The sequence below is a fragment of the Oncorhynchus clarkii genome, chromosome 3 (assembly GCF_045791955.1).
Source record: "Oncorhynchus clarkii lewisi isolate Uvic-CL-2024 chromosome 3, UVic_Ocla_1.0, whole genome shotgun sequence".
NCBI classification, from domain to species: Eukaryota; Metazoa; Chordata; class Actinopteri; order Salmoniformes; family Salmonidae; genus Oncorhynchus; species Oncorhynchus clarkii.
The window spans coordinates 19,646,209-19,717,254 of NC_092149.1; the positions used below are offsets into that span (position 1 = coordinate 19,646,209).

Genomic DNA, 71,046 nt, shown 5'->3' on the forward strand with positions numbered 1-71,046 from the left:
TCCCAGTCTCAGGTCTTTTGCATACTCCATTAGGTTTTCTTCCAGAATGGTCCTGTATTTGGCTCCATCCATCTTCCCATCAATTTTAACCATCTTCCCTGTCTCTGCTGAAGAAAAGCAGGCCCAAACCATGATGCTGCCACCACCATGTTTGACAGTGGGGATGGTGTGTTCAGCTGTGTTGCTTTTACGCCAAACATAACGTTTTGCATTGTTGCCAAAAAGTTCAATTTTGGTTTCATCTGACCAGAGCACCTTCTTCCACATGTTTGGTGTGTCTCCCAGGTGGCTTGTGGCAAACTTTAAACAACACTTTTTATGGATATCTTTAAGAAATGGCTTTCTTCTTGCCACTCTTCCATAAAGGCCAGATTTGTGCAATATACGACTGATTGTTGTCCTATGGACAGAGTCTCCCACCTCAGCTGTAGATCTCTGCAGTTCATCCAGAGTGATCATGGGCCTCTTGGCTGCATCTCTGATCAGTCTTCTCCTTGTATGAGCTGAAAGTTTAGAGGGACGGCCAGGTCTTGGTAGATTTGCAGTGGTCTGATACTCCTTCCATTTCAATATTATCGCTTGCACAGTGCTCCTTGGGATGTTTAAAGCTTGGGAAATCTTTTTGTATCCAAATCCGGCTTTAAACTTCTTCACAACAGTATCTCGGACCTGCCTGGTGTGTTCCTTGTTCTTCATGATGCTCTCTGCGCTTTTAACGGACCTCTGAGGCTATCACAGTGCAGGTGCATTTATACGGAGACTTGATTACACACAGGTGGATTGTATTTATCATCATTAGTCATTTAGGTCAACATTGGACCATTCAGAGATCCTCACTGAACTTCTGGAGAGAGTTTGCTGCACTGAAAGTAAAGGGGCTGAATAATTTTGCACGCCCAATTTTTTTCCGTTTTTGATTTGTTAAAAAAGTTTGAAATATCCAATAAATGTCGTTCCACTTCATGATTGTGTCCCACTTGTTGTTGATTCTTCACAAAAAAATACAGTTTTATATCTTTATGTTTGAAGCCTGAAATGTGGCAAAAGGTCGCAAAGTTCAAGGGGGCCGTATACTTTCGCAAGGCACTGTAGCTATCTATAGCCTGAGGTTAAAAGTATTTTCTAAGAATAACTTAGTTTAAACTTTGTTTACTTGAGGGTGAGCCTAGTCTCCTTTAAAGTAGAATGCTGTAACAAACACGATTATTGGCCTTTGTTATAACTCTTGCAGCATTTGGTAGATTAAGATATTGATTGGCAGTCCTTTGTTGTTAATCCTGTTCTTAAACCCTGGTTTGAGTGTTTAAATCCCTGTTTCTCTCTAAACCATGCCACACTGCTCCAACTCAGAAACCTTAAGTATGAGTAGTTATTATGGAGTCTTATGGAACAGCCTTGGGCTAGGGATGGGACAGATAGGGTCTGTGCCAAAAGATGGGCTCTGATCAAAAGATGGGCTCTGATCAGAGTCAGTGGGGCTAATCGTTTTAATCACTGTCATATTATTATATTAAATACAGTGACGGCCATCTGATGCCCATCACAGTATGGTATTCCTTCATATGGAAATCTACATAATTTATAGTATGAGTTCTGCCACCTCATCTGCTGCCAGAGTAGTTCTTAATTATCATATTTCAGTTGGACAGAAGTCCTGAGGAGAGTGACTTAATCTGACAGGTGATGTAATGAATACATAATTAGATATATAATATGGCTAATTTGTATGTTCACCGATCAATTCTCCCAAAATCCCACATTCGTGTTCTGCACATGAATCAAAAATACTCATAGTTCCCTAGAGATTAGTGTCAGGTGAGTACATTCTTCTGCAGCACTCCAACAAACAAGATTTTGTTTAAAGAAACATTTAGACTTATAGTTGGAGTCATTGGAAGTTGGAAGTTTACATACAGTTAGGTTGGAGTCATTAAAACTCATTTTTCAACCACTCCACAAATTTCTTGTTAACAAACTATAGTTTGGGCAAGTCGGTTAGGACATCTACTTTGTGCATGACACGTAATTTTTCCAACAATTGTTTACAGACAGATTATTTCACTTATAATTTACTGTATCACAATTCCAGTGGGTCAGAAGTTTACATACACTAAGTTGATTGTGCCTTTAAACATCTTGGAAAATTCCATAAAATTATGTCATGGCTTTAGAAGCTTCTGATAGGCTAATTGACATACTTTGAGTCAATTGGAGGTGTACCTGTGGATGTATTTCAAGGCCTACCTTCAAACTCAGTTCCTCTTTGCTTGACATTCAGCGGAAAATCAAAATAAATCAGCCAAGACCTCAGAAGAAAATGTGTAGACCAACACAAGTCTGGTCCATCTTTTCAGCAATTTCCAAACGCCTGAAGGTACCACGCTCATCTGTACAAACAATTGTATGCAAGTATAAACAACATAGGACCACGCAGCCGTCATACCGCTCAGGAAGGAGACGTGTTTTGTCTCCTAGAGATGAACGTACTTTGGTGCAAAAAGTGCAAATCAATCCCAGAACAACAGCAAAAAGGACCTTGTGAAGATATTGGAGGAAACGGCTACAAAAGTACCTATATTGATATGTCAGAATAATCTTAAAATAAAGTGGAGATCCTAGCTGACCTAAAACAGGGAATTTTTATTAGGATTAAATGTCAGGAATTGTGAGAAACTGAGTTTAAATGTATTTGGCTAAGGTGTATGTAAAACTTCCAACTTCAACTGTATCTGCTGTCTGTAACAAAATTCAGGACACTTTCTGCCTAGGGTGCCAATGCCTCCACAAACAACACTCCAGTGTGGGAGTTTTGGTTTAAGAGCCACGACCGATAAACACATGATGGGAAAATCTAGAAGAAGGGCTTGGACGAACATTTGTAGAAAGAATGGTCTATGTGTGAAAAACAGACTGTAGCGGCATGCCGTCGTGCACAGTGACTGCACATTCCAGCTGAGAAAAAAAGCTGAGTTAGTGCCTTCAAAAAGGATTCACACCCCTTGACGTTTTCCAATTTTTTTTTGTTACATACTGAATTTCAAATGTATGAAACTGAGATTTGTTTTTCACTGGCTTACACACAATAACCCATAATGTCAAAGGGGATTTTTTAAATATTTTTTACAAATTAATTAAAAATGAAAAGTGGAAATTTCTTGACAATAATTATTCAACTCCTTTGTTATGGTAAGCCTAAATAAGTTCAGGAGTAAAAAAATGTGCTTTAACAAGTCCCTTAACAAGTTGCATGGACTCACTGTGTGCAATAAAAGTGTTTAACATTAGTTTTTTGAATGACAACCTTATCTGTACCCCACACATACATATAATTGTAAGGTCCCTCAGTCGAAGAGTGAATTTCAAACACAAATACCAGGGAAGTTTTCCAATGCCTTGCAAAGAAGGGAACCTACTGGTTATATACTGTATATATATTTTTTCAAAGCACAAATTGAATATCGCTTTGAGCATGGTGAAGTTATTTATTACACTTTGGATGGTGTATCAATACACTCAGTCACTACAAAGATATAGGTGTCGTTCCTAACTCAGTTGCCGGAAAGGAAGGAAACCGCTCAGAGATTTCACCATGAGGCCAGTGGTGATTTTAACAGTTACTGAGCTTAATGTCTGTGATAGGAGAGAACTGGGGATGGATCAGCAACATTGTAGTTATTTCACAATATGAACCTAATTAACAGTGAAAAGAAGGAAGCCTGTACAGAATAAACATATTCCAAAACATAATCCTGTTTGCAACAAGGCACTAAAATAATACTGCAAAAAAATGTGGCGAAGATATTCAGTTTTTGTCATGAATACAAAGTGTTTTTTGGGGGGGAAATCCAATACAGCACATTACGGAGTACCGCTCTCCATATTTTCAAGCATAGTGGTGGCTGCATCATGTTATGTGTATGCTTGTAATCGTTTAGGACTAGGGAGCTTTTCAGGATAAAAAAATAAATAGAATGGAGCTAAGCACCGGCAAAATTCGAGAGGAAAACCTGGTTGTCTGCTTTACACCAGACACTGGGAGATGAATTCAGCTTTCAGCAAGAGAGTAACCTAAAACACAAGCCAAATCTACACTGGAGTTGCTTACCAAGAAGAAAGTGAATGTTCCTGAGTGGCCAAGTTACAGTGTTGACATAAATCTACTTAAAAATCTATGGCAAGACCTGAAAATGGTTGTCTAGCCATGATCAACAACCAATTGGACAGAGCTTGAAGAATTTTGAAAATAATAATGGGCAATTGTTGTACAATCCAGGTGTGGAAAGCTCTTAGAAACTTACCCAGAAAGACACTCAACCGTAATTGCTTAAAGGTGATTCTAACATTTATTGACTTAGGGGATTGAATACTGACCTATTAGTGACCTATATATTAGTAATTTATTTCACTACATATATATATATATATATATATATATATATATTATTTATTTTTTTTACAAATGTTAGAATTTTTCTTCCACTTTGACATTACATGGTGTTTTGTGTAGATCTTTGACAACAAATTACAATTAAATCAATTTTAATCCCACTTTGTAACTCAACAAAATGTAGAAAAAGTAAAGGGGCGTGGATACTTTCTGAAGGCACTGTATGTCTTTAACCCCCTGACCAAATATCAAGTGCAACTCAACCCGGGTCTCTCCTCCCTGCATCTTGATACTGCCAGGACAGGATACCTGTGTTCTATGGTGCAGACACTGAAATAACCTCCTCTACCCTTACCCCGAGTCAGGAGCTAATAACATAAAGAGATCATGGGGGAACTGTTTAATATGGCTGCAATCCCGTTAACAGGATCGATATGACAACAGCCAGTGAAATTGCAGGGCGCCAAATTCAAAACAACAGAAATCTCATAATTTCAAATTCCTCAAACATGCATGTATTTTATACCGTTTTAAAGGTAATATTGTTGTTAATCCCACCACAGTGTCCGATTTCAAATATGCTTTGCAGCGAAAGCACCACAAACGATAATTATAGGTCACCACCAAGCCACAGAATTAAACACAGCCATTTTTCCAGCCAAAGATAGGAGTCACAAAAAGCACAAAGAGATAAAATGATTCACTAACCTTTGGTGATCTTCATAAGATGACACTCATAGGACTTCATGTTACACAATACATGTATGTTTTATTTGATAAAGTTCATATTTATATCAAAATATCTGAGTTTACATTGGCGCGTTACGTTCACTAGTTCTAAAAACATCCAGTGATTTTGCAGAGCCACATCGATTCAACAGAAATACTCATCATAAATGTAGATGATAATACAAGTTATTCACATGGAATTATAGATATACCTCTCCTTAATGCAACCGCTGTGTCAGATTTCAAAAAAACTTTACGGAAAAAGTAAACCATGCAATAATCTGAGACGGCGCTCAGAAAAATAATCAAATTAGCCGCCATGTTGGAGTCAACAGAAACCATAAATTACATGATAAATATTCCCTTACCTTTGATCTTCATCAGAATGCACTCCCAGGAATCCTAGTTCTGCAATAAATGCTTGATTTGTTCGATAATGTCCATTATTTATGTCCAAGTAGCTACTTTTGTGAGCACGTTAGGTATAAATATCCAAACGTTCGTGCAGGTCGAGCATTACTCCGGACAAAAACTTAAAAAGTTATATTACAGGTCGAAGAAACATTTCAAACTAAGTATAGAATCAAAAATGTGGATGTTTTTATCATATATCTTCAATAAAGTTCCAACCGGAGAATTCCTTTGTGTGTCGAGGAGCAATGGAATGCAGGTCAATATCATGTGGAATGCGCATGACCAGGAAATGGCTCTCTGCCAGTAACCTGACTCATTCAGCTCTTATTCAGTCCCACAACACAGTAGAAACCTCATTCAAGTTTCTAAAGACGGTTGACATCTAGTGGAAGCCCTAGAAATTGCAACTTCATTCATATCTCACTGTGAATTCAATAGGGCCTGGGTTGAAAATCGACCAACCTCAGATTTCTCACTTCCTGTTTGGATTTCTTCTCAGGTTTTTGCCTGCCATATGAGTTCTGTTATACTCACAGACATCATTCAAACAGTTTTAGAAACTTCAGTGTTTTCTATCCAATACTAATAATAATATGCATATATTAGAAACTGAGACTGAGGAGGAGGCTGTTTACTCTGGGAACCTCTGGTCACCTTTCATCCAAGCTACTCAATACTGCCCCTGCAGCCATAAGAAGTTAACTTCTTATGGCTGAGATCCCGTTACCGGGAGCGATATAACAACGACCAGTGATAGTACAGGGCGCCATATTCAAAAGAACAGAAATCTCATAATTAAAATTCCTCAAACATGCATGTATCTTATATCGTTTTCAAGGTAGTCTTGTTGTTAATCCCACCACAGTGTCCGATTTCAAATAGGATTCACGGGGAAAGCACCACAAACGATTGTTAGGTCACCAACAACTCACCAAAATACACAGCCAATTTTACCAGCCAAAGAGAGAGAGAGAAAAAGCACATATAGAGATAAAATGAATCACTAAACTTTGATAATCTTCATCAGATGACACTCATATGACTTCATGTTACACAATACATGCATGTTTTGTTTGATGAAGTTCATATTTATATCAGAAAATATGAGTTTACATTGGCGTATTAGATTCACTAGTTCCAAAAACATCCAGTGATTTTGCATAGCCACACCATTCAACAGAAATACTCATCATAAATGTAGATGATAACACAAGTTATACACATGGAATTATAGATATACCTCTCCCTAATGCAACCGCTGTGTCAGATTTCAAAAAAACTTTACAGAAAAAGAAACGCATTTTTACTTTTGAGACGGCGCTCAACAGTAAAAACACCACAGCCGCAAAGATGGCGTCAACATAAACAAGAAATTACATGATAAATGTTCCCTTACCTTTGATGATCTACATCAGAAAGCACTCCAGGAATCCCATGTCCAAAACATATGATTGTTTTGTTCGAAAATGTCTTATTTATGTCCAAATACCTTCTTTTGTTAGCGCGTTTGGTATACATATCCAAACGCTAATTCTGGTCAGCGTTATATCGGACAAAAACTTCAAAAAGTGATATTACCGGTCAAAGAAACATTTCAAACTAAGTACAGAATCAATCATTAGGATGTTTTTAACATATAGCTTCAAGAAAGTTCCAACCGGAGTACTCCTTCTTGTCTTCGTGAGCAATGGAACGCAAGTGACTACCACAAGGAATTAACATGATCAGAAAATGGCTGACTGCCAGACACCTGACTGATTCTGCTATCATTCACTCCCACAACATCATAGAGTCTCCATTATAATTTCTATTGATGGTTGACATCCAGTGGAACCCCTAGGCAGTGCAACACCATTCATATCTCAAGGGGATTTCATTGGGGACTCTGGTGAATACAGACAAAGCTCAGATTTCTGACTTCCTGTTTTGATTTCAACTCAGGATTTTGCCTGCCAATATGAGTTCTGTTATACTCACAGACATCATTCAAACAGTTTTAGAAACTTTTGAGTGTTTTCTATCCAATACTAATAATAAAATGCATATATTAGAAACTGAGACTGGGGAGCAGGCCGTTTACTTTAGGCACCTTATTCATCCAAGCTACTCAATACTGCCTCCCAGCCATAAAAAGTTAAAGTTGCAGGGTGTTGTGACTAGCACTGCTGGTCCCCTCCGATACAAAGCTGTATGTGTTCATCAACAAGGCTGACGTTAAAATGCTGGGATCTGCACCTATTCCCCCCACAACCAAACCTGTCAGACACTGGTGGTGGGAGAACTTCATCACTCCGCTGGTCAGGACAACTGTGTAAGCCTGTTATGTTTCCTCATTATGAGCATAGCAGTCTTTCCATTACGGTATGCTTGAAATAAGTAAATGCGTCCCCCCAGGGGATTGAACTTGGTTCTCAAAGTATTTGCTTTCTGTTTTGCCATTTTTCTCCTACACTTTCAGTCGTTGTCTTTGGGAGGTCCTTCATGTTTCTGGTGGTTGTTTCCCTTTGTCTCCAGGTGACATGGATCTCTCTCTGTTGGTGGCATTCTGCTCCTGTGTTCCTCCTGCTTTGGGTGAGCTTTTTCCTTTCACTTTTTTTATGTTTGAGCTTCTCTCTCAAAATACTTGACTCCAGCACATGAATGGTGACTGAGGAGCATTCACAGTGTGGTTGAGGGAACTGTAATGTTTTATTCAGAGTGCTAGTTATTTAAAGAATGAGCTGGTCTCTGGTCTGTCTGTACTAACAGGGTCAGGATTTGGCAGGGAGATGCCAGGTAAGCTTGCAGTGCATTGGATGCCTCAGCTGTGTCAAATGAATGAGAAATGCAGTCTGTCTGCCTTGGAATAGACACAGAATGCATGGCCATCCTTTTTGGCTTATCAGTTGCCCTAGAGCAGTGTTTCCCAACTCCAGTCCTCAAATACCCCCCTTTTTTTAACAGTACACATTTTTATTGTAGCCCTGGACAAACAAACTTGATTCAACTTGTCAACTAATCGTTGAATCCTTGATGAGTTGAATTTGGTGTTTTTGTCCAGGGCTACAACAAAAATGTGTGCTGGTGAGGGGGGGGGGGGGACTGGAGTTGGGAAACACTGCCCGGTCCCCCCAGACTTTTCACATTTTTGTTTTAACCTTAAACTGGCACACCTGATTCAATTAGTCAAAGGCTTGATGATTAGTTGACTAATTGAACCAGGCGTGCCCCTTTAGGTTTAAAACAAAAGTGTGAAATGACTGAGGGATGGGGGCAGAGGAGAGGGTTGGGAAACCCTGTCCTAGAGTATGGCTGTCTGTAGAGAAACTGGAAAGGTCATTCACAGTGCAGTGTTTCCCCCTAGGATGTTTTTCAGCAGTGGTGGCAGAGTTAGCAGGGGGAGGTTGGGGGTTGCGGCGGATGGGGTCATCCTGGGGCAGACATCAACATAGTAAATACATTTAAAAAAAATGTCCAGTGTCGGCCAATGCATGTAGGGGAGACACTGCAATGTGATAGAGGAAAGTGTGTAGTGTCATATTTTAGCGAACTGTGTAGTGTCTTAAGAGTGCCGGTGATTAAAGAATGAGCTGGTCCCTGGTCTGTCTATACTAACAGGGTCATCTATAGGCAGGGACATGCCAGGTAAGTTTGTTTTATTGGATGCCTCAGTGTTGTTATAAAGGAATGAGAAACACGGTGTCTGTTTTGGAATGGGCACTGAGAATGCACAGCCATATTTGTTATTGGCTGGTCAGTTGCCCTAGAGCAATGTTTCATCAAACTCAGTCCTGGGGTCCCCATTTTGGTTTTTGCCCTAGCACTGCACAGCTGATTGAAATAACTCCTCGTCGGGGTGGCAGGACTGAGTTTGGGAAACTCTGCCGTAGAGCACATGTGTTGAACTCGGCCCTCCGTGAAATGAGTGCCTGTGGGTTTTCGCTCCGCCCTAATTAGTAAAGAACTACCCTCACCTGGTTGTCTAGGTCTTAATTGAAAGGAAAAAGCAAAGACCAGCAGACACTAGGCCCTCCATAGAATGAGTTTGATACCCCTACCCTAGAGTATGGCTCTCTGTAGAGTAACTAGCTTTGCTTTGTATGTACTTACATAGTGCGCAACTATATTGATTAAGTACTATTGTGTAAGGATTTCAAGTTATGATTAAATCCAGTTCATTTGAAATGGGCTCATCTAGACTGGTGTAAGAAAGAGCCTTTGCTTTCCTGGCCAGGATTAGCCTTTTTCTCATGTGAGGGATTTTAGTAATCGGTCATTTGAAGTGCAGCTAAGCCTCCCATATTGTAGTAGCATGTGGCGCTAGGCAGTCCTACACTGCACTTTGGGTTGTGTTGTGCTGACTTGTTCCTGAGCAGATTACCCTACATTAGTTGTTTTTCTCCTCAGTCAACAGGGTGATTTGGGGCAGGATATGAGTTCCCTGGTAATGGAGAGGAATGACACCAAAAGGAAGTGTTTGTCGGACATTAGGCTTATCTATTGCACCATAAAAAGCCCTGCTGGCTCGGGTTGTCGTTCTCTGACATCCTTTAGAAGAAAACAAAATGAAAATGTCAGCAGATACAAGATGAGCCAATCAGAGAAGCATTTCATTGTTAGAGAGCTGAGCAGTGATTATTGTACTACACCTTGGGATCTTCAAGAAGTGGTTCTATTACCTCTGTACTCATCGAAGCAGGAGTAATTTATTTGTTATTTGGTGATCCAGATAACGTGACATCCATGTGATTTAGATTCTTAATGTAAATGGTATTGTGAGGGAAGATGTGACATTTGGTTGATTCTCAAATGGTTACTCACACTGCACAAGCCAACGTGCGTGCGCACACACACACACACACACACACACACACACACACACACACACACACACAGTGAAGTCTGCTTTATTACAGCACCTACCTAAGCTGACATGGGTCACTGGCCTTGGGAAATGACTGCAGAGTGGGTATGGTTATAAATGCATCAGGACTAAATGCAACTCTGTGTGGTGTCTTGCATCATTGTAGCTTTAGCATTTCCACTACATTTCAACCACATTTTGCAACTTCCCCTTTACTCTTCTGAAGAGAGAGCCACCTGATTGTTGCCAGATTGTATTTAAAAGCATGCACTGTGTATCGCATCACCCAGTGGTTTAATCTAAGTGCATGCACCATTCCTAAACCTTCAGTACAAGTGGGCCATATTTTTAAAAAGCACAGAACACTACAACCAGTCTTACTATCATGTGTACAGTAGTCACTATTTACATTCAATGTACACCTCTGGAACACTTGACTACAGTTCTGAAGGTAAACAGAGCCTTAAACCAGTTCTGAAAGCTTCGTAGTTCACACCAAGCACACAGTCAGAGCTATTCTCTGTCAATCATTAATGCTTTCTGTCTTTTGTTTTCCAGCATCGACGATGGTTGAAAAGGGTAAAGGTTTCTTGTTGTTTCAGATGAACATTACTGTACTGATTGTATTTCACTTTAAAGAGCATGTTGGCAAATCACATACTTTTTGGTCACTCACCATCTTTTCACACCAGTTGCACTCAAAACTCAGTTTATGTTTGAATTAGTTTAACTCCAAACATGGTGTTTAAGTTTCTATGGAAAGGGTTCACTATGAATGTGTGTGATTTAAAGGAGATTTAATTCCCAGCAGGGCCACAACATTTTTATAAGTCTCCCAGTGGTTCCTTTACAATGCATTCCATCTGGCGCATGCGCAGCTCTGTCCTCTATTTGCTTTGGCTGGCGAGGGTACAAGTGACAGAGGGGACAAGTGGTCTAATGTGCCCTTTTTAATACCATAGCTGCAATTTCAATGTAGATGTAATAACTGTGAATAATAACATTCTACAAAATGCAGTCACACACTAAATGTATCTTGTTTTCATGTATTCCCTCTCCTTCTCCCCTCCCAGACTATGACTCTGCATTTCACTACGGTGAGTGGGGGATGGATCAGCATGGACTAACTCCACTGGGGGTAAACGTGACACTTCTCAGGAAATATCTGGGAGGTCAAGACGGGCTTGCATTTTCCCTCCATTTTTCAAGTTCAACTGGCAAACAGTCCCTCCCACTCTGCTGTAGTCTCATTTCTTAACACACTGCTCTATCCTGTCTTCAGTAGGTCTATGCATTCACAGACACATTATAGGATATATTCAGCTCTTACAGTGAATATCCTTCCATGTTTGAGGCAGTAATATCAATCAAAATATAGATACCTATAGATGTGAACCTGATGGATTTATCAATTGTGGCATATACAGTAGGAGCGTATGTTTGAATTATCTCATAGGAACATGGTGTCATAATTGCATAGCTTTGCTATGCTGTAATACACCCAAAGAGGGTACAGTGCATACATATGTACTGATTAAGATGGTTTATGTTACACTGTGCCTTGCACATGTTCTGTAGTAGTGGGCCTTACTGTGTAGGGATAAAAATGTATTTCTGTTTCAGACTATGAATCTCTGAGGATCGGTGGACTGATCTTCGCTGTGGTACTGTTTGTCATGGGCATTGTCCTAATCGTCAGTAAGTCTGTCTGCCCAACTACGGTTATACTTAAATTGAAATAAAATGTGATTAGTCCCATACGTTTATTTCTACTGTACCAATCTCATTCCATAATTGTATTTCTGCGCTGTTCAACATGCTGATCCATTGGACAGCCCTTCTTTACCAGTCCAGTCCTTATAAACAAGCCTGGGATCAGTTACTTGCTGGGGGCTGGGATGCAGGCCAACATGCCTTGCACAACCCCCAGGACACCCAACACCTCTCTACCCTGTAGGCATCTGCACATCTAGGGCACTGACTAAAACTGACCTGGACGCTATGCAGCCTTTTCCCCTCCCTCCTCATCTCATGTTCTTGCACTCATCCACCCCAACCCAGGCATAGCTGCAGCCCCCCACCCGCCCTAAATCTTACTCCAAGCATCCATTACATTAGTCATAGATATCACAGGGGGCAGAGGGAGTGTCCCCTCTCCTGCTACTACACATGTGCAAATAGGCTTTGGGTCTTCAGTGTTCTGTACAAATAATCAATCATTCAAGCGCTTAGTTTGGGTATTTTTTACTGGATAGGGTCTTGTAAAATATAATATTCCAACTTCAAAACAGATCAGTTGCTGAAGTATCTTCATTCTAGTGCTAGTTTAGCAGGCAGTATATTCATTCTAGTGCTAGTTTACCAGGCATGTGTCTTTGACACCTAGGATGGAGAGAGAGGCCTGTCAACTCTGGCTATCCTCAGAGTATATCATCTTTCCATCATAGTAGCTCTTCTTCACACCAATTTCTCTCTCTCTGCAGGCCAGAAATGCCCATGCAAATCAAGTCCGAAGTCACGGTAAGTTGGACAAAGAGATAGTGTTGATAAAACATGGCATAGAAAGAACTTTGTGCGGTCCAAACACTTAAGACACCTTCGTCCACTTACCCTCGCCTTATGCCTGTTATGTACGCAGAGAATTTACCCTTTACTGGGAATTTATTCCTTCACACGGTAAATCTGGGGAAAAGGGGCTGAACGGAACCAAAGCAAAGAAAGTACATGTCAAAGCCCCCTCTCCTACCTAACCACTACTTACCTATCTTAGCACCACCTGGTACGCTAACCAAAATACAGGGGCTGGTCCGCCCAGGTCTTACCTAGTGTGCATAGACAGTAAATACTACGGGTTGTGTATGCCCGCAGGCCTCTTGCCTAAGGACTCCATAGGTGCCTTCCCCCCTGGAAACAAATTAAACAGAATAATACAAACTACTTCACCAAAAAAAACAAAAAAACTGAGAAACAACACAGGACATAACCATCAGCTCTCTCTGAGCAACAACTAATACAGGACATACCAATCAGCTCTCTCAGCAACAACCACAGAACATAACCATCAGCTCTTAACAACAACCAACACAGGACACACTAATCAGCTCTCTTCTGAGCAACAGAACACTGGATTATATAGCTGGAGAGGAGTCTGTAATGGGATACCACTGTATCCCCTGACGAGAGATGGCGGGGTCAGGTCTCCAATCATCGATGTGGCCCACCAATCAGCTGCTTCCTGAAACACACACAAACACAAACAAAACCACAACACAGAAACTGGGGAACGTAACAATGCCCTTGGGGGAATCTCCGTCGCCATCTTGGAGGGTGGTCCAAATGATTAGCCAAGCAAGGGAAGTTTGCAACCTAAGCCCCTTAGTCCTCGTTTTTATACAATTATGTTCACTCCGGGGCCTGAAACTCCCAATAATTAAATTTGCAACGATTGTACATCCGCTAAGAAAAGTCAGTGATAACTTGAAACAACATCAATGGAGAAGTCAACATACAAGTGTAAGTAAAAACTAATGCAAATAAGTTAGAATTTGTGCTACTAATGCACATGATGGCACAAACACATCTCGTAAAAAGTACGTTTTTGGCAATTGTAGAAATAAAACATTTTCCTTCAGAAGTTCGTTAGGCAGGCTAACGTTAGTTAGCTACTTAATTTGCTAGCTATCTTACAGTAGGCGTATATTAATAATTACATATTTAATATAAGTAGACATGCACTCATGATTGTCTGGAGCACATATAAAGTAAACCACAAGCTACCGGTGGCTGAAAACACAATCATCACAGGATGAACGAGTGATGCATTTTCAGCCAAGGATGGTTCTACCCCAGCTGGCATGAGAGGAATATTGACTTTTTTCCTGATATTTTCGACAACAAGGGTAATATTCTCACATATGAACAATTTATAACATTGAAAGAGTTTCCAATACCTTTCAGAGAGTTTATTTCTGTGATCAAAGCCGTTCCCAGTGGTCTAACTACACTTGTGAAAAGTCATCTAAATTTAACGAAGTTAAGGAAGATACACTTCAACATTTTACATAAGATATATCCATGTATTTCTATGATTTCCAAATTTGTGGCTATTGATGATATCTGCGTTTTCTGTGAAAAAGAAGCTGAGAATCTGTCTCACTTGTTCTTTGAATGTAAATTTGTGACAGAATTTTGGGAAACCTTGCAAAGTACTTATTTACCATTATGAACACTGCCTATAATTTTAACATAAAATATATAATATGTTACTATTGCAATGATAACAAAACCACTGAAATGATTGTTAATTTTTTAATTCTTGTTGCCAAATACTTTATACACAAACCAAAATTCTATACCAAAATTACCAATTTTTCTGATTGATTTTAATTATCTTAGTAAAACACTAACCCTAGTGAATAACATCTTCATGAATCATTATAATAAGATATTGTTTATGTTTTGTATTTTATGTATATGTTTTGTATGTTTGGGCATTGTTAATACCTGTGTTTCGTTTGTTAGACATGTTGGATGTAGCAATGTAAGTTGATTTTTGTATTATGAATTAAATCATTCCTTCCTCCCTTGCCCTGCAAGTGTATACTCGTCAGACGTCATGATACCTCATCAGAAGTGTCCACTTAATTTGAGAGCTGAAGTGTTTGGACCGCAACCCTTGACTGAGTTCATTGTAAGGCCTTTAAAGTGTAATCTCTAGACCAGTAAGAGGAGCTTTTTAGAATATTCTTAACCGTTAGACAGAAGCTTCAGTACTCATTTTGAGTTTTAATACATTTCCCCCCTATGTTTTAGGGTTTAGATGGCTTGTTTAGGTATTGTATACTTTTTAATCACTGTACAAGTAGTGATTTTGCTCTAGTGGTTTACCTGTTTGTTTACCATTTTCCTCTCTTAGGCCTTCTGGGGTACCTGAGGCAGAGGCAGGGGTTGTGACAGGTAAAATCATCTATATCTTTGTCTTCATTGGCATATTGGTCTTTATCAAATGTCTGATTTGTATGTATCATTTTATTTATGAAACCAATACATCTCATCATGTTTACCATTCTGCTCTCAGGTCCCCAGTGATGTAAAGTCTCGCCACCAGGCGGCAGCATTGGACAGTGGAGGACTAACAATGGCTATCTCCCAGAGAGCACAAGGCTCATTTTTTAAATTTCATCCTGCTGATATGTTCTCTTGACATGTTTTTTCTTTTCTCTTTTTTCTATATGAATGAATCTACAGCGACAGTATTCTGAAGGCATAATTGGTTGATGCAGTAGGGTAGGCTATAAAACCTGTCATATGTGATAGACACACATGAACAAACGATTTTGTAAGTTAGAACTTGACTATTTATGACTATTTTAAATTGTAATATTTCCACATTGTTAAATAAAGTGATGTAGATGGGTCATTGTGTGTTGTGTTCCAACTTTTCCCACTATCAGCCACTGGCATAGACTGTCTCCCTGTCAGTCACTGCTACGGCCACAGTTTTTCCCCAGTAGCGCAGTTCTAATGGATATTCAGCACACCCGTTTTGCTGATGTTGCACCTTTCTGCAGGCAATAGTAGATGAATTCATTCAACCTCCTGACAAGTGCAGCAACATCAAACATGCTGCAGCCTATTGTTTAGAACCATTGTTGCATGCTAATCTGATTAGTTTTTTGCTTAACAAAAGTGGCCTATCATTTTATCATGAAAATAACTCTGTTATGGTTATTGGTATATTCTTGGCCAAAGAGGGTCTAGCTGCAGGATGGATGAGGGAGAGGACCTGTCAAAGACAGCTTTTCAATAGTGACAGATGTATTTCCTCAATCTAGGAAAGTGGCCACAATCGAAAGAATTGGGGGGGGGGGGTTTGACTGCATAAGATAAACCTTTTTATCATCCCATTAGGAAAATACTTGAAATGATAATTCCCATTTGAAATGATAAGAATTCTCCTAAATTCACTTGGTCACTCAAATATAGGCTAACTAAGGCATTCCTTGTAAAATAATGTAGCTGGAGTAAAATGATTGCATGAAAGATCACATGCATTTTCTGCCGACACCAGCACCAGGGACTTAAAGATGTTTTCTTCTTTACTATACATTTACTCTGTATTTTTATATAGATGAGAAGACGGGAATTCCTTTGTGCACAGCCTCTCCCGTGTTGCTCTGTTGCTAGGAATATCTTCTCTCCTCGTGCCGCATTACAAAAGAGACACGCCAATGGGTGGAAAAGGGAGAGACCTGTTAGCGCATTCCTCCTCTCGCAGTTTCCCACGCCTCCTCGGGGTATAATGATAGTAGGCTACTCGAGTGCAGTAGAAAACCATCCGCATTGGCAGGCACATTTTTTTTTCAACTTCACACGGTCTTTGGGGGATACCTCAGTAGACTGAGGCTGCAGTATTGAATAGCCTATAACCGAATGCAGTGCCTGTGCATCACCACCAGAGGACCCCCCCCCCATGCCTTCTAAGTGTTGGTGCAATTTACTTTATTGAGTCGCAGTTTTCTTTCTTTTCTTCCAATCCTACTCCACACACCTCAAAAGTGCGCGTCTTCCCATTTTCTGTCCGCTGACCTGAAAACCTGCATCGGGGCGCAAGAGAGACTCAGCAGACAAAGACCCAGTATATCCAGACTGCAGTCATGGCAACTGAAGGAGGTTTGTCTTCTTCTGACTGTAGCCTATGCTAGAGCATCTTTAAATTTAAAAATACCAAAACAATTGAAACTACATAGTGAGTTTCATTATGTTTTTGTTGTTCTTCAGTTCAGTGTTTTATGTACAGGTTCTTTGCTCAGGCTGTTCTTGCACATCAATTATTTAGGCTAAGCTTGCTCCTAGACTCATCCCATCAATCTCCAATTCATGGGATTGATGAGCAATTGGTGCATTGCTGGTAGAGCGCCATTACAGGCTAGTTTTGATCCATTTCCATGTAATATATGAACATATTGCTTATTTTTCTAATTACGTAATACTCACCGTCTTTTTTGTAAATTAATAGTTTTCTTATCATTTGTGAATGGTTGTGTTGGCTTGCCCATCAGGGTGCAAGAGGGGAGGGGTAGTGCGCTGGGGAGAAGTTGAAAGCGCCAACTTAGCCATTACATGAAGTGGGGGTTCAGCAACATAAATCCGCATTGTCGACGCTCTGTTTAATAAGTGCTGCCAAGATGATCTTATAGCCTACTGCTCGTGAAAGTCAAGAGATAGCATATTTACTTGAACTATGGCTGGGAGCTCTCATCTGAAGATATATATTGGAGAACAGTTCAGCACCAGGGGTGTGGACAGCACTTTAGTGTATAAAATAAAATATTGTACTAACAATTATTAGGATTGTTCGATTTTTGAACACATCCGATATGGATAATCGATACATGTAACTTGATTGATTGTCTTGTAAATCGCGTTGCACTGAACGCCTCTCGTGCGCTTCTAACCCACTTTCTGTGCGCTGTCTTTTCCTGCTGAACAAAGACCCTGTATTGATCTGCGCTCCGCAGTCAAGCAGCACCGAGACAGATGTGGTCGTCTTAAGAAAACGCCTCGTAAACTGGAAGATTTACGTATAAAATATTCCTGTTGGTGTAGCGCTTTGATTTTATTTCCAGTTGGTCTATTCATGTGACCACATTAAGCAAAAACAACGCACCAACTCAAATTGCAATTGCTTTCAACGCTATCATTAATATGCCAACTTAGAATCAGTGATTAATACGAGAGCAAAATCTGTCCACATTAGGCTACTCATATTTCGACGTTTTCCCAAAACCGGTCTAGTTCTGCTGTCCATGGTGCTGAACCGACTCCCATCCCAAAAGGGCGTTCCCATGAGCTTGGACTCGGGCTATTGGCTGTTCACTTCTCCGGCACTGCAAGATTCTGCTGTCTTTTATAACTTACATTACATAATGTTCGAACCTTGTTATTAGGCCTAATGTTGATGATTCTGATTAATAATTTATGTTTTCTGTACAGAATCGATGTTTCATGATCAAAGTGACTTTGAATATGGTGAGTGAATTCATTCGAATGGATTCATTTGTTATTTGAGTCGCACCATACATGGCATGTGAGTTGTACCATCTTACTACTAATGGTCATGATTATAGATTTTCTTTGTGGGTTCAGATTATGAGACACTTCGAACTACAGGGGTCATCATTGGTGTGATCTTGTTTGTGTCTGGTATCCTAATAGCTCTTAGTAAGTATACTTGCACACACTCCGCCTAGTCTGTCACATGCTCACCCGTAACTCTCTGAAGGTTACTATAACTGTTCATCTCTTCAACAGGTAAAAAACTCACATGCTCAAAATCGTCTTCCAAGTAAGAGTTTGTACAGGGCTTGGCAGTTGCTCCGCCTGTGCATGTGGAATGCATCAGACTTTGGGAAGAGGAGTCCCCACCAAATACAGGATGGCTTTACTAATACTATTTTACTGTTACCATGTCTGTCCTTTCCCCCTCTCTCCCCTCCCACAGTGGAACCCATGTCTGAATGCTGCCTATTGGTTAAGATATTACAGTCCCGCACTCCCTCCCTAAATCCAACAACACTGCCCAGCCATTCAACCAACTAAGCAATCACCCTACAGAGCATCACATTACAGTCAAATGTCTCAAGATAGTCTAGTCTAACTCTGTGACATTTTTGAAAATCAAGTGTTCTTGTCAACCAAGCAATATTAAGGAAATGTCTGCATTAGGACTTTTTTGGGGCCCCTAGTTGAGAATGGGGGCCGTTGTTACATGGGTTGGCAGTGTGGGTGGATGGCCTCAAAGAGTGTATGTTTACAGCCAATGGCATGCCGACCCAGTCTCTTCCTCTCCCCTAACCTTTGAGAGAGGACACCGATTGGGAAGATCCTGACATATCTCTGCATTTTGCCCCAAATTGAATCCTGTGATTGTCAAAACTTTGTGGCCCCAGACCCTTCTGTGCATGGATACAGTTGACCTAATCCGTCTAAAATACCTTCTCTTTGGTCAGAACACACATGATCTTGGTTACATTGTGGTTGTTTCCACAAAGCTTTGAGGTGAACTGAACTGTCTAAACTATCCAGGATTGCTTCCTTTAATTTCCTTTCTCTCCTTGTGTCAGAGTGAATAACTGTCTTCTCTTGTCTTCTCGTCTTCAGCTCTAATCCAGCAGGCACCCAAATACCAAAGACAGAGGGTAAGCCGCCATGGGAGGGGGGTAGGGAGGGAGAGAGAGAGAAAAATAACACTCTCTGTCCTCTATCTTGTGTTGCAGTGCCTCCTCAAACAGTATAGATGAAGTGTGCATGGAGGCGAGGGAGAGTCATCATGGGAGGTGCTGCAGAGAGGCCAACACACATAATAACACACACTCTCACATTTATGGCTGCCACACACCAGCACCCATTGGAACATCAAGTATGGTGCACACCCAGCCCATGCTGACCAGAAGAATGACTGAATTGTCATTCTTGATTTAAATAAAATGTATATCAAGCCAAGATGAAGATGTTACTCTTAACCGTCTTTGTGACTTGTGTATTAGGTGCTATCAATCTACCTTGCCCAGGAGAGAATGTAAAGTAGCCTTCAGTGCTGATTTGGGGTTTATCCTTACCCCAATCGGCACCAAAAGCACCTAAAAGCAAAAAAACATACCTGGCGCAAGATCAGCTTTCAGGTGCACTGTAAATCTATATCATGATATGGGTAGTGTTGAAACAGAACTGAATGCTGTGCTCTCTCTGTTCCTTGTTTTTGACTTCATGCACACCCAAGAAAGTTGATTGCATGTCTCGTTTTACTGTATAGTACTCTCAATGCACTTTAGAAATCTACAACTTTATCATCCAGTCGTGAGAGAGGTCTTTTACATTTAGGATTTCACATTGGACCTGTATTATTAACCTCAAGCATGAATTAAGATATCGAAACAACCCCATTATCCCACTGTTTTACTGATGGTTGGCTCAGGATCTATCTGCTGTCATTTTTGATGGCATTAAGTGGACTGCCGTGTGTGGTTGTGTTCTAGGTAGCAATGAGAAGGATGTCAACCCCATGTCAGATGTTAATTTGAAACAGAAGCAGGAATGAAGTCTCCTGTCATTCTCTGGGGTCTGTAAGAAGGTGCCACCAGTATAGTATTGTATGTCAACAGCATTTTTCTTTCTCCTATGGCATTTTAAGTTACATTGCACGAGTAGAATCATTCAAAGCACTAAAAAGGTATTACCTTGGGTGTGAAGGAGCGGGCATTTCAAAAGTGTATGAGTTTAAGCTTAATGAAAAGATCAATACATTAAGATAAGAAGTCACAGTAACTAGCTGCAAATAAAATGTCTGTATTATCATTATTTAGAGCTGTTTCTAACTTGCTGCAAGTACAATGTCTGTTATCTTCAGATATTTTTATTTACCGGTATGCAGCACTAGTAATGCCTGATACTGAGCCAATGGCGTAACAGTTAACCAAAAGCAAATGAGTGATTCTCACCAGAGCTAACCAATAAGACAGCTGCTGCAATAAAAATAACCCTGTATATATACAATGGTCTTATTGATGTATTGTTTACAGTTATTTCCCATATCTTTTAATCTGAACTTTTATCAATACATACATGTGGATTAAAATAGAGTATAAAATAGATGACAAATGGAGATATTTGAAGAACAGATTTAATTCCAGGGTTAAGTTTAGGCAATTCAGTTAATCAGAAGGATACATTCAGTGAAAAGTAACAGGAGTATTACACTGTTACAAACTGTCAAAGTAGACCCAAGCAGCCAAAATCACCAGATTCTCTCGTACCATTTTTTTAACGATAACATTAGTTATTCTCCCTCATGTTAACTCACCTATGATTTAGACCTAGGAACACATAAAGACATCTCTTTATGTTCCTTGACTAAGACTGCCCAGGTTCCAAAACTAGGGGAAATCACAGTCAAGTCTGGGGAAATGTTGTGTCATATCTCCAATGAGATGTTTTATTTTGTTGTATTTTCTATGCCACTTACAATTATGAAGTGGTATATTCACTACAGCAATATTTCAAAGGGCACATGCATGCTACCTCATTGGAGATTTTTTTTTAAACAGTCATAAAAGGTATATGAGTAAGTGATGCATGTTTTCTTGTCACCACAAAACATGTTGTGGTGTTTTCAATCATGAGTCATGTTTGAAAATACCTGATTACTTTAAGGTGAAACGAGTCATAACTGAAATACTCCTCCTATAATGCCCTTTAAGAAATTAATACTACTGGTACTACATTGTATACACTGTTGATATGTTATATAATATTACATAGCATGTGTGGTCAATATCAACATATTCCCTTTACACAGTAAATGTAAAATGTTATTTTCATAAGTCATAGTATGAATGAGACAATATAGAGTGGTGTAAAGTACTTAAAGTAAAAATACTTTAAAGTACTGCGTTTTGGGGGGTATCTGTACTTTACTATTCATTTTTTTGACAACTTTTACTTTTACTTCACTACATTCATAAAGAAAATAATGTACTTTTTACTCCATACATTATCTCTGACAACCAAACGTACTTGTTACATTTTGACAGGGAAATGGTCCAGTTCACGCACTTATCAAAAGAAAATCCCTGGTCATCCCTACTGCCTCTGATCTGGCAGACTCACTTAACACAAATGAGTGTTGTAGTGTGCCCCTGGCTATCTGTAAATAAAAATAAAATAAAAAAATATTGTGCTGTCTGGTTTGCATAATATAAGGATTTGAAATTATTAATACTTTTACTTTTGATACTTAAGTACATTTCAGCAATTCCATTTACTTTTGGTGCTTAAGTATATTTAAAACTAAATACTTTTACTGAAGTAATATTTTACTGGGTGACTTTCACTTTTAGTTGAGTCATTTTCTATTAAGGTATCTTTACCTTTACTCAAAAGTCATACCTGAGTAGTTTTTCCACCAATGACAATATATTAGCTATTCAATGAGTGCTGTGAGTATATCAAATATAAAAAGAAAAGACCTAGTTAAGTTATAAAAGACATTGAAAGCATGAGCACAATGGTACACTGTGTCACATGCTTAGTGAAACAACAACCACCTTTCAACAAACCAATATGATTTCTGACCATGGTGGGAAGTTTTGACAGGAGAATGAGTGGGGGTGGGAGCCCAGAAACCCTCCTCAGATATACCGCTAAGGAGGGCTTCCCGGCTGGGGGGGGGGGGGGGGGGGGGGGGGGTACTCACACAATGAGTCTGTGAAGCATTGAATATAATGTAAACGATTATCATAGAAATCAAGGTTGTACTGAGTGACAGTAATGTCAGGGGGGACTGGAATACCACCTGTTACCACTGCTCATTGCTAGATATCCATTAAACAAAAACAATAGGTGCCCATTAAGATATAAAAATACATAAACGTCATTGCTAACTGAATTCAGATAGGGACCAAAATCATGTCAATCAAACATATAGTTTCAAAGTGAATGCTCTAGTATATATTAGAGATTCACGGTGTTTGAAAATCCTCACATGAAGATACGCTAGAATCCCTCCCTGTTGGAAGTACAGATGTCTGGATTCAGCCTACAGTACAGACCTTCAGTACTTCCTCTGAAAAGAGGTGGAGGGATACACAGGGACATAAAAAGTAGTCCGGGTCAGTCTTGGTCCTGTAAGGACATTACACGTCGACGAGAGGAAGCACTTCGCTTCTTCAGGATGAGCTTGAGCTGAAAACAGAATAGGTGAGCTGAGATTATATGAATGAAACAAAATGGCCATTTGCAGTCTGTCTGTCTGTCTGACTGCTCACCTGTTCCCCGTGGGGTCCACTCTGCAGCAGGTGTGCAGGCTGGTCGTTCTCCAGGTTGCGTATGCTGGGGTCGGCCCCTCTGCTCAGCAGCAGCCTCAGCATCTCCTCCTGGTGTGGGCTGCCATGGAGACCAGCAGCCATGTGCAGTGCGGTATGACCGTGGGCCTGCCGGTGAGGAGTTAAAGGGAATCATGAAGCTGTGAGTATTGACCAACACTAAGGCAATAATTAGATATGCACACACTGTCGATGAGTCTCCCTTTCTTTTCACTCTTTTCCTTTCACCTTTTCACACACTGCTGAAGATGTTCTACCTCTCCTTTCTCTTTTCATGGAGTCTCAGGACACAGGTCAGTTTCTCTACACCTTTGAAGAGCGGACAATCTCACAGCAGAACTGACCTTCATGTTGACAAAGTCCCTCATGTTGTCCAGGGGGGTTTTCAGCAGATGGCGAACCAGCTGGATGTTCCCCTCCTTCACAGCCAGGTGAAGAACAGTCTTGTTACTTTTGATTTCCTGGAAACAGAGGAAAACACTGTAGGAAGCCTCCAAAGGTAACCGCAATGTGCCGAAAGTGAGGAAAATATTCAAAACCCATCATAGATTTTTGCAGGTGTGAGATTGGGTAGACAAAAAGCTGACTAATAGCTCCAGATTTGATTTATTTTCTACCAAAATGAACCATGCCATTCCCTTGGGAGGACGGAGGTATAGATGGTGTTTTCTACTTATTGAGTACTGGCACCACTTGTAGAACACTGGCTCTAAAATACTAACTCTGGTACGTTACATTTAAGTAGTGCATTCAGTACCTGGCTGGTCAGGGAGGCTCCGGTGTTAAGTAGCATCTGCAGCCAGGAGAGCTTCTCCTCTGCCAGGGCACGGAGGCTGGCATCACCCAGCCCTGTGGAGGAGAGGGAGGAGAGAGTCTTCAGGGTGCCACTGTGGGAGATGGCTGCACAGTGCAGAGGAGTCAGACCTAAGACAGGAGTGGGGGAAAAAGTTTATTCTATTGTTGTTACTTATTCTGTTGTCTTACTATATAATTTGTCAGATGTATTTTGAGTAATGGCTGTGTTCTTCTCATTTGACATAAGCTGGATGTTACCTTCAAAATTGCGAGCCTCCAGGTTCACTCCAGGCCCAATGGAGAGAATAACCTACAAATACAGATCCAAAGATTGAAAATGGTTATTCACATCATTCTGTTATTTATCTAGATTGAGCCCTAACAGATGATAACTTTGGTTGAAGGTAGTGCTGCTGGTTTACCTGCATAACCCTGGGGAAGCCATAGGTGGCAGCAAGATGAAGTGCTGTTTGACCTTTGACATCACAGGCATTTATATCCGCCCCTAAAGACAACAGATCCTGGACGATTTCCGGATGGTTAGCAGTCACCGCCACCAGCAAAGCAGTCTGGGATACAGGAGAGGGGGGGGGGGGGTTAATGCTATTAAACTAAGGCTCACCATGTATGGCATCCACACATTTATTTTAGAGGAAGCATCTCATTTGTGTTGAACTCAATCCTGTGTTCTCTAAAGAAGAAGTGTCTTCTTGGTGCATACCTTCCCCTTGTGTTCCTTGGAGTCTAGCCTGCCCAGCTCAGCAAGCCTCTCTGCTGCAGCGAATGCATACTCCCTCAGGCCCTTGGCTGTATAGATATGCAGAATCCTGACAAGACAAGACAACGTGACAAATTGGTTTCAGGTGACTCCTAAAGTCGAACATTTTATAAAGTCTCATGAGACATAAGACACTTTATTTTTATTTGCCAAGTTTCTCTTAACATTTTCTCAAACTTAGTCATGTCTACTTTCTCAAAATCAGGTCACAAGCTGATGACACACACACACTTACGTGTCTCCGTCGTCATCCTGCCAGGTGGTTCTGCTGTAGTCCATCCCTCTGAGGAACATCCTGGCTTCCTCCAGCTTAGTGACATCCATCTGGCCACTAAACACCTGCTGGACAGGTTCTGTGGGGCCCAGGGCCCCCGACGACCAGGAGAAGACAGCGGTCTGCAGGGGCCCAGAAGGAACCAAACTAGACACAGCCTCGGTCACTGGACACTCCGTCTGTAAAGGAAAAAAATTGGTATCATCATAAATGCTATAGCACATACTGTTCATGTACTGAATAGCACGTGAACAACAAGTAGTCAAAATAATGATGTAATGTCAAATTGCTTCTGTTCGAGAAACCAGTCCTCCTTACATAATGCTGAGGCATCCTGGTGTCTGGGTAGTCCTGCATCTGCTGTGTGTTATAGCTGGAGACCATCTGAGGGCTGTAGGCCGGAGTATGGCTGTAGTCCAAAGAGGAGGATGGGCTGGAGAAGTAATTGTTCCCCATAGGGGAGAATGGACCTTCCTGTATGGCCAAGAGGGCTTGGTGCTCATCCATAGGACCCCATCTCTCATACCCCACTGCCATGTCTGAGTAGCTTCTGGCTACACCTGGGAGGATCACACGTTAACCCATCTGTCAATGTCAATGGAAAAGTATTTGAATCATTTGACAATGTACTTGACCCAGGTCTGGTTGGGTTGCAAAGGGCTTACATGGGTGCTTCAAGCAGTACTCACCTGTTGAGGTAGACTTCTCTGGTGTTGACACCTGTTGGGAGAGGACAGTGGCAGTGGAGACACCGGTACTGGTTGTTGCCGTCGAGGAGGTTTCCCTCTTCCTCTTCTGCTCCAGGAGTTTCTTCACTGTGGGAAGAGTGTAACACGGCTTCTCCTTCGGTGCTGTGGAGACAAAGGTGATGTTGCAATGAATGATCTTTGGTGGATAGTAATGAAATCGACCATGACAATTGTTCTCTTTTGGGGTGCTTTTCTACAATGGTCTTCTGTTCTTATCAGACATGTATTACTACAGAGCGACACAGCTAAGGCTGTTGGTATAATGTTATGACATAATATGAAGTAATGTGGTAATTTTGGATAACGCTTCATTCTTTAATTTTTGGATTGAAAGGATTGGCAAAAAGAGGCTATTCTCCTCCCGTTCTGTGATTTCCAATGATTCATCTGTGATATCATGTTTACTATTTTCCCCCATTACTTTCTGTTCCATTCAGCAGCCAGAGGAAAGAGAGATAGTGGTGAAAAATATAGGTATCTGAGGTTTCCAGCTTGATATTGCTTGTGTGCAGCAAAACAGGGTAGTTTTTCCTCAAAGTCATCACCCCGTACGTGAAAGACAAAGCGACATTTCCACTGAGGAGCATACACAGGTAGAGAGAGAGCTCTGAGGAACCTATTCCATTAGGAAAACAGGCTGTGAGGTCAGAACTAGCAGACAGATTCAATAGAACCACTACCGTGTGGAGGCTTGCCACTGCACATTTTCTGTGACTCTTTCCTGTCTATCTCCGTTACGCTGTCTGTGGTAAACCACAGCACCTTCCTGTCGCTGCTGTGTGTGCCGAGAGCACGTTACAACCCAGAAGTGAAGAGTGAACATATAAACGTGGGCCATGTCTGCTCTGCTGTGTGACTGGGCTGGCAGCCATAACATAGTGTCTGACTATTAGCATGATGATTCATAAATGTGGTCATGGAGTAGATTGTTTCTCGCAGATATCTCACATCACCTGTCTTTTTCTTGGAAGACAATCAAGCCATAGAAAGGGGGCTTTTTGGTGGGTGAGCATGAGTTTTTGGTCTAGATGCAATAACATATTTGAATGCTACAGGAGTCTCATCTATTCCCCAAGGGGGTTCGGTGAACATAAGAAGCAGTGATAAAAACACACTTTTGTTGTGCCATCAACACAGTTTCAGTGGAACGTCAAAATCGCTGACTTTGAGAGCGAGAGTATAGTGAATGCCTGGGTGAGGGCTGTGTTGCATTTTCACTTTTCGTATCCCTCTCACAAAGAGGAAAGTTTGGTATCACTTGAAGCCACTCAAATGGATACAAAGGAGGAACTGCCTTTCTGTTCTGCAATTGTGGAAACTCCAGAAGTGATTAACATTCTGTTCCTTGTCTCTCTCTTCTCTTGGGCCTGAGTTTTACTTGTCTCTCAATTTTTTCCCTCATTTATTTTCTCTTTCCTCAGTTTACTGTCTTGCTGAGTAAGGAATAAAATACAGACTACTGGCACTTGCACAACTAAAAATAAGATGGGAGATGCCAAGGAATTGTAGCTAAACTAAAATGACCAATTACATAATTTACATGTGCAATTTTCATACCTTATAACAATGATTATAAACATTACTGTAAGAGACTCCTATTGTGTTATATTATATAACAAATTTATTGTTACTACTGTCATAGGCCAAATAAGAATCAATTTGACAAACTATGACGTATTGGTAAAATGAAACTGAAAACGGTTGTGACCATCTCAAGACTTTATTCCAATGTATCTAATGAGTTCATCTTCATACAATACATCATCAGATACTGTAAAGTGAATCCCCCTGACGTCATTTCTCAACCTTCACCACAGTGTAGGAGGGGTGAATACTAATAGAGGGGATGCCTCACAGGGGTGAGAAAGAAAGGGTGATCTACACACGGAAGGGCAGCTCTGGTCACTGGTGCATATTGTAGACAGCAGATGTGCCTCCCCAAAAATAATATCATGCAAATATTTGACTAGTAGTGCATGTTGGGGGATAGAATAACCACCTACAGATAAAGGATAGGCTACAGTCGGGTATTAACCCTTAAATGCAGTCTACTGTCCATGTCCAAAGCCAGTATTTCTTTTAAAACACCCACAGAGAGGGAGAACTGTCCTCAATAGATGTTCTTTGTCACCAAGCAGGCAACAAAGGTCCCAGCTGTACTATGTAATAGCACCTACATAGTGATGTAGTGCTCTATAAAGCATATTGCTACTTAAGTTTGGTTATAGAATAATGCACGTAGTACTCTACAAGTCCATTTCTACCGAGTTACAGTACATCGTTAGGCAGACAAATAATTATATCAGTGCAGAAAGTTCTTTACATCAGCCTATTGCAATAAACATCTTCAAATGTCGATTTTTACCGTTGTCAAAGTTGGGACGTTAGTTAAACGATCCATGACAAGGAGACAGGGCTGCCTTGGATACCCTGTCTGAACGTTGTTACGATGTAATATTTAAATCGCGGAAACCCTGGCCATTTAGTCATGCGCGTGGGCGGCGGGGATTCCGACGACCTTTCTGTTTACTGGCTCAATATGACACGGTGCCGAGCAGAGAAAACGAATTGAACTTCCTCAATGACTGTGGCACCGTGTAGACTAATATATCGCATAGAATTGACTAGTATGCTACACTATGTCCGTCGCCGGCAGTGGCACTCTGAGCAAAATCAAGTTCATTATTGCGTGTGCAAAATAGCATATCCAGATTCCCCCTTCACACCCACCGTTAAAAGGTGAACTGAGGTGTAGCGAACATGGGCGAGGGTTGAGAGGGTTTCCCCGCTGTCTGTTTTCAAAACGCAAAAGTAGGCTATTGTTTTCATCATTGCCTGTAAATGCTGACTTAACTTCTTAATATTAACGTTTTTAATAATCTCACATTAGTTTGATGCATTCAAATGTATGATATGATATAGGCCTGCCCACTTTATAACAACCCTCATTTACTTTGACTTGTAGGCTACTTGCCACTTATTAATCAAAACAATGATGTAACTTAGACGTGTGTTAGACGAATGGATGTTCAAATCTGAGCAGACAGAGAATGTAAACAATAGCTTTTGATTGTCAATGTCACAACATCCGCTATATGATCACAATATTCGTATCTAGGCTTATTAGTAGCCTGCGAGACAATGTCATTTTCATCATCAACATAATAAACACTCACATTTCTGCCAGTGCATGTCAGAATCCCTTTTTCTTTGTAGCACCTTGTCAGCTCCTCTTGGTCCAAAATATTTGATGTCTCTTCTTCTGGGTTTGAATTCGCCGCGATTCCTGGTCCTGCTGTAAGTGTCAGACTTGTATGATCTGACTCGTGTGTCTCTTCTGTCACAGGCTCGTTGTAATCTTGCTACTATGTACACACATAACACGTTGCCGGTGACGCCTTCTCCATTTCCAACACCACGCCCACTATAGTCTGTGAACATTGGGTGCGCAAGAGCACCACATCAAAGCGCAGCGCTACACTCCACTTGCTCAGAGATGGAGGGAGGGAAGAAGAGGGTGCAGACAGAGATAATATTTGTTATGTTAGACAACTAACTTTCCAGAATATTTTCTGAATTAACAATGTATGTTCTGATTCAAAGTGTGGGGATGATTTTGACTACCAGGTTACCTTCTAATTTGTTTGTATGTGTTTTGTGTGTGTCAGTGAGGATTTTAGCATGTACATTTTGCTGGGGCAAAAAGTGGTATGAATGCCAGTAAAGCCACTACACAACACAACACTAAACAATACATTAATTGCAGTATAACGATCACAAACTGTGATCACAAACGGCCTACATAAAGCTGTCCCAACAGCAGACCCAACATCTTCCCACTGCTACACCTGGCTATGAGCGGAGCCTTGTTTGGCAGCGAAACAGTCCATTCAGCCTTATTTACTGATATAGATGATATGGCTGACTTGCTGAAACCTTAAAATTGTGGTTTCTAATGACAATTGAGATGTGTCGGTAGCCATGAAGTGCTTTGAAAGGCTGGTCATGGCTCACATCAACAGCATCCTCCCGGACACCCTAGACCCACTCCAATCCGCATACCGCCCCAACAGATCCACAGATGACGCAATCTCAATCGCACAGCCCAGTACATTGCTATGGCCAAGCTCCCTGCCATCCAGGACCTATGTAATAGGCGGTGTCAGAGGAAAGCCCATAAAATTGTCAGAGACTCCAGTCACCCAATATAGACTGTTTTCTCTGCTAGCGCACGGCAAACAGTACCGGAGCGCCTAGTCTAGGACCAAAAGGCTCCTCAACAGTTTATACTCCCAAGCCATTAGACTGCTGAACAATTCATAAAAATCGCCATCGGACAATTTACATTGAACCCCCCTTGTACACTGCTGCTATTTGCTGTTTGTTTGTTACCTATACATAGTCACTTCACACCCAGCTACATGTACAGATTACCTCAACTAGCCTATACCCCTGCACACTGACTCGGTACCGGTGCCCCCTGTACCGGGGGACAGCATCTTTATTTTTATTCTTATTGTGTTACTTTTTAGTATTACTTTTTATTTTAGCCTACTTGGTAAATATTTTCTTCTTCTAGAACTGCACTGTTGGTTAAGGGCTTGTAAGTAAGCATTTCACGGTAAAGTCTGCACTTGTTGTATTCGGCGCATGTGGCAAATAAAGTTTGATTTGATTTGATAAGAGGCAATCCGTAATTTTGATTAGACATTAATGAGCAAACTAGGACAGTAGTCAGTATAACTATATTTTTAGCACTTTTGAAATGTACAGCGACAGAATTCAGAATATATGCTGTACAGTGTTCTCCCTGTACACCACGTCAGAACCGTAAGATAAATAAAGGGGCATATAAGCAGACAATGGAAGCTCTTACAACATTCAATGATAACATTTCTCTAAAACAGCTTATAGGCTACATGTGCACCACCAAGTCAGAACAGTAGGTGAAATTAAGAGGGGTAAATAGACCAAACTATTAGGGTGAGGCACATGGGCTACTAACAGCTTACTACACAACATACACTTAGTATTACTTTCTTAGCTACAGTATACATATCTCCCTGGCATATTGCATAATTTATGCAGCGGCATGCAATACATTTCTGGACTCACCTTTGTTGTGCTGTGCTCAACAGGAAGGTGGCGCGGTGGTCCTTCATGTACAAATTTTGTCATCAAAGTCTGGCATTCTCTGAATTCATGGTGCTTTCAAGACAACTGTGAACTCAGAAAAAAAACAAGGTTGAATCATGATGACGTCATTGATCGTTAAGGTCGTAGCTCTAGAAAGAGGCCAGAGTTACAATTCCGAGTTTTTGCAGTTTCAAGTTAACAGTTGTTTTGAGCACGGCACAAATTATGCTTCATTGACAGCATGGCCAATGTTGAATGTTTATCATTATACACTTGGAAAAGAGCTCCTTAATCCCAGATTTGGGACCACATAGCCACTCCACTGAATAGCAGGCTAGTGATTGTTTTGCAATGATTGCAGATAGCCACGGTCACTGATTCCTTCCAAACCACTCATTGTTGAATCTATAATTTCTCTTCATTATTTCTCTTTATATGACAAGGATTAAAGTAGATTGTCGATTTGATTCATGATGATGACTGCTAGCTAAGATTTTGAAAGTGTTTATTTTATTTTTATTTCACCAGACAAGGCAGTTAAAAAAAATTCTTAATTACAGCAACGGCCTACACCAGCCAAACCCGGACGACGCTGGGCCAATCACAGACTCCCAATCACAGCCGGTTGTGATACAGTCTGGATTCGAACCAGGGTGTCTGTAATGATGCCTTTAGCACTGAGATACAGTGCCTTAGACCGCTGGACCACTCAGGAGTTGACATAATCAGTCCAATCAAAGCTACTGTACATACTGTATACTGTCATTTGACGTCATTTTGTCTGTGGCCAATGACCTTGAGCCTTCTTGGATGGGCATTTCTAATGTAACTCTATGGCAGCATCCAAGGGGCTAGAATTTTCTGCTGGCTTGCACCACCACAGAAAGCACTGAGCTAGGCTGAAACACCTGCATTTTGGAGCTGCCTTACTCAAGAAAACCAAAAAGAGGCCATGTTTGTATGCGGCTTTCTTAACTCAATTATATATATATTGTTTATATACATTGTTTGCAAACTGATATGTGACATGTATTAATGCCAAAAGAACATGCAAAACAGGCAAGCCCTCTCATTGATTTGGGACCAAAGCAGCCAATGAGACTGTTCCATTTGTAATTGTTTTTGCTAAAAATGTGGGGCTCAAAACAGGTGGAGCTCAAAACAGGTGGAGCTCAAAACTGATGGGGCTCTCACCTGCCCTGAATGACGGGTCGCAACTAGTGTGTGTGTGTGTGTGTGTGTGTGTGTGTGTGTGTGTTTGGGGGGCAGAAAGAGAGGGAGAATAAGAATGAGATTTCCTTGATGTAGTAGGAATCTTCCTATATACCATCATCACACACTACTGTATTATTTAGAAGCCTTTAGTTCCTCTCCACTGCAGCGGTTGGTATCTGCATGAGGAAATCTAACTGAACAGTCTCATTGGCTGCTTTGGTCTCAAACCAATGACAGGAGGAGAATCCGGCATCAAAGCATACACCCACTATTCCTTATCAAACTGTTAAGCGTCTACATGCATGCTAGGAAAGACATGAATCTGGCTTGTCTTATTTTAGCACAAAGTGTTTATATTGACATGTTTAGCATTTCTCAGGCATGGTTAAGATCAAGTCCATTTGAACTCAGTTTATTGGGGAAAATAATTAAATCAGTCATTTATTTGAACAATCTGCATATATTCTTTAATCCAATGGCAATTTATCCTAGATTGACAAAATCGAAGGGTTATTCAACCCAGACCCTTTAGCCTACTAGCAGCTCTTGTTAGCTTTTCAGGACACGACAAAGCCTCCAGCATATGATTTAATAATTTTTTATACAGCTGATTCAGTGTTTCTTTGTCCTCATGGAAAGGCTAGGGTGCCCTCTAGTGTCTGTTTGATACACTTTAATACACTCACCCCATCTAGTGTAAAGCAAGCTCAACTACCACTTTCCTCTGTGTTAGGAGGGCTGAGGAGCAGTCTTGACAAGGATAGCGGAGTCTTTTTAACTTCATGAATTGAATTGAAGTCTTAATTAAGACACATGATAAGTATCATTGGATGGTTTGAACTGTATGGTTTGGAAACAAGGTGGCATCTGTGTAGCCTATCCCAACTCAGACTTTTTAAACAATATACAACTTTTTATCAGCAAGTTACCTATGTTCACAATGGCAAATACACTTTTTTTTTAAATGAACACCCACAACCTCCTGCGAATGATTATTTTATAGGTGACCTTTTTCACTAAATAGTCTGAAGGTGTTAGTCTGCTGTTTGTTGACAAGGTGGACACAATGATGAGTTATCATTGTTTGACTGATGAGAGTGTTACAGCAGGTGAAGGGCCTCAGTAAGTGTTACTGACTCATTCAACATGCTAATCCCTGATTCAGACAGAGGCAGTATCCACTGTAACAGAGACCCTCACTGGTAACACCTTCAGAGGATGGAGAATACAGTGGTTCCTGACGTATGGAAAGACTCTCTCAATGAAAGTGTGTGTGAATGTGTGTATATGTGTGTTATTATCTGGGTCAGAGAATGACAGCTTTCCTCTGTACCAGTCCAGCTGCACTCTGGCCATCTTGGGTTTCTGTCTCACGGTTAGGCGATCAAGTCTGTGAACACGTGGCACCATTAGAACATATGTTAAATACCTATCCTTTCAAAACCACGCACCCCAGGATCCTCTACACATGCTGAAGTCTCCCTTCCTCCGGCAAGACTCTGTGATCACACCAACGAACAGTCCTGTATTGTGCCCAACCTCATCGTGTATTCCTGAGTTAAAGCCCTCATAGGCCAGGACCATTTTATAGTCATCAAATATCTCTGGGTTGTCTGGAAGTTTCAGTATATTATCAGACAAGATTAGATATGAGTTTGCAGTGTTGGGGTCTAGAGTCACTGGAACTGAACAGAGACAACACAAACATACCATAATTAAATCAAATTGAGGTATGGACATAATCTCATTATTCATCATACATTTTATTCACTAAGTGTATTTCTTGTTTTCTGTGTTGGAACATTTTAGTGGCGTTAACGTTTTATCCCAATTGTATCTAATACTCACTGTATTGAATTATTGCCTGCATCTTCTCCCAGACTCTATACTGCAGGTTACCCATGTGCTTTGCCACATCAATCAGTCCTCCTGAAACCCTCTCACGGTCTGGCAATGTGCACTGGGTTCTGGAAGGACAGACAGGAGTCAGTGGGGTTGGATACTGAACCACTGAGAAGAGAGAGACTGGAGGCAGATCACTTACCTTTCCAAGGTGGCACTGTAGTGCTGCAGAGAAACAAAATACATTTGATCCATCTCTTATTATACCAGGTATTTTGAGAACACTTTCTTACTTATAACAAAGGCCTGGGGAAGAATGCTCTCTATAAAGTACAGTGGTCCTTACCTGTAGGAATGTTATGGTTTTAGGCCCCAGCTCCTCTTCTATGGTTCTGATTGTGTCTGACAGTGATGATATCTCTCTGCTCATCTCCTCAATCTTCTGACTCTTCTGCTTCTCTTCCTCCCTTAATGCAACTATCCTGACCTCCTCTTCCTCTTGTAGGTACAAAGGAAGCTTCTCAAACTCCTCCTTGATTGCCTCTCTGTGTGCTGAGCCTGGCTCTGGAGATAGCAAACAAGAATGTATCTGATAGTAACATCAGTCACCAGTCTATCATCCATAATTCCACAGGGTGGAAATGTGGCTGCGATCACATGACTTTAAACAGGTCAATGACGTTAAATAGGTCAGTTTAACGTCATTGAAGACATTCAGCTTCTCCTGTAAGTGCTTCAGTGCAGGCTTAACCTCCTCCTGAAATTAAAAAACATAGAAGTTGGGTGTAAAACATTGAATTATCAAAGACATTCAATTGGGGTGGGCATTCTTTGTTTTGTGTTCTATGTTTTCTATTTCTGTGTGTTTGGCCTGGTGTGGATCTCAATCAGAGGCAGATGTCTATCGTTGTCTCTGATTGCGAACCATACTTAGGTAGCCTTTCCCACCTTTGTTTTGTGGGTAGTTTTCTGTTTTTGTGTCTGCACCAGGCGGAACGGTTTCGTTCGTGGTGTTATTCAGTGTTCAGTTTGATTAAAAATCATGAACACGTACCACGCTGCATCTTGGTCTCATCCTTCAAACAGCCGTTACACCTAAAAACAGGCAATGTAGTGTGTCAGACATATAAGGGAAACAGGGGAGGAGTAGGAGGAGGAGCAGTGAAACATTTATTCAAAAGTGAACTCCTAGCAAGCCCTAGTGAAAGACAGTAACTGATCATTGTAGAAGGTCCTGTAGATAAGTTTACATTAAGGTAAGATCATTCTGTTTGTCATGTATTATTTTGTTTATTCTGGTTAACTTGGAGTTTTGCTTCCATAGCACTCCACTAAAATACATACGTTGAAATGTTTGTCTCAATTCAGATCATTTGATTACGTTACATTTTAAATCTGTAAATTCTATTTTTTTTTATTGAATGTTCTTTTGTTCAACTACATTATTAAAAAAAAAAAAATTCTGTAGCATATCCAACTTTTTTTTTTTTATATTAAACTTTTAATTAGCCAGTCCTATCTTCACAATTGCAAATACGCCCACAACCATGTGACTCATTCTTATGTAGGTGACCTTTTCAAAATACATTTTCTGTGGAAAATCTTTTAGTTAAGGTGCTCTACTTCTGTTCCACTGAAATGGCAATCAGATGTGTGCAGTGTCAATGCGGATAGTATGCACCGTAAGCCTTCTGTTTATAGACAAGTTGGACGCAAGGGAACCAATGCAACAACCAACAATTCAGAGTAGTTTGTGTTCCCATGTGAAACTAATGCATCTCATATGTTGGTGTGAATATTGATGCTTCAATAAACCAGATGTTTTGTGTGGTGACTTTAAATGTCTCTATAGGGATGTTGTGTTTGTAAATGCAGACACACATTATGTTAATACTGTTCTGTTCAAGTAGATATTGTACGGTGGTAATCACAGAATGTCAGACAACGCAGCATTGCTGATGGTTCTCTTCTTTTGCCTCTGTGGTAAGTGATGTGAAAAACTTTCACACCTATACTCACACTCCTATCTGAATTGATGTTTGTGTGTGTGTAAGCGCATGCTTCTGACTGCACCCTTGCACACATACAAGGTGGTCCCACACAGGAAAATAAGACCACAAAGCAGTTTGGGTAAACAGAAACTAAACTGCAGCCTCTCTTGGTGTTCTACATGTAGGCTTCTCACCCTCAGACATTCCAGTGAAATAGGTAATATTGTTTTTACTAAAGCTATATCTGTACAGTATACACTAAGTAACTCAAACATTAGAAACACCTTCCTAATATTGAGTTGCACTGCCTCCTTTTGCCCTCAGAACAGTCTCAATTTGTCGGGGCATGGACTCTACAATGTGTCGAATAGAGTTCCACAGGAATGGGGACGAGATAGTCCCACCAAAAAAATCTAAAGGAAGTTTGGTCTGCAGTGTCTGTCCTATATCTGAGAAATACATGACATGGCCAAAAGTATGTGGACAGCCCTTCAAATTAGTGGATTCTGCTATTTCAGCTACACTTGCTGACAGGTGTATAAAATCGAGTCCAAGGATGCCACCTTTCCAAAAAGTCAGTTTGTGAAATTTCTGGTGTGCTAGAGCTGCCCATGTCAACTGCAAGTACAGTTTTTGTGAAGTGGAAACATCTAGGAGCAACAACGGCTCAGCTGCAAAGTAGTAGGCCACACAAGCTCACAGAATGTGACCGCTGAAGTGCGTAGTGCGTACAAATTGTCTGTCATCGGTTGTAACACTCACTACCGAGTTCCAAACTGCCTCTGGAAGCAACGTCAGCACAAGAACTGTTCGTCGGGAGCTTAATGAAATGGGTTTCCATGGCTGAACAGTCACACACAAGCCTAATATCACCATGGCAATGCCAAGCGTCAGCTGGAGTGTTGTAAAGCTCGCCGCCATTGGACTCTGGAGCAGTGGCACATTCTCTGGAGTGATGAATCACGCATTCACCATCTGTCAGTCCGACGGATTAATCTAGGTTTGGCAGATGCCAGGAGAGCGCTACCTGCCCGAAATGTGCTAACTGTAAAGATTGGTGGAGGAGGAATAATGGTCTGGGGCTGTTAATCATGGTTCGGGCTAGGCCCCTTAGTTCCAGTGAAAGGATATTTTAACGCTACAGCATACAATGACATTCTAGACGTGCTTCCAACTTTCCAACTTTGTGGCAACAGTTTGGGGGATGGTCCTTTCCTGTTTTAGCATGACAATGCCAGCGTGCACAAAGCGAGGTCCATACAAAAATGGTTTGTCGAGATCGGTGTGGAAGAACTTGACTGGCCTGCACAGAGCCCTAACCTCAATTCCATCGAACACCTTTGGGATGAATTGGAATGCCAACTGCAAGCCTGGCCAAATCGCCCAACAGCAGTACCCGACCTCACTAACGCTCTTGTTGCTGAGTGGAAGCAAGTCCCCTCAACAATGTTCCAACATCTAGTGGAAAGCCTTACCAGAAAAGTGGAGGCTGTTATAGCAGCAGAGGGGTGACCAACTCCATATTAATGCCCATGATTTTTGATTGAGATGTTCAGGATCAGGATATATATACATTACCGTTCATAAGTTTGGGTTCACTTAGAAAATTCCTTGTTTTTGAAGGAAAATATATTTTTTTGTTCATTAAAATAACGTGAAATTGATCAGAAATACAGTGTAGACATTGTTAATGGCAGAGTTCTTCTGTCTATTTCTTATGGAATATCTGCATCGGCGTACAGAGGCCCATTATCAGCAACCATCAGTCCTGTGTTCCAATGGCACGTTGTGTTAGCTAATCCAAGTTTATCATTTTAAAAGGCTAATTGATCATTAGAAAATCCTTTTGCAATTATGTTAGCACAACTGAAAACTGTTGTGCTGATTAAAGAATCAACACAACTGGCCTTCTTTAGACTAGTTAGACTAGTATCTGGAGAATCAGCGTTTGTGGGTTCGATTACAGGCTCAAAATGTCCAGAAACAAATAACTTTTTTTTAAACTCTTCAGTCTATTCTTGTTCTGAGAAATGAAGGCTGTTCCATGCGAGAAATTGCCAAGAAACTGAAGATCTGGTACAACGCTGTGTACTACTTACTTCACAGAACAGCGCAAACGGGCTCTAACCAGAGCATCTGGTCATCAACGCTGATTAAAATGTATTTAACAGGTGACATCAATAAGGGATCATAGGTTTCACCTGGTCAGTCTGTCATGGAAAGAGCAGGTGTTCTTAATGTTTTGTACACTCAGTGTACAATAGAATTACACTGACAATATCTTTTTCATTTTTCTCCTCAAGAAAAAGTTGTGACTGACCCAGGTACAAGTATGTATCATGATAAACACAACACCAGAACTGAGATACACAAATTCCAGATTCTTCACACACTGGGGACCAAAATAATAATATTTCCTGTCACTCTTCACTCATCCCACTCTTGTCCTCCGTCCCCTCTCATCTATCTTCTCTATGATTCACCCTCCTCTACCAGATAACCCGTCCTGCTACAGGATTGAGCCTGGCACCATGGCTGGCATCATCATTGCAGACGTGATCCTGACCATTGCCATTGTCATTGTCACGTACCACTGTGCCAACCGACGCAGACGTCGAAAAGAGAGGGGTAAAGTGCCATGCAGGGTTATTTCATGAACATAATAATTCCCAACTGCTTCCATTGCATCAAGGGCCCCTGTCCTCTGCCCGCTATGAGCAATATTATATTTATGAAAGTTTAGCTTCCCCCTTTTCTTGTCTTGCTTCCCTTTTATCCTCCTCCTAGAATTAGAAGGAACAATGAACAGCTCTATATTATTCAAGTTAACCCAATAGACTCTAACATGTACTGTTAATTAAGTGCTTGGTAACTGTAAATCACTAAATATCACTAGTATTTTGTATGTAAGAACATTTTTGAGAGCTCTAATGGTCTCTCTCTCTCTCTCTCTCTCTCTCTCTCTCTATAGCTGATAAAGTCTACATGAATGTCAGGGCAAACTGCAAAACATGAGAATCCTCAGCAAGCACCAGAATACATATTAAACATATTTGTATATACTGTGCAATCTTGTTTTACATCATATCTGTCAATACATTCTTGTGATTTGATTTGAAGTGTCTTTCACTGCCTCCTCCTGGTGAAAACTCAAATCTACACCTTCAGATGTAAAAAATCACACTGAAAGTTTGAATTATTTCAAGATTTACTCAAATAAAAAGGTGAAACACATGCACAACTTTGTGTTGACCCAGTTAGTATAGAGATGTACAGGAGGCTCCTAGCCATGATAAGCCTGTGTAGAGTATTGTCTGTGTGGTTTTGATGGCTCTGTCCTGTCTGTCTCTCAAAGAGGCCCACACACTACGCTTGGTTCTCAGACACTTTGTATCTCTGAACCATCTGTCTGATCAGCGTCCTGCCTCTCTCACGCTCACTCTCATTATTCTTAATCAAGTGAATCATTTTGTATATGTAGCTTGTTTTTAAATGATCAAATAAACAAACACAATGTGCCAATGCCAATATACTCAAAAACCTTAAGCATGTAGTAACAGCAGTAGGAATCTGGGATTTTGTATTTTTGTTTTTTTCAATTGTTTTAAGCACAATTTTGAAAACAGGGCCCGGTTTGTCAAAACACTACACACAATTAGCACAACCCAACACCAAAGTAGCACAACACTTCAGATCATTTGCAAAATGGAACACTTGTCAAAACTATACACGACTTCATAAAAATAATATTTTGTTACCATACGAAACACACACATTTTTGAACCAGTTACACACTGCTGTTGCTAACCTAAAACACTTTTAGCAAGTCTAATTGTCAGTGATTAGAGTGCTGTAAATTAAGTACACAGAGAAAGTGCAACTATACAAACACTACACAAGACCAACGCTGCAGACAGGAAAATATAATTTATTTCTCTCTATATACCCAAATCAGTCAACATGTCAACATGGAGAATCACAACAAAACATGTCCCAGTTTTCATGCTACTACAGTAGTGTGCATAACACTGTTAGCTCAGCAAACAGACAAACATAAAATACTGTATCCAGTACAGGTTACAATTACAGTAAATAACAACAACAAACATAAAAAAATAATCTGAAAAAAACTGACAATATTGTACAGAAAATACTACAGTAAACATACTATACATTATCTCTTCGCTTAGCTGGATCTGGCAGAGAATTTCATCAACATCACACGCAATATCGTCATTAGCAAGACAACGCGGGAAGAACCGTCTTGAAAGTCGAATCCATCCTTGAACAGCTGCGGCGTCGGCTTGGTCACAGGCGTCCTCCATGGCCTGAATGAGGGGTACCTGAGCCTGGGGCTGGAGATCGTAAACCTCCATGGCCTGAATGAGGGGTACCTGAGCCTGGGGCTGGAGATCGTAAACCTCCATGGCCTGAATGAGGGGTACCTGAGCCTGGGGCTGGAGATCGTAAACCTCCATGGCCTGAATGAGGGGTACCTGAGCCTGGGGCTGGAGATCGTAAACCTTCCACCGCCATGCAGAGAAAAACTCTTCGATAGGGTTTAGAAACGGAGAGTATGGCGGAAGGTATAGTACTGTCAACTGTGGAGGGTGTTGAAACCTGTGGAATGACACATTGTCCCAGATGACCGTGTATTGCATCTGGTGCATTTCATTACCTGCTGTGACGATGTGGTGCAATCGATCAAAAAATGCGAGAATGTGAGGTGTGTTGTAAGGGCCCATTTTGGCATGACGGAGGACAACCCCATGCTGTGAAATGGCAGCGCAAAGGGTGATGTTACCCCACGTTGCCCTGGGACATTGATTATAGCCCTGTGGCCAATGATATTTCTGCCTCTCCTTCTTGCTTTTGTGAGGTTGAACCCTGCCTCATCAATATATATATGAATTCATGCAGGATTTCCTCAGCATTCATCTGCAAAACTCCCTGAAATACAGTGAAAGACAAGATTGTGTAGTTGAGGATAGGTCTAGTATACAGTCAGTATGCAACATCACAGTGCTAAAGTGAACAATACAAACCTCCACATACTCATGCCGCAGCCGTTTGACCCTCTCTGAATTCTGCTCAAAAGGCTCTCAATAAAGTTGTTCCATTTGAACCTGATGTCTTTTCAGGATGCATGCCAGTGTTGACTGAGAGACCTGATGGACATTATTGAAAATGGGATGGTCACCGATAATGTTGGCTTGTAGTTCTGAGCCTGATAGCATTATTGGCCAAAACCATGTTTATTATCTCTCTCTTGTTCTTGCGTGAATATGCCCCCCCCCCCCCCCCCGTCCTCTTTGTCGTTCCCGACCCTCAATCCTATGTAGAGAATAATACATGTAATTTACTGTACAATGTCACAGGAAGGGGTATCACAAGTGCTGATATGGTGCATACAATAAGCAGCTGATTACTGTAACTGTAGACAGATCTTTTACCTGTCGAAAAGTCCTTATGACAGATGCCACTGTATATCTGCTAAGATTTGGCTGAACTCTCTGTCCAGCCTCCCTCAGCGTCAATCCGTGGTTCACAACATGGTCCACTAGTGTTGCACGAATGTCATTTGATAAGTTTGGTCCTCTTCTTCTTTGTGCACGTTCTCCTCCTGCTTCAGGTCTTTCCTCAAACTTTGGCCCGGCCTCTTCCTCTACCTCCTTCTCCTCCTCCTCCTCCTCCTCCTCTGTGTACTCTCACCCTCCTCTCACCCTCACTCTTCTTCTGACTCCTTCCATTTTGGTTGAAGGTAGGTGAACCTACCTGCTGCATTTTTATAGTGTTTAAACCTGATTGGTGTGTCTACAATTTAGCAGTCATGTGTTTGTGCACCTGATGGCTGTGTTTAACAGATTGGCTCATAGGTGTGGTAATTTGACAGTCAGTGCTTTGGAATTGCAAGGAAGTGACATCATGATGTACTTCTGTGTCTGATGTATACAAGTGTGTTTAGTGTTTTGCAAATCACTGTGTGTAATGTCTTGCAAATAGTGTGAAGCTGACAATGTGCTTACAGTTGTTTAAATCTAGCCTTGTGTTTTGCTCCTTGAGTGTAAGGTTTTGCTAATTGTGGGAAAGTTCAATTTTAGTGTGTAAGCAATCGTAAAAACTGTAATCATAAATTTAGATTTGAGAAGAAGCAACATGTTATATAGTGCATTCGGAAAGTATTCAGACCCCTTGACTTTTTCCACATTTTGTTACGTTACAGCCTTATTCTAAAATTGATTAAATTGTTTTTTACCTTCATCAATTTACACACAATACCCCATAATGACAAAGCAAAAACAGATTTTTAGAAATGTTTGCAAATGTACTAAAAAGGTTTCAGATCCTTTACTCTGTACTTTGTTGAAGCACCTTTGCCAGCGATTACAGCCTTGAGTCTTCTTGAGTATGACGCTACAAGCTTGGCACACCTGTATTTGTGGAGTTTCTCCCATTCCTCTCTGCAGATCCTCTCAAGCTCTGTCAGGTTGGATGGGGAGCATCGCTGCACAGCTATTTTCAGGTCTCTCCAGAGATGTTCGATCGGGTTCAGATCTGGGCTCTGGCTGGGCCACTCAAAGACATTCAGAGACTTGTGCTTAGGGTCGTTGTGCTGTTGGAAGGTGAACCTTCACCCCAGTCTGAGGTCCTAAGCGCTCTGGTTTTCATCAAGGTTCTCTATGTACTTTGCTCCGTTCCTTTTTGCATCGATCCTGTCTAGTCTCCCAGTCCCTGCCGCTGAAAAACAACTTCACAGCATGATGCTACCAGCACCGTTCTTCACCTTAGGGATGGTGCCAGGTTTCCTCAATACGTGATTATTGGCATTCAGGCCAAAGTGTTCAATCGTGGTTTCATCAGACCAGAGAATCTTGTTTCTCTGAGAGTCTTTAGGTGCCTTTTGGCAAACTCCAAGGGGGCTGTCATGTCCCTTTTACTGAGGAGTGGCTTCAGTCTGGCCACTCTACCATAAAGGCCTGATTGGTGGAGTGCTGCAGGGATGGTTTTCCTTCTGGAAGGTTCTCCCATCTCTACAGATGAACTCTAAAGCTCTGTTAGTGAGCATGGGGTTCTTGGTAACCTCCCTGACCAAGGCCCTTCACCCCTGATTGCTCAGTTTGGCCAGGCTGTCATCTCTAGGAAGAGTCTTTTTGATTCCAAACTTCTTCCATTTAAGAATGATGGAGGCCACTGTGTTCTTGGGGACCTTCAATGCTAGAGACATGTTTTGGTACCCTTCCCCAGATCTGTCTCGGCGCTCTACGGACAATTCCTTTGACCTCATGGCTTGGTTTTTGCTCTGACATGCACTGTCAACTGTGGGACCTTATGCAAACAGGTGTGTGCCTTTTCAAATCATGAATCATCAATTTAATTTACCACAGATGGACTCCAATTAAGTTGTAGAAACATGTCAAGGATGATTAATGGTGCTCCTGAGTGTTGCAGCGGTCTAAGGCACTGCATCTCAGAGCTAGAGGCATCACCACAGACCCTGGTTCGATTCCAGGCTGTATCACAACCGACCGTAATTGGGAGTCCCATAGGGTGGCGTACAATTGGCCCAGCGTCGTCCAGGTTAGGGTTTGGCCGGGGTAAACCGTCATTGTAAATAATACATTTTTTCTTAACTGACTTGACAAATTAAATTAAGGTAAAAAAACTAAATGGGAACAGGATGCACCTGAGCACAATTTCGAGACTCATAGGAAAGGGTCTGAATCCTTATGTAAATAAGATATTACTGTTTTTTATTGTTAATAAATTTGCTAATATTTCTAAAATCCTGTTTTTGCTTTGACAATATGCACTAGTGTGTGTAGATTGCTGAGATTTTTTTTTTTTTAATCCATTTTAGAATAAGGATGTGGAAAAAGTAAAGGGGTCTGGATACTCTCCGAATGCACTGCATGTGAATGAGTGTACATGGAATTTCCCTACATCCCTCACCCTCACCCTAAAATAGCAATGTTGTTGCCTGAGAACCTTTTTGACCAGTGCCATAGAAATTGTTTTTATGAATGTCCAGTGTGTAGGCCTATATTAGTTTACCTACTCAACTCTGAGATGAAAGCACTTTGAATGTGAAGTGCCATGGTCAACCCACTGCCCCTGGTATGACAGTGTATGATGTTTGTCTCTGTGGTACACTCTGAAATGTGAACTCTGAGTTGACTGTTGATTTCCATCCAATGTGTCTTTTATAGATAGGCTATCTTATGTCCGTAATGTAGGGAGGTGCTTATTGTGCCGACAGGGTAAGCTATCATTTCAGATGAACTTGTGGTTGAGAGAATCAGGCTTGGCTAGAGCTGCTCTCATGTGTTGGTAACCACAGCCTACAGAAAACCACAGGTCATGTTAGAAAGAAGAAAAAAACTGCCAATCTGCAGGACGCTGAGCGGAAAAGGTCTAGTGTGGGCGCCATGGTAACAAGCAAGGCCATTGTCAGAAACAAATAGCAGAGCTCACATCCCTCATCCACAATTAGCAGAAGTGGACGACACTGTCTGCTGAGATCTGGGTACTTGATCTGTCAGATAACACTGTAGGGTGACAAATAAAGGTCAATATTTGTCTAAAATGTGTCTCTGTTTTCTACATTATGATTTGAACTGTTATTGTTTCACTGATAAATTCTGAAACATGAAGGTCACAGAGTGTTCAGTTGACCCATCACAGTAGTGTATGAGGTGTATAGTGTGTCGAGGCTCCTCATGTTGATCGGCTAGGTCATTTCCTGAGCTGGTGTGAGTCTAACGACTAAAAGTCAGAAGTAAAACCCCTCCCTGACTTCTCTGGTATTGGCCTGACCTACCATTCAGGGAAGTGAGGTTCTGATTGTATTTTTAAGAAATGGGTTTAGACACACTCCTGCCTCACTGGCCCCCAGAAATGGCAAACTATACCAGCATTGTATGAAGACAATATTGGTATACATTACAATACAGTAACAGTAGCTGCTACTAATTTAACACTGTATAGCCTCAACATGGTCAAAACTATAATGTGGATATAATGACTGGTCAGTCCTTGCATCCAAAGCAATGTCTATGAATTTGAGAATGGTTACATTTCTCCAGCCACATCCCTCAGCTTTTCCCTGAAACAGGGGCAGGGAGAACACATTGTTATTGTTTCAACTGCTGATTGCTGCTTTAAGCATGAATCTAAATTAATAGAAGTATATCAAGAGGGTGAAAAAGTTATATTGGGGGAGAAAAGTTTTTAATATTTGAGCCACTGACAATGTCTTGTGTTCTCAAAACGACATGTATGTTATCAATCTGTGTGAGCTGATGTGTGTTCAACACTCATGTGGACATGACATCACAGGGGCAGAAACAGAAACTCACTCACTGGCTTCCTTGTCAGTCTGCTCCCCCTTTGCTCTCTCACACACGGACACACAGTTACAGGACACACAGACCACTGTCTCTAGCACTCCTAAGGTTTACATGTTACCTTGTCTGTTTTGCTAGCTCTACCACAGAGTCATTGGGGACAGATTACCTTGGACAAAGCACCAGGGACCCGGAGCCTTAGACCTCTCCTCTCCTCTAGTCTCCTTAGTAGGACCAGGCTGAAAATGGGCAAGGCCCTCTGTATCGTGGCTCCCCTGAAAGGATTATTTGGTAAGTAGCTCTACATGTGGTCATATTATCAACAAACTATCTGTTGATAAGTAACTGCATGCTAAGGTTACTGTTAGGGTTAGGTTAAGAATAAGGGTTAGGGTAAGAGGTACGTTTAAGGTTAGGATAAGGCTTATTAAGGTTAGTAAATAGTTAGCTGACATGTTACATGTTACTGACCCTTAACCGTTACTTTCTCAAGTAACTGAGTTTACCTGTTTTTAAATTGTGATCATATTGATAATAGAGTTTCTCTACACAACATAATGTCAGAGGCTTTAGAGAGGCATCCCTAGTTGTAAATTATGTGATTAAGTGTATGGATAAAAGTCAACATTGTGCTGTCCTCTTCATTGACCTGTCAAAGGCTTTCGATATTGTTGATCACTCACTGCTAATTCAGAGGCTTTCCTCAATTTGGCCTAGACCAGGCTGCATGTAACTAGTTTAACACTTTCTTGACAGACAGAACGCAATGTATATCTGCTGATGGTGTTAAATCAGGCTTCCTGGATATTATGAAAGGTGTCCCGTAAGGGTCGATTCCGGGCCCTGTACTTTTTACAGTTTACATTAACAATGTCTACTTGTCTGTAAAAAAATTGTACCCTGCACTTGTATGCCGATGATACTGTTGTGTATGCTATTGCCCCCACGGTTGACCAGGCTCTATCTGAACTACAGTCTGCCTTCATTGTATAACATAAAAACTTTATTGACCTGAAATTAGTACTGAATGCAGGTAAAACTAAGTATATGTTATTCTCTGGAGTGAATAAAAGTAAGTCTGATGATTTAAGCATAATCTACTTTGGATGGTTTCCATATTGATCGTGTCCGTGCTTACAAATATCTGGGCATCTGATAGATGAAAAGCTGTCTTTTAAAAAGCATATTGATGAGTTATACTGAACAAAAATATGAAAGCAACATGCAACAATTTCAACAATTTTACTGAGTTAGTTCATATAAGGAAATCAGTCAACTGAAAAAAAAATTAAATAAATTAGGCTCTAATCTATGGATTTCACTTGCCTGGGCAGGGACTCAGCCATGGGTGGGCCTGGGAGGGCATAAGCCCACCCACTTCTGAGCCAGGTCCATCCACTGGGGAGCCAGGCCCAGCCAATCAGAATTCGTTTTTCCCACAAAAGGGCTTTGTGGGTGTGCTTATGCCCTTACGGGACACAGACCAAAATACTCCTCAGTTTCATCAGCTGTCCGGGTGTCTGGTCTCAGATGATCCCGTTGGTGAAGAAGCCAAACGTGGAGGTCCTGGGCTGGTGTGGTTACACGTGGTCTTCTGTTTTGAGGCCGGTTGGACATACTGCCAAATTCTATACAACGATGTTAGAGGCGGCTTATGGTAGAGAAATTAACATACAATTATCTGGCAACAGCTCTGGTGGACATTCCTGCAGTCAGCATGCTAATTGCATTCTCCCTCAAAACTTGAGACATCTGTGACAAAACCGCACACTTTAGAGTGGCCTTTTATTATCTCCAGCACAAGTTGCACCTGTGTAATGATCATGTTGTTAACCAGCTTATTCCACACCTGTCAGGTGGATCAATTATCTTGGATCGGAGAAATGCTCACTCACAGGGATGTAAACAAAATTTTGCACCAAATTTGAGAAAAATAAGCTTTTCTGTGCGTATGGAACATTTTTGGGATCTTCTATTCCAGCTCATGGAACATGGGACCAACACTTTACATGTTGCATATACATTTTTGTTCAGTATAGTTAACAAGCTGAGAATAAAAATAGGCTTCTTCTATAGAAATATGTCCTGCCTCTCGCTAAATAGTAGAAAGCAGATTATTCAGTCGACGTTGCTATCGGTCCTAGACTATGGCGACTATACGAACACAGCTGCCACTTCATTAAAGCCATTAGATGCAGTTTATCACAGTGTACTGCGCTTTATTACTGGCGACAATTTTTTGTACAAATCACGGCATTCTCTACTGGAAAGTTGGTTGGCCCTCTGATGTACGTAGGTTGAAACATTGCTATGGTTTCATTTATAATGCCCTTTGACAAAAAAGTCCCACTGTACCAAACATACTTACTAAACTTTAGACATAGAAGTTACCACACCCTGTCTCAGGGATGGCTAACTCCTAATTCCTTTTGTCTCTACTGAGTTAGGTAAATAAGCTTTTAGTTTTCTTGCATGTTATTTGTGGAACAATCTTCAGAATGTTCTTAATTAAATGTGATGTTCTGGTGCCTCTAGGGCAATTCAGAAAGTTGATTGAGGACCTTATTACTGATTGTGTTTGATTTCTATAACTGTGTTTTTATTTCTGCTTGTGTTTTGTGTTTATATTTTGATGTGTGTATTTTCTGTAATTTATGTAATTCATGGCTCATCTGTAATTCATGGATCATTTAGTTTCAGTATGATTCTCTGATAAAATAGAGGTTAAGTAAATAAGTCAGTAGTAAATATTTTCTAAAGGACACAGGAGCACTTTTCTAAAGGACACATATCTAGTGTTAGAATTCATTTTACTAAACAAATAAAAATGATTGTTGAAATAGAGTCTATGTGTTGACTTTTTGAAGTGTTTGTTTGTGCGAGTTGGGGGTGAATTTGGGAGTGAATTTACAAGAAATGTACCCAAAAAGAAGAAGTGAAGAAAAGGAAGAAGTGTCCTTTTTTCACCTGCATTGGAGTCATTCAAGAGATAATATTATACAGTACATGTTCTGTTATCTGCTTTTGTAAGTGAATTACCATTCCCTTCACTTATTTTGCTATTTTCTTTCTCCATCCTTGATCTCTCTTTTCTTTCAGGTCCTGCCGAAGGAGAACAAGGTATTTAGCTGCTGTTGATACCACTATCGATTTTTGTAATAATTGAGAGCAGGTGCCTTCTTGATACTACCCATCCCGCATGCGGGAGTGTAATCATCGCCTCAAACTAATTAGCATAACGCAGCGGACATAAATATACCCAGAAAATGTTCCTATTCATGAAAATCACAAATGAAATATATTGAGACACAGTTTAGTCTTTTGTTAACCACACTGTCATCTCAGATTTTCAAAATATGCTTTACAGCCAACGCTAGACAAGCATTTGTGTAAGTTTATCATGGCATAATGCTATGCTAGGCTCTGCTACCAGCAGGCAACATTTTCACGAAAATAAGAAAAGCAATCAAATTAAATCATTTACCTTTGAAGAACTTCGGATGTTTTCACTCAGGAGACTCCCAGTTAGATAGCAAATGTTCCTTTTTTCCAAAAATATTATTTTTGTAGGCGAAATAGCTCCATTTGTTCTTCACGTTTGGCTGAGAAATCGACCGAAAAATGTGGTCACTACAACGCCAAACTTTTTTCCAAATTAGCTCCATAGTATCGACAGAAACATGACAAACGTTGTTTAGAATCAATCCTCAAGGTGTTTTTCACATATCAATTCGATAAAATATCCACCGGGACAATTGGTTTCTCATAAGAAGTGATTGGAAAAATGGCTACTTCTGTACTTGACGCAAGATTTTCTGCGGGAGCATCATGTGACCACTTTCTCAATGTGGTCCCTTACTGCTATTCTTCAACATAAATGCGTAAAAAGACGTCACAATGCTGTAGACACCTTGGGGAATACGTAGAAGGCGTAAGCTCATTCGTAGCCCATTCACAGCCATATAAGGAGTCATTGGCATGCAGGGCTTTCAAAATGTGGGGCACTTCCTGGTTGGATTTGTATCTGGGTTTCGCCTGTAACATCAGTTATGTTGCACTCACAGACAATATCTTTGCAGTTTTGGAAACGTCAGAGTGTTTTCTATCCAAAGCAATTATATGCATAGTCGAGCATCTTGTCGTGACAAAATATCCCGTTTAAAACGGGAACGTTTTTTATCCAAAAATGAAAATACTGCCCCCTAGCTACAAATTAACTTTAACCACTCTTTATACTATTTCAACTCATCCTATATCCCAAAACTCTTGTGCCACAACCCATGTTTTGACTATGGTCAGTAATCAGAATGCTCTCTCTCTCTCCAGACTGTGGCCACTGCTATCAGATAGATATGGGGGTAGTGGTGGGAATCATTGCCTGTGACATCATCCTGACCCTCCTCATCGCTCTCGCCGTGTTCTGTTTTGCTACCATCCGGAAGAAGAGGAGTCAACAGGAATCCAGACTGGAGGGTGAGGGGTGTGTGTGTGTGTGTGTGTGTGTGGGTGTGTGTGTGTGTGTGTGTGTGTGTGTGTGTGTGTGTGTGTGTGTGTGTGTGTGTGTGTGTGTGTGTGTGTGTGTGTGTGTGTGTGTGTGTGTTTGTGTGTGTGTGTGTGTGTGTGTGTGTGTGTGTGTGTGCTTGCATCCTTCACTAATCCCTAATCCCACTCTGTTTGTCACCTCTCCTCAGGAAAAGGGAAAACAATCACAGCATCAAAAAGGAAGACAGTAGAAATCACAGAGTCTCCCTACCAGGTACTGAGGCACTAGCCATAGTAGAGCACAGTCCTCAAAGCATACAGAATATACATTCATATGGAGTAACTGTTTATGTCTGGTGTGATCCACTTATGATTCCTTCCCTGTTGAATTGTTTTATTTTTGCCTTTACTGTTGTAGGAGCTGCATGGATTTCAGTCAGACGTGTACAGTGATCTCCAACAGTTTCAGAAATGAGACTACTTTTTTGGACAGACTGCATGTATCTTGCTGCCTGGTGCTTAAATCTGACAAGGACTGAACTTCGCACATCTGGGATTTATATTTATACTCATCTCCTTACTGTTATCTTTCAACTTTTGTGTGTCTGTCTAATTGTAAAATTAATAGAATAGCATTTGACACATTCAAGAGATATTGTATATATTTGACATAAATAGACATGTTAATGTTTGTTTAATAGGCTACCTTTTATAGTGTTGTTTTCTATGATTTACATGCAATTTTATTTCATTATATATCTGTTTTATTTGACTTAATTAAGTCATTTCTGTATATTAATGGGGTTATTTTATTCTGTGTTTCATAAGTACATCATTTGTATATTGCCAGAAATAGTTCATGGAAGCCCCATTAATAGTGCCCTCAGGATGTTGGTGGCACTTTAATTGGGGAGGACTGGCTCATGGTAAAGGCTGAAGCCAGGTAGGTGGAATGGTATCAAACACATGGTTTCTATGAGTTTAATGACATTCCATTCGCTCCTTTCCAGCCATCAATATGAGCTGTCCTCCACTCAGCAGCCTCCACTGATATTGCCTATTATTAATATTAGTCATATGATCTGAAAAACTATTAGTCAACTGGGATGAAAAACTTCCCAGAGATATTTTAAATTGAGTTTCTGTCTGCTCCCTGTTAGTCATAAGCTGGAGTCCCTTACTCACTATCAACACCAGGGTTGTGGTTAATTCATAATAATGTGGGGGGGAAAAGTCTCTACATCCTCTTTGAAAATCATAAGAAATTAATATGAATATTAATAATTGCATATGCTTGGAATGTGTTAGCCTGGCTGATGTGTGGACTTAGGATGCGTTTCTCAAAAAATGTCAAATATTTGTTTTTTTTAAGATTTAGGAGCTCAGTGCTGTTTATTGTATTGGTTAGGTGGTTACATATCAAATACATTGTTCAATGTTTTTATTCACAACTAAATTATGTCTCCATACCTAAAATAAACATTAACAAAACATTTTGATTAATTAAAATCCTTTCCCCACATTTTTAGACCTACTTCAGATGTGTTTACATCTTAAATGAATTGCATCTTTCTAACACTGACATATTGAGGTAGGTTGTATAATCAAGTAGCATATCTAATCAAAACAAAGACACCACAGTTTTTTGCCCTTGCTGTAGGGTTGGTGAGTTGTAAACAATGGATCGTGTGTCAGCAGCGGGAAATTGATTGCGCTGCCACATTTGACTGAGCAGTCACTGGAACGGGAGTAAAGTTTCATTTAATAGATTAATAGACCAGGCTGGTCTCATAGACTTGACACTACATAGTAAACAAAAATCTGGGATGCTGAAATTAATATGTTAAGTTTCGTATGGTTACAAAAGTATAACGCAACTTTAGTATTTTAGCTAATTAGCAACTTTGCTACTACTTACTACCTTTTAGCTACTTTGCAACTATTTAACATGTTAGCTAACGTAAACTCACCCCATTCCCTACAAATGTGGCAAACGGAACATTCAAACAAGGCTACAAAGAAAACGAATAGGACTGTAGCGACTGTGTTGACTTCAAAATCGGGGGTGTGAACTAGGTTTTTATTCAAGCCTTGATCGACATGGTAATGGCTCTATAGTATTGGAGAAATGTTGAAAAAACTGACCCTCCGTTACATCTTGACGTGTCATGTCGTAACGTACAGCACGCATAAAGGAACTATTTCTGTCTTACAATCTCTCTCCACCAGGTGTAGCACTTCTATCATCCTTTCAAAACAAGAAATGGTCAGTGACGGGGGGGATACCTAGTCATTTTTTTCGTCATCATTGCATGCGATCATCATTCTCAAAGCCGCTGTTTACTTCTAAGATCACTTTAGCACCGCCCTAAAAACCCGATTCAAATTTGACACAAACCTTAAAGTAGGTATGTAATGACACATTATATAAACTCTTTATATTGATATATTTACATTTTAGAGGCGATAAGGTGATAAATTGGAAAGATCGAGTGAAAAAAAGCAATTTTCCCACGCAACATTCTCCTTCTCACTATCACACATTAGTTTCGCTTCCCCACCCGCCATTTAAAAAAAAGACCCGACGCTTGAATTATGCAGAAACGGGCAGCGTTTAGGTCATGTAATTGATTCTGTTGGAAAGGGGAGAAATTGTGCTTTACAGTGGTATTGACATTACAGTTGATCTGGAAGTATTACGTTTTTGGGGCACTATAATAAGGGCAATTGTACGGACCAAGGCAATGTCCGAGTTTATGTGAGTTTACGTTAACCCTTCCCCTAACCCTAACCCTAACCTTAACCCTTTAACCTAAATAATAACCCTAATCTTAACCAGTGGTGTAGTGCTATTTTGTTAGGTGAGGGAGCACAAAATAACATGTTTTCATCAATCAAAGTTTGTACTGACAGATGTAGCCAATGGAATAGCCTATCATTTTAGAATATGCATAAAATGCATCCTCCAATTGCAACATCTGGCTATGACCACACATTTTGTTTAAGAACATGTTCTGTTTTTAATACCATCAAACAGGCTTAGGCTACCTAATTTCAAAATAGGCTATCATCACTGTCAATCGTGAATGATAATTATTCATGTTTTACCAGTGAAAAGTCCAAACTGCTTCTCCGTGCCAATCATTTGATTGATCATAATCATTGCTGTTTCTAAGTGAATTAGAGCAGATGGTGCTAACAAACTATTAGCCTTTCTTGTATTTTGTTTCAAAGTATATATCCTGCCTAGCGACGAACTCTGTTGAGTTTTGACACATCATTTTTGGGGGACTATTCAGCTCAGGCTAACCATCATTAGAGATGAGGTGGTGTTTTTGATGTAACAGTAACTATATAGGCCTACTATGCTATATTATTATATTATATTCTGTTCTGTAAAATGAAAATGAATAATTATGTGATCTAGACATTTATTCAGCATTGATCTAACTACTAAACGAGCACCATTTTGAGAAGTAATAATCTTCTATTTGTAATAATAAGAATAATAAGTGATGAAAATTACCATTAGGCGTAGGCAACAGACTTTGATGAGATGTCATTTTAAGCAATTGTAGCACCCTTCGTGGTGTTGAAAGGACAGCGCCAGGATTGCACAATTATGTTAATAAAGTTTAACCAACTTGTGGTGCTGGAGGATAGCTGAAGGGTAGCTCAGCCATTTGGCCAGTTCAGGAACAAACAACAATAATCCTTCAGTAGGCCTGTAGCCTAATAGGCCTGTGATTACTGTATGTGGTGTAATTATTTGTAGGCTATAGCCTAATGAAAATACAAATACATACAGTAGTGGTCACAAATTGTTCTGGGTTCCACTGTTCAAGAGGGGGTCCTTGGAGTTTTATGAATATCGAGGTAGACACACGTGTGTGCACACGTAGACTATTGTTCGGCATCATTATCGACAACGCCAGAGAGAAGACAGGGAAGAAACCACCATTTACCTACCTCTAGGCTGTTAAACAGTACCCTTCAAAAGTCTGGACACACCTACAGTGCTCATTCAAGTGTTGTTGTTTTTTTTAAACTATTTTCTACATTCTAGAATAATAGTGAAGACATCAACGATATGAATTAACACATATGGAATCATGTAGTAAACAAATAAAAATATATGTTATATTTTAGATTCTTCAAAGAAGCCACCATTTGCCTTGACTACAGCTTTGAACACTCTTGGCATTCTCTCAACCAGCTTTATGGGGAATCCTTTTCCAATAGTCTTGAAGGAGTTCCCACATATTCTGAGCACTTGTTGGCTGCTTTTCCTTCACTCTGTGGTCCAACTCATCCCAAACCATCTCAATTGGGTTGAGGTCGGGTGATTGTGGAGGCCAGATCATCTGATGCAGCACTCCATCACCCTCATTGGTCAAATCACCCTCATTGGTCAAACATGCTGGAGGTGTGTTTTGAGTCAATTTCCCGTTGAAAAAAAATGATAGTCCCACTAAGCGCAAACCAGGTGGGATACCGTATTACTGCAGAATGCTGTGGTGCTGGTTAAGTGTGCCTTGAATTCTAAATAAATCACTGCTAGTGTCACCAGCAAAGCACCCCCACACCATCACACCTCCTCCTCCATGCTTTACGATGGGAACCACACATGCAGAGATCATCTGTTCACCTACTTTGTATCTCACAAAAACTTGGTGGTTGGAACCAAACATCTAAAATTTGGACTCATCAGACCAAAGGACAGATTTCCACCGGTCTAATGTCCATTGCTCGTGGTTCTTGGCCCAAGCAAGTCTCTTCTTATTATTGGTGTCCTATAGTATTGATTTCTTTGCAGAAATTCGACCATGAAGGCATGATTCACTCTGTCTCCTCTGAACAGTTGATGTTGAGATGTGTATGTTACTTGAACTCTGTGAAGCATTTATTTTGGCTTCAATCTGAGGCTGGTAACTCTAATGAACTTGTCCTCTGCAGCAGAGGTAACTTTGGGTCTTCCTTTCCTGTGGAGGTCCTCATGAGAGCCAGTTTCATCACAGCCCTTGATGGCTCTTGCAACTGCACTTGAAGAAACTTTCAAAGTTCTTGAAATGTTCCATATTGACTGACCTTAATGTCTTAAAGTAATGATGGACTGTCTTTCTCGTTGCTTATTTGCGCTGTTCTTGCATAATATGGCCTGGGTCTTTTACCAAATAGGGCTATCTTCTGTATACCACCCCTACTTTGTCACATCACAACAGATTGGATCAAACATATTAATTAAGAAGGAAAGAAATTCCACAAATTAACTTTTAACAAGGCATACCTGTTAATTGAAATGCATTCCAGGTGACTACCTCATGAAGCTGGTTGAGAGAATATCAAGAATGCCACCAAGGTAAGGTGACTACTTTGAAGAATCTCAAATAAAAAAATATATTTAGATTTGTTTATCTCTTTTTTTAGTTACAACATGATTCCATATGTGTTATTTCATAGTTTTGATGTCTTCACTATTATTCTACAATGTAGAAAATAGTAAAAATAAAGAAAAACCCTTGAATGAGTAGGTGTGTTCAAACTTTTGACTGGTACTGTACATATTTATTTGGTTTGTCATGGAATTGTACTAGGAATTCAATCAAATGTATTTAGAATTTATCAGAAAACATTTTCCATAAATAATTTTACCAGGTCCATGTATTCTCAAATTGCAAAAAGTGAGGGAGCACCTCTCCTTTGCACTCCGGCAGCACTACACCCCTAACCTTAACCCTAACCCTAACCCCTAGCCTAGCTTATGTTAGCCACCTAGCTAATGTTAGAGTTTAACTTTAGCCACAACAAATTGGAATTCATAACATATGATATGAAATAGATTATGGATAACTACAAATTAATACATACCATACCAAACGTAATTTACTAATTTGAGCATCCCGGATTTTCGTTGACTTTCTTACGTCTACCCATGAGTCCAGGTTGCATAATCGGAGCTAAAGCGGGTTGTGGAGGAGAGCTCGGCAGGAGCATGATTCGACATGGCTAGAGGTGATGGCTAGAGACTCGAGACTGACCCGTCTCCGCCTCCTCTTCTATCTTCTCCTAGGTTGGGTCAGCCTCACAAACAAATTCCGCGACCTGCGTCCTCATAATAAAAGACACCGATTGCCCGGCGCGCAGACTGACTTACGTGGCTACTCTGTGAGAAAAGAGGACAAGGACACCTGGCGAGGTGGGTCTTCGGTGATCTATTGGTCATGATGATGTTGATGCTGATCGTTGCTTTCGTTCCTTCTGTTCACTCATATCAATTTTCACTCTCTGGTTGAATTTGACTTTGTAGGGCTTGTGCGGAGACATGTTAACAGTTGCGTTTGCATTGAGCGCCATCCTCACCGCTTTACCAGGTAACTGCAGAATACAATTTATTGCACCTTAGTTACCGGCATTTTATTAAAAGCCACTTCAGTTTCCTATGGCCTATGTTCTAAAATCATTCTGTTCTGTGCTTATACTTCTAAAGTTACCCAGGTGTCCTTGCATTGCGCACAGGTTATTTATATGGTATTGATCTGTGAGACAGACAGTCAGCAGCAGGCAGCACATGAGGACACCCTGCACACATTATTGGCTTCATCAGTAATGTTTGTGTTTTCTTCCAGGCTCTGAGGGTAGCAAGTGGACTGTGTCCTTCACCCGGAGAGAGATCTGTGTCTGGGCTGGGACCACTGTCACTCTCCCTTGTTGGTATGACTACCCATCAGGACACACTGTCAGGAGGGTGATGTGGTTCAGGGTCTCTGGCCGGAGGGAGTTTGCCCACCACTCTGACTCCAGCTTGGTTAGCATGTCTTATAGAGGAAGGACAAAGTATACAGGCAGCCATAAAAGCTGTGGGATCCAAATCACCAACGTGAACCTTGGCGATGCTGGACAGTACCACTTCAGGTTTGAGACAGACCACCCACAGGGACGATGGACCTCCCCGGACACCGTCTCGCTCTTTGTCACAGGTCAGTCATCTATCCTGCAGCTTTTGTAATTTTGGTTCATTTGATTAAATCTCTATAAATCCCATGTTAATCTGTGCTTGAAATGTATTCATTGTAGCATGTTGTGGAGCATATCCATTGACATTTACCATGTTCACTGTGATACATGCTTCTCCGAGCCACAATTATTCCAGGACATACACATACAGTAACTGTCTCTAATACACACAGCTGTTGAGGCTATATCAACGCCTTACGTCATAGCACAGAGGAATATGATGTTAGGTAAACAAATCAGAGTTATATTCGTTGAATGTTGTTCCATAATTATCTCTGTCTGTGTTGCTCCCAGAGCTTCAGGTTCAGGTCCATCCTACGAGGACAGCCAACATGTTTGGGTCAGGAGAGACAGTGTACCTGGGCTGTATGGCCAGAGGCTGTGCTGCAGAAGGGAGGAGTCTTGCTCTCTACAGGAACGGCATCAACCTGGGATCACCTGAGAAGTGGCTGACCATCTACAACTTTGACAGCCAGCACGCTGGTACCTACACCTGTCGCCCAATCCCCCCACAGAATGTCCAGTCTCCGCCGCTGGCCTTGACTCTGGGACGTGAGTAGTGTTTATGTGTGATTGACGTTTGAATTTTCATGACCTTATAGGTTTCAGTTAGTATTTACTTTCTATCCCCCGTCTCTCTCTCTCTCTCTCCTCTCCATCTTCCCATTTAATTTTCTTCTTTTCATTATCTTCACCTCTTAAATCAAACCCTATTTTATTGGTCACATACACATGTTTAGCAAATGTTATTGCGGGAATAGCAAAATGCTTGTGTTTCTAGCTCCAACAATGTAGTAACTCTCTCTCCTTTGCTCTCCCCAACATCCCCTAGATGCTCCTCGTTCCACAGTGATTGAGGTGAGTCCCATGGGTGTGGTAGTGGAGGGGGTCTCTGTGACTATGACCTGCAACAGCAGTGGGGCTCCGGTGGTGGAGAGCTATGCCTGGTTTAAGGACAGGGAGAGTGGCAGCATTCCAGACAGCTTCAGACCCCAGCTCCACCTGAAGAGGGTGTCCCACACCGACAGGGGAGAGTACTTCTGTGTGGCACGCAACCCACTTGGTACAGAAAGGTCCAAACCTGTCCTGCTCAACGTCACATGTAAGGGCTGGCTGTTGGTATCTATGCATGTCTATACATTATCAGTGCGTATTTAGTGTTTTTAGACAAACATTGCTTGCGGTACGGTTTTGGAAGCAGTTGATACCATGGAATTGGAATTCTAGTTCTATGGTCAATACAACAATTAGTGTATAGCTAGTGAGTCTGATATGGTCATATTAAGTTATTGCCTTCTATAGGGAATACAAGTATATTACTGTTGTAAAGATTGAACATCTATTCATCTTTCACATGACCAAGTGCCAAACTGCTAGTAGTTCATGACACTGTCTGTGAGGGTAGTCTTGGTCAATCATGATTGGGTAATTTGTTTATTTTAGCAACTATGGGGGCATCATTTGTCACAAGGCCTACAACAGGAAGTTTACAGTACACTTTCCACAATGTCCACAAGGGCATTTTGACTTCTTAAATTGTCACTGCATAACTCTACTTTTCATACCTGCAATTTATGTTACTACTCTGCTAAGCGAATACATCATAACAATAATGTATTGTTTTGTTGTCCAGACTCTCCAAAGAGCACCAAGGTGTTGGTTAGTCCAACAGGAGACATCAAGGAAGGCTACTCTGTCAACCTGACCTGCAGCAGCAAGGCCCACCCCCCAGTGGACCGCTATGCCTGGTTCAAGATCATGGGGGGTCAGACCTGGGCCAAAGGGTCAACACAGAACCTCTCCTTCTCCAGCGTCCGCTCACAGAACGGAGGACAGTACTACTGCACGGCCTGGAACCAACATGGACAGGGCAGCTCCTCTGTTTTCACCCTCGCCATTCTCTGTAAGTAGAACAACAAGATTTCTCTAAAATCTTCTGTATAAGTAATGTTCAAATAATGGCTGGCTGTCCACTGTTCTGAATTGTTGCCTGGATTGTACAGATATAACACTGTAGCTGATAATGTTATGAAACTGTCAGGAAATCTGATAATGGTTCCTGACCGCACACTGTAAATTGATGAAAATACTGTGGTCATTTTGCAAGCTCTTCTATTCCAAGAGAGAGATATGGTGTACACTGAGTGTACAAAACATTAGGAACACCTTCCTTCAGAACAGACTCAATTTGTCAGGCCATGGACTCTACAAGGTGTCAAAACCATTCCATAGGGATGCTGGCCTATGTTGACCTCAATGCTTCCCAAAGTTGTGTCAAGTTGGCTGGATGTACTTTGGGTAGTGGACCATGCTTGATACACACGGGAAATTGTTGAGCGTGAATAATCCAGCAGTGCTGCAGTTCTTGACACACCCAAACTGGTGTGCCTGGCACCTTCTACCGTACCCTGTTCAAAGGCACTTAAATATTTTGTCTTGACCATTCACCCTCTGAGTGGCACACATACACAATCCATGTATCAATTGTCTCAGGCCTTAAAAATCCTTCTTTAACCTGCCTCCACCGCTTCATCTACACTGGTTGAAGTGGATTTAACAGGTGACATCGATAAGGGATCATAGGATTCACCTGGTCAGTCTATGTCATGTTTTGTCCACTCTGTGTATGTCCAACCTCAGGAGTGTGTTAAGGTGAGCAGGAGTGTGTGTGGAGCCAGTGTGCTGCTCAGGTTCCTCTGTATGCAAAATGACACCTAAACTCCTTTCTGCACTGTGGAGGAACCAATCAATCTACCTGTCTCTGTCAGTGTCTCTCTCTCTTTCTCTCTCGATCCCTCTCGCCCCCTCTGTTTTGTAATTTCTCAAAAATCTTTCTATCTCTCTAAATATTTGTTTAACTTTCCTTGTTTTCTCCCTCTCTCTCTCTCCTCCATCACCTTGACTCCCTGTTGGTCTACTCCCCCCCTTTTCCCGTTCTCTTCTCTCTCTCTCTCCTCTCTTTGCCCTTGGCTGCCTGTCGGTCTACTCCCCCCTTCCCTCCTTCTCCTCTCTCTCTCTCTCTCACCCCTCTCTCTGCCCTTGGCTGCCTGTCTGTCTATCCTATTATCCTTTCTCTCTTTCACTCCCCCTCCATGCCACCATTTTTATCCTCTCCCCTATCTCTCTCTCTGCATGCCCCCCACACACACCTCTCCTCTTCTCCCCTCTCTCCCAGATGCCCCTAAGAACACGTCTGTGTTTGCGCAGCCCTCCAGTGTGATCGACGCGGGCCGTCCTCTGACTCTGACCTGCAGCAGCCAGGCCAACCCGGCGGTGGACAACTACACGTGGTTCAGGATCAATGCGGCTGACGCCTGGGTAACGCGATCGGGCCCAAGCTACACCTTCGCTGAGGTCAGCCCCGGGGAGAGCGGCCAGTACTACTGCGAGGCACGCAACCGTATCGGCGTCCACAGCTCGCCTGTCCTCACTGTCAGGGTCAGAGGTCAGTGGACTGGGCAGGATGGAGGGAGGTTAGAGTAGGAGGTGGGGAGTCCGAACTCAGTGACCCAGATGGCTTCTTTCTGCCTGTGTGTTTCTTATTTAATCACTACTGTAAATGTAATGTCTGTCTCACAGACATGTTTGGCAAGACACCGTGTCTAAATGTGTCACTGTATGCCCCTCAGTCTTCCCACTCACTATCCCAGAGTCTTTCTGATTTCAATTCTCTGACCTGTGAGTCATATATGGATAACTTTCACTAACTGTAAAAGGGGAAGAAGAGCTGAACTTTGATATCAAATAACAGAACTCTAGAGATTTGATAATTGATTAATGGAGCCGACAAAAGCTGGATATTTTGCTCTGTCTGTCTTCCTGTTTATGTCTGTCAATCTTTCTGTCCCTATTTTCTTCTCATTCTTCTTGGCCATCTCTTTCCTCTCCTTCACTCTCACTGTAATTAACCCAAACATCCCCATTCTCCCTTCTATGATGGTGACTACTGTCAGATTTACTCAGACTGAACCAGTTGTTGCTCTCTGATTGGCAGGCAGACTGAAGGTTATCGCCCTAGCCTCAGCTGTGGGCGTGTCTGCTGGTCTCATCACTCTCACTGTGGCCGTCATGATCAGGTGACGCACTACACCTTTCAACACTATGATGGTCTATGGAAGGCAGGGGACCTCAGGAACATTGGCCCGAATCAGTGTTACTAGACACTTCATTTGATTGTGGAAATCAATATGTTGTATCTATCTGCCTTCTTCACAGCAAAAACATGCACAGAGTAGACATGGAATATCCAGAGGAAAACAAGAAGGTACTTGACTCTTCCTCCTCCAAGCATTGGCATCAATATAGCCTAGCCATTATGTGATGAAATAATATATAGAAAAATAATTAACAAAGAATTGTCATTGGTTGTATTTATATGGAATAACAGAGGCCATCGGTGACAGCTGACACCCTGTTCTACGAGTCAGTCCAGCAGACCCTTCAGTTGAGGACTGGCAAGATGTCCGACATCCCGGTAGGTCGAACAACAACTCCCACTCTGCACCACTAGAGGGAAACACCATGTTCCACTTGTAATAATCAGGTCATGCCATTAGAATTCCTCATGATTGGATTCCCATCTTCTTTTGAAAGATCAAAGGTAACAATATGTACCTACACTTTAATGACACTGCACCTACCATGTAAATACATCAGGGGTAGTTACAACCCCATCATTCGGACACATTTTAAAGCCAGGTTTGGGTTCTCTCTATTGAAGTGACATCAACCCTTCTTCAGTCCTCTCATAGGAATCCCCCTATTTTCTCTGTGTTTGATAGGAGGAGCCAGAGGAGGTGTATGAGAGGGCCCATCCCTCCATCGTACCCCTGAAGGATGCTCCACCTTGCACAGAGGCAGACAGCATCCTCAACTATATCACTGTGCATTACTCCAGGATCCCAAGGTAACCAACCATCCTACATCTCTCACTTCCTCCTACCTTCTCCCCTTGATCTTCCTCTTTTCTCTTCTTCTTACCCCCTCTCTCCCCGTTCTACTCACCTTTCTCCTTCTCTCCTCTCCCTTATACACTCTCCTCCCTCTTTCTCCTCCTACCCTCTCCCTTCCTGCTCATGCATCTCCTCTCTGTCTTATCCTTCTCTCTTCCTCTTTCTGACATACAGACCAGTGGCACATTGCATTACCTACAGTTGAAGTCAGAAGTTTACATACACCTAAGCCAAATACATTTAAACTCAGTTTTTCACCATTCCTGACATTTAATCAGAGTATAAATTCCCTGTCTTAGGTCAGTAAGGATCACCACTTTATTTTAAGAATGTGAAATGTCAGAATAAGTAGAGAAAATGTTTTATTTGAGGTTTCATCACATTCCCAGTGGGTCAGAAGTTTACAATCACTTAGTATTTTGTAGCATTGCCTTTAAATTGTTTAACTTGGGTCAAATGTTTTGGGTAGCCTTCCACAAGCTTCCCACAATAAGTTGGGTGCATTTTGGCCCATTCCTCCTGACAGAGCTGGTGTAACTGAATCAGGTTTTTAGGCCTCCTTGCTCGCACACACTTTTTCAGTTCTGCCCACAAATTTTCTATAGGATTGAGGTCAGGGCTTTGTGATGGCCACTCCAATACCTTGAATTTGTCGTCCTTAAGCCATTTTGCCACAACTTTGGAAGTATTCTTGAGGTCATTGTCCATTTGGAAGACCCATTTGCAACCAAGCTGATGTCTTGAGATGTTGCTTCGATTTAGCCACATCATTTTCCTACCTCATGATGCCATCTATTTTGTGAAGTGCACCAGTCCCTCCTGCAGCAAAGCAACCCCACAACATGATGCTACCACCCACATCATGCTTCACGGTTTAGATGGTGTTCTTCAGCTTGAAAGCCTCCCCCTTTTTCCTCCAAACATAACGATGGTCATTATGGCCAACAGTTCTATTTTTGTTTCACTAGACCAGAGGACATTTCTCCAAAAAGTAAGATCTTTGTCCCCGTGTGCAGTTGCAAACCGTAGTCTGGCTTTTTTAATGGCGGTTTTGGAGCAGTGGCTTCTTCCTTGCAGAGCGGCCTTTCAGGTTATGTCGATATAGGATTCGTTTTACTGTGGATATAGATACTTTTGTAACTGTTTCCTCCAGCATCTTCACAAGGTTCTTTGCTGTTGTTCTGGGATTGATTTGCACTTTTCGAACCAAAGTACGTTCATCTCTAGGAGAGAGAACGTGCCTCCTTCCTGAGCGGAAAGACGGCTGCGTGGTCCCATGGTGTTTATACTTTCGTATTATTGTTTGTACAGGTGAACGTGGTACCTTTAGGCATTTGGAAATTGCTCCCAAGATTGAACCAGACTTGTGGAGGTCTACAATTCTTTTCTGGGGTCTTGGCTGATTTCCTTTGATTTTCCCATGATGTCAAGCAAAGAGGCACTGAGTGGTAGGCCTTGAAATAATTAGCCTATCTGAAGCTTCTAAAGCCATGACATCATTTTCTGGAATTTTCCAAGCTGTTTAAAGGCACAGTCAACTTAGTGTATGTAAACTTCTGACTGACTGGAATTGTGATACAGTGAATTATAAGTGAAATAATCTGTCTGTTAACAATTAATGGATAAAGTACTTGTGTCATGCACAAAGTAGTTGTCCTAACCGACTTGCCAAAACTATAGTTTGTTAACAAGAAATTTGTGGAGTGGTTGAAAAACAAGTTTTAATGACTCCATTCCTCTTTTCTTCCCAGTCTGGACCAGATTCAAGTTACAAATGTACCACTGGATGGCGATAAAGAGCAAAAGGATGCTGCCAATGTTGTTTACACTGTCCTGGCCAGACCACACCAGTAGTGGTGCAGGTAAAGTAGGACATATTTTGATGTCACTAATTTATCTCTGCTAATATATGAACATCAAGAGTTATATACACCTCACAATCTAATGAAATCATTTGCAACAAGTTCAAGTTTGACCATAGAGACAAACATATTCTAAATGTGAATTCAGTAACACACCTCCATTAACGTTGTTTTTTTTTCTCTCTCGCATATCTCCCAGATGAGAACTGTAGCTCCAAATGAGTGACATCGCCAGAAGGATCTCTACCATCGACCCCTGAACTGCTTCTGAGCTGGACTGCTCACTCTAAGCCAATTTACTGTTTAGCTAATTTACTACAAAGTCTAATTTACTAGGAATAGTTCAAGTAGTTACTTGTAATTCATTTGGCATTATAAGTGGCATTATAACTCATTTATTATAACGTTTTACTAGTAGTGGCCAGATAATGAAATATTCCGATATCAGAATCATCCTTAAAATGTATCTTTTTCACCCTCAGAAGGAAGTCATTTTGGACATTTTCTCTCTATCTCCTCCATAAGATATCATTAAAATGTAACATACTTTAAAAATGAAGTTTGGTATGCATCATCACTCATGCTAGTCTTATGGAGAATGTGTGTAAATGTGTTACTGATCATATCTTATGTTTAGGGTATGGTTGGTATGTCCCAAATTGCTTGTTGAAATAGCTTTTTGTCAAATAAACATTTTTAAATGAAGAAAGAATTGCTAGATGTATTAAAGACATGTATCAGGTAGACACTTACCCTGTTTTTTCTGATCTATCATGCTGTGGATGTCGGTACTGAGTTATTGATTAATTATGGACATATCAACTGTGTACTACTTTTCATAACAGATGAACACGGAAATACTGCAGAGGTCAGAGGGGATATAGGACAAACACAAGCACCCAACAAATTATTATTATTATTGTTATTATTATTATCATAATCTCGTCAACATACTGAATGTCTCTAAATCACCAAATCTATTCCCTGCTTACATAGAAAAGTTACATGACCTTCCCTGTCAACCTTCAGTCTCAACTCCTGCATTCTGCTTGTGAAATTGTTATTATCACATCAGTCCATGGTATTTGCATGGTCATTTGCTGACCAGTCTCATTCTGTGGACATGCTCTGTAGATGAGTGAGTGATCCTGTTTCTTTCTATAAAGTTTCATGTGTTTCCTTTCATTCAGTTGATTTTTATGTTTTCCAATGCTAATGTAGAACAGGATTTCTATTAAGAAATTGAAGCATAGTTAAGTTTATTTAATGTTGGTGAGGATAAAAACAGAATGACTAGATTATGTAAATGTAATCCCAATTGCAGGGTTGGAGTCAATTCCATTTTAATTCCACTATATTCAGAAAGTACACCAATTCCAAATTTTCCTCATTGAAAAGCCTTGAAGATATTTGGAATTGGAATTTCAGTGTAGTTCTTGAATTTAAATGGAATTGACCCCAACCCTGATTGACAGAGACAGTTACACCTTCTTTAAATTAAAACAATGTTGATGTTGCCACCACCATGCTCCACCGTAGGGATGGTGCAAGGTTTCCTCCAGTCTGTTTGATGATTGGCTTTGCTACTGTCTAATGCTGTATAATTCCCTCAACCTGTGGTGTTGCAGTTTGATGCGGTGTGGCTCTTTGAAACAACCAGTGTGATTACTCTCAAGTTGCCAGGTGAGTAGAATATATATATTTTTGTTTGATACTCTATCATTCTGTGGATGCCAGTATTCAGTTATTAATAAATTCATTATATAAACAGCATGTTGTATATGGCTCATTAGAGATGAGCAAGGAACTGATCAGATAAGATATTTGATATTGGTCTAATGCTATTGTTGTTACCTTAATGGTGAAATATATATTTATCAAATGACTAACCTCAAAGGAAAGTAGTATATTATTATCTAAGATTACAGAGTAACTCACTCTTTACATCAACAAATATACAGAAGTGACTGATAGCCAGTTTGTGCACCAGCATGTGTAGAGTATGATCTTTCAAATTAACATATCTGAAGGTAGGCCACACGTAGGAATGCTATATTATATTTTCCTACATTTAAAAAGGGCAAATGGGTACTGTACCTTTGAGTGTTGTAGATAAGTGTGATAACTGTTTTTTGTGGAAGTAATTGGAAGATGGCATTCAACGATACAACACCATAGCTCCATGTGCCTTAACAAGTTGAGGGAAAGGTCATCTAAACCCTTAACCTGTTTACATTATGTGGAACACTGAGCTGATGAGCAAGCGCCAACCTTTTGAAGGTTAAACAACTGGGTTTTATATTTTGACTAGGTTGATGTCCCAGGGACAGTTAATGAAAACATCGGTCAATGCAACCCGATTGTGGTATGAAATATGGAAACAGTGGTTAACATTGAGAGATTTATTCATCTCTGAATCTACAGATCTCTTGGTGTGTGTGTATTTTTGATACTCACTCCCATTAATAGAAGTCTAACCTTTATTATGGATTATAGTATTACCATTATAATTGGATTGTACAACCCAGAATGAAGGGTTTGAAATGATGAAGTGTCTGGGTTTTTTCTGTGCTGATTTCCATTACTTTAATAGGAGTATAGAATATTTTGATATAGAAGCTAAAATCTAAATGCTTACATTAAAATGTAATGATTATTGTCACACAAGTGATGAGGATGGAATGTAATGGACATTTAATGTTTGTGCTTTTCTTATAACTAATTTCTGTGTTCAATTCATGTGCTGTTCTATAAACCAATTTGTGTTCATGCAAGTGGTTGACTGTACAAATCCTCACTATCAGTAGCTGAAATTTGGCAGTACGCCAAGTCCTTGTTTTGAAAGATATCTCAGTTTCAAGGTCTAAGCTTCGAGAAAAGAAGCCTTGTGAGGTATTGGTCGGTCACATGCTATGAACCAGTATTGGTCTGTCACATGAATTAAATAAAACAGTAATGATTAATTATGCTACATCATGCAAATATAACTTGTCTGCGTATAGCCGTATATAAGACAACTGTTGGGACTGCCCAGGCAGAGCTCCTGATTGACATGTGTACTATGATGCATTGAGTTGGTTGGAACCTCTCCAGCACGCTGACAAATAAACAATGATTCATTTAAGATTGACTTTGAGTGTCCGTGTGTAAGAATTTCCAAGACATAACCATCTCTGTCTTATGTAACCATACAAAACGTAACATATCATACTAATTTCGTATACTTGATTTACGTTTACTATGTTATGTCTAGTCTATGAGACCAGGCTTTTCTGAGGTCCTCAGAGACAGTAGCGCTTTTACTTGGGGTGATTTTATTGTGCTACTTTATCATCTTGATATCTTTTTATTTGCCCTATTTATTTTACTTCCATCAGTCTCTCTGGTTTCACTGTTGTTTTCTTGCCCTATTCAGTTTCATTTTACCATTTTATTTTGTCTAGATCATCTATCATATCTTTGTCATTTTTATATATGTATTTATTATTTTACTTTTGTTTTAAGAACTTTAAATGCATTAACTTGTGATCTATGAATAAAGTTTGATTTGATATAGATTTACGCCGTACCGTAGGTCAAACATGTCTTTCTAACATGCAGAAATAAGGAATCATTAGGAGTCCTTCCTCTTACTCAAACACCAAGATAATATATCAAATTGCTTCGAAGAAGAAGAAATCTGTCTCATGACAGCATGGTCAGCATAATGTTTATAACACATTTATAATGTACAGTATTTAGCCAAAAACATGTTTGCCTCTGCCAGTATAGCGGACATGAGCCGAAGAATGGTTGCTCATGGTCACATGAAGGAGTAGCCCCGCCTGCAACTTCAAAATCAATGTCTGGCCTCGGCCCAACAGGGAATTTCCTTTTGGTATAATGGTAAGAGGTTGGTTTCTTCTGCGGTAAACTCAGTGTTTGTATCTCTTCTGTCACATCAGGAAGCTGAAACTTAGCCGCGGGTGGAACTTCCAGCAAGGCAATAACCCCAAGCACACATCAGAATCAACATTTTGCAATTCCCGATTGCTGGTCAAAAGTAGTGCACTATATAGGGAATAGGGTACCATTTGGGAAGCAGAGCTAGCCTGGCTGGGCTTTTTTAATGAGAAATGTGGTTAAAATTCAACTGCTAAACTGTCACTCAGGCTGTCGGAACATTACTTTTGCCATTGTCAAAGCAGGGGGTAATTAAACACCGCTGCAGAACGGATGGCCTTCACTCAGCAACTACGTTTATTTTCAGCAAACTTAACATGGGTAAATATTTGTATGATCAAAACAAGATTCAACAACTGAGACGTAAACTGAACAAGTTCCACAGACATGTTACTAACAGAAATAGAATAATGTGTCCCTGAAAAAAGGGGAGGGTCAAAATCAAAAGGAACAGTATCTGGTGTAGCCACCAGCTACATTAAGTACTGCAGTGCATATCCTCCTCATGGATTGCACCAGATTTGCCAGTTCTTGCTGTGAGATTTTACCCCACTCTTCCACTAAGGTACATGCAAGTTCCCAGACATTTCTGGGGGGAATGGCCCTAGCCCTCACCCTCCAATCCAACAGGTCCCAGACGTGCTCAATGGGATTGAGATCCGGGCTCTTCGCTGGCCATGGCAGAACACTGACATTTCTGTCTTGCAGGAAATCACGCACAGAACGAGCAGTATGGCTGGTGGCATTGTCATGCTGGAGGGTCATGTCAGGGTGAGCTTGCAGGAAGGGTACCACATGAGGGAGGAGGATGTCTTCCCTGTAACACACAGGGTTAAGATTGCCAGCCCTCAGTCCAACCTCTCTCAGCCTATTGCGGACAGTCTGAGCACTGATGGAGGGATTGTGTGTTCCTGGTGTAACTCAGGCAGTTGTTGCTGCCATCCTGTATCTGTCCTGCAGGTGTGATGTTTGGATGTACCGAGGTCTACACGTGGTCTGCCACTGCGAGGACGATCAGCTGTCCGTCCTGTCTCCCCGTAGTGCTGTCTTAGGTGTCTCACAGTACGGACATTGCAATTTATTGCCCAGGCCACATCTGCAGTCCTCATGCCTCCTTGCCGCATGCCTAAGGCACGCACACACAGATGAGCACGGACCCTAACAGGGTCCTGAAAAAGGTATGTTTCTTTTCTTGCAGAGTTTTGATATTATAGAGTATACTGTAGGCCTATTCCTGTCGTTCAACCATCAAACCATTCACTGCTCCACCAGGTGTGTGGGAAACTTTAATCTTGTACCTCCCTCCTCCACTGATACATATGGGCTGATGCTGAGAGTCGTTGTGGGAGTACCCATGATGTATAGAGCATTTGGACAAGAGTGAAGAAAAAGAGCAGTGTGTACCTAATTGAGCAGTGTGTAATTGATGGATTTTGTTTTGGGTAAAAAAAAACATTGTACAGTTTTAAAAAAACATTTAAGGACAAGAAAATACAGAGGATGAAAAACACTTATTTCCAGTGTGGTCCTCAGTTAATTATATACTACTTTTCATTGAGCTATAAAACATGTACCACTGCAGCAGCTACACTGTAAACATAGAAGGTCTCAAAACACCATGATTGTGTAATGAAATCACAAAGTAATGCACCTAAGCTGAGATCTGGTTTTTGGAGGGTGTTTAAATGTAAACCCAATGTAAATGATTTAATGCACCGAATGTGTTTTAAAACAGAAATTAAGTACTCCAAAAAAACCAAAGTGGTTCTTCACTGTACCCCGGGCGCCGATGACGTCAAGGCAGCCCCCCACACCTCTCTGATTGAGACACATTTCAGTTGAATGCATTCAGTTGTACAACTGACTAGGTATCCCCCTTTCCCCTTTCAAACGTAATACTGGTGTTTTTTTGTGTTGTGAAAACGCATTGAGGGTTTCAGTGCATGTAAAAAGCAGCATTAAAACACCAAAACTGTGTTTCTCACACAATAGATGATTTAGAAATGCAAATGGTTTATATCCTAAAAATTGATTAATGATAAGGGCCTAATGAGAATATTTGGGGGGGAATTCCACCTTAACTTTTTCAATGCTTTAATTAGACAGACTAGAAATAGGAGGGGCACTAAGATTCAAATCAAAAGTTAATTGGTCACATACAGGTTTAGCAGATGTTATTGTAGGTGTAGCGAAATGCTTGTGTTTCTAGCTCCAACAGTAATATCTAAACAGTTAATATCTAATAATTTCACAACAATACACACAAATCTAAAGTAAAGGAATGGAATTAATAATATATAAATATTTTGATATTTTTTTGAGGATAACACAGTGCCACTGACATGGCCAGGTACCAAGGACTGTGTCTTTCTCCGTGGCTGATTGTGAGTATGACATTTTAACGTGTTAACCCTCGCAAGGCAGGCCCAGACAACATCCCTAGCTGCATCCTCAGAGCATGCACAGACCAACTGGCTGGAGTGTTAATGGACATATTCTCCCTAACCCATATATCTCCCTAACCCAGTCTGCTGTCCCCATATGCTTCAAGATGGCCACCATTGTTCCTGTACCCAAGAATGCAAAGGTATCGCTTCTGTCATCATGAAATGCTTTGAAAGACTAGTGTCATGGAATTATTGTAATCAAAAGGAGAGACTTAAATTTCCTCAAAACAAGTAAACTTTATTATTTAATTACAGCAGTAATGGAGCTTTACAATGTTACCGACATACAGGCACACAGACACTAATCATGGAATGGAATATCACCAATCCATCATAAATACACTGTCAGTGTTAAATCTCAGGTGAGAGTGTTCTAAAAAAAACTATTCTGTTGCATAAAATAACCATTTGATGCAATAACAGTATAACATAATCTTGTAGTTTCTGTTCTGACACTAGTCAAGGATCATATCACCTCTACCTTACCTGACAATTGATTAAATGTAGATTTGTTGGTCACACACAATACCCCATGTCAAAGTGGAATAATGTTTTTAGACATTTTTTTAATTAAGTGAAAAGCTGAAATAAGTATTCAACCCCTTTGTTATTGGCAAGCCTAAATAAGTTTAGTAGTAAATATTTGCTTAACAAGTCACATAATAGAGCCCCACAGTGGAGGTGTCATAATACCCATAAAACCAAGCAGTCAAACAGAGAAATGGTTCCAATTGTCTTTCTACCATATATTTTTCCCAAAGGGGATTTTAGAAAGACTTAAAATAAGGGCTTTGTTTCGAGTAGGCTTACATGATGTTTTGATAACCATGTAAAACTCTCTAGGACAAGGTGACTTTTATAAATATATTCGGCTCTATATACTCTCAGATTTGAAAATGCTAATTTGCCTCGATTCTAGTTTTTTAATTTAATTTAATTGAATTTAACCTTTATTTAACCAGGAAGGGC

At 40.8% G+C, this 71,046-nt stretch overlaps 5 protein-coding genes across 17 annotated transcripts in view; 4 read left to right on the forward strand and 1 right to left on the reverse strand.

The window, feature by feature from the left end:
• Positions 1–15,790, forward strand: part of LOC139390434 (FXYD domain-containing ion transport regulator 6-like) — a 24,051-nt gene extending 8,261 nt beyond the window's left edge. The window contains exons 3-12 of one of the 12 annotated variants that reach the window (XM_071137557.1): positions 8,045–8,101; positions 8,279–8,305; positions 9,128–9,154; positions 10,932–10,952; positions 11,447–11,470; positions 11,997–12,071; positions 12,857–12,893; positions 14,970–15,063; positions 15,289–15,329; positions 15,451–15,790. In XM_071137557.1, the coding sequence (XP_070993658.1) occupies positions 8,045–8,101; positions 8,279–8,305; positions 9,128–9,154; positions 10,932–10,952; positions 11,447–11,470; positions 11,997–12,071; positions 12,857–12,893; positions 14,970–15,063; positions 15,289–15,306 (380 nt within the window). In that variant the 3' untranslated portion in view covers positions 15,307–15,329; positions 15,451–15,790. The remainder of the gene's footprint in view (positions 1–8,044; positions 8,102–8,278; positions 8,306–9,127; positions 9,155–10,931; positions 10,953–11,446; positions 11,471–11,996; positions 12,072–12,856; positions 12,894–14,969; positions 15,064–15,288; positions 15,330–15,450) is intronic. The other 11 variants (XM_071137593.1, XM_071137575.1, XM_071137566.1 and 8 more) reach the window with 11 other exon arrangements.
• A 7,217-nt stretch (positions 15,791–23,007) lies between these two features.
• Positions 23,008–29,157, reverse strand: LOC139405803 (NF-kappa-B inhibitor delta-like). Its single transcript, XM_071148229.1, has 11 exons — positions 29,027–29,157; positions 25,791–25,952; positions 25,420–25,661; positions 25,063–25,280; positions 24,771–24,876; positions 24,472–24,618; positions 24,308–24,359; positions 24,012–24,178; positions 23,599–23,715; positions 23,198–23,362; positions 23,008–23,114 (listed from the first exon to the last, which is right to left on the reverse strand). Exons 1-11 carry the CDS (start codon positions 29,040–29,042, stop codon positions 23,043–23,045), a joined length of 1,464 nt encoding a protein of 487 aa, XP_071004330.1. The 5' UTR covers positions 29,043–29,157; the 3' UTR covers positions 23,008–23,042.
• A 6,089-nt stretch (positions 29,158–35,246) lies between these two features.
• LOC139405804 (hematopoietic cell signal transducer) lies at positions 35,247–39,272 on the forward strand. 2 transcript variants are annotated; one of them, XM_071148230.1, is made up of 5 exons: positions 35,247–35,299; positions 35,954–36,026; positions 38,338–38,364; positions 38,531–38,662; positions 39,006–39,272. In XM_071148230.1, the coding sequence occupies exons 2-5, from the start codon at positions 35,978–35,980 to the stop codon at positions 39,047–39,049; spliced, it is 252 nt and encodes an 83-aa protein (XP_071004331.1). In that variant the 5' UTR covers positions 35,247–35,299; positions 35,954–35,977; the 3' UTR covers positions 39,050–39,272. The 2 variants fall into 2 exon arrangements, with proteins under 2 accessions (XP_071004331.1, XP_071004332.1); XM_071148231.1 differs by having other exon boundaries at positions 35,269–35,299; positions 38,338–38,358.
• Positions 39,273–45,431: 6,159 nt separating this feature from the next.
• LOC139405805 (transmembrane immune signaling adaptor TYROBP) lies at positions 45,432–51,353 on the forward strand. The gene is made up of 5 exons (XM_071148232.1): positions 45,432–45,669; positions 48,478–48,498; positions 49,705–49,851; positions 50,070–50,134; positions 50,279–51,353. The coding sequence occupies exons 1-5, from the start codon at positions 45,624–45,626 to the stop codon at positions 50,333–50,335; spliced, it is 336 nt and encodes a 111-aa protein (XP_071004333.1). The 5' UTR covers positions 45,432–45,623; the 3' UTR covers positions 50,336–51,353.
• Positions 51,354–56,182: 4,829 nt separating this feature from the next.
• On the forward strand, positions 56,183–63,680 carry LOC139385100 (B-cell receptor CD22). Its single transcript, XM_071130161.1, has 11 exons — positions 56,183–56,231; positions 56,487–56,837; positions 57,169–57,426; positions 57,707–57,976; positions 58,508–58,777; positions 60,050–60,319; positions 60,869–60,950; positions 61,090–61,138; positions 61,262–61,348; positions 61,656–61,780; positions 63,578–63,680. The coding sequence occupies exons 1-11, from the start codon at positions 56,183–56,185 to the stop codon at positions 63,678–63,680; spliced, it is 1,914 nt and encodes a 637-aa protein (XP_070986262.1).
• Positions 63,681–71,046: the final 7,366 nt, after the last annotated feature.

What these genes read in the sequence shown, in the direction of transcription:
- LOC139385100 (XM_071130161.1), top strand. Translation starts at nt 56,183, where the DNA reads ATGTTAACAGTTGCGTTTGCATTGAGCGCCATCCTCACCGCTTTACCA. An exon ending in TGTCCTGCTCAACGTCACAT is followed by an intron (nt 57,977 to 58,507) that starts GTAAGGGCTGGC and finishes TTTGTTGTCCAG; the next exon opens with ACTCTCCAAAGAGCACCAAG. An exon ending in ATCCAGAGGAAAACAAGAAG is followed by an intron (nt 61,139 to 61,261) that starts GTACTTGACTCT and finishes ATGGAATAACAG; the next exon opens with AGGCCATCGGTGACAGCTGA.
- LOC139405805 (XM_071148232.1), top strand. Translation starts at nt 45,624, where the DNA reads ATGGGCAAGGCCCTCTGTATCGTGGCTCCCCTGAAAGGATTATTTG. An exon ending in TCCCCTGAAAGGATTATTTG is followed by an intron (nt 45,670 to 48,477) that starts GTAAGTAGCTCT and finishes CTTTTCTTTCAG; the next exon opens with GTCCTGCCGAAGGAGAACAA. An exon ending in TCACAGAGTCTCCCTACCAG is followed by an intron (nt 50,135 to 50,278) that starts GTACTGAGGCAC and finishes TTACTGTTGTAG; the next exon opens with GAGCTGCATGGATTTCAGTC.
- LOC139405803 (XM_071148229.1), bottom strand. An exon ending in AGAGAAGTCTACCTCAACAG is followed by an intron (nt 25,662 to 25,790) that starts GTGAGTACTGCT and finishes TGATCCTCCCAG; the next exon opens with GTGTAGCCAGAAGCTACTCA. An exon ending in GCTTCCCCAGGGTTATGCAG is followed by an intron (nt 24,360 to 24,471) that starts GTAAACCAGCAG and finishes CTGTATTTGTAG; the next exon opens with GTTATTCTCTCCATTGGGCC.
- LOC139405804 (XM_071148230.1), top strand. Translation starts at nt 35,978, where the DNA reads ATGTCAGACAACGCAGCATTGCTGATGGTTCTCTTCTTTTGCCTCTGT. An exon ending in TCTCTTCTTTTGCCTCTGTG is followed by an intron (nt 36,027 to 38,337) that starts GTAAGTGATGTG and finishes TTTCTCCTCAAG; the next exon opens with AAAAAGTTGTGACTGACCCA. An exon ending in TGTGACTGACCCAGGTACAA is followed by an intron (nt 38,365 to 38,530) that starts GTATGTATCATG and finishes CTCCTCTACCAG; the next exon opens with ATAACCCGTCCTGCTACAGG.